Source organism: Peromyscus leucopus, chromosome 1 (genome assembly GCF_004664715.2).
Source record: "Peromyscus leucopus breed LL Stock chromosome 1, UCI_PerLeu_2.1, whole genome shotgun sequence".
Taxonomy (NCBI): domain Eukaryota; kingdom Metazoa; phylum Chordata; class Mammalia; order Rodentia; family Cricetidae; genus Peromyscus; species Peromyscus leucopus.
This window is the reverse complement of record NC_051063.1, coordinates 183,309,549-183,381,637: the sequence shown is the minus strand read 5'-3', so window position 1 is coordinate 183,381,637 and position 72,089 is coordinate 183,309,549. Positions and strand designations below refer to the sequence as shown.

Sequence of the window (72,089 nt, the reverse complement as noted above, 5' to 3'; positions counted from 1 at the left end):
GCGTGCTGGACGTCATGTAGAAACTATTAAGAGTTAGCTTTGGTCCAGGCAGTTGTAGCTATAAGGGACAACGGGGTTAAAAGTTAACCCCTGGCTGTTGACAGAGGAGTTTGCTATAAAGCAGACATTGTGAGCAGTTAACCTTTAGATCTGATGACTGTCAGTTTTTATCTCTTAAGCTTATAATTGTATATGTCTATATTCATGGACTCTTCACAACCAGGAAAGGGAGTCAGAAGACAGAGGACCCTAAGGGCAAAGACAGGCTAGAGCAGCGGGTGAGGTCATTGACTTCATCCTACACTCACTGGGGGTTGAAGAAGGGCCCGGTCCAACGTAAGGCATTGGACATGATTTACGATTGGATAAGCGCCCCGTTGGGAATGGAAATGATGGGACTCACAAGCTACAATTCTCACTTCATCTTCTCCTCCCTCTGCTACTCCAAAAGGTTTCTCCTAGATCCTTAGCACAGTGTCCTGAGTCCTGAGTCCATGCCACCCTCCTGGGCATCACCTCCCTGGACCAATCAGAGCCGCTCACGTGAGCTGGAGTTCGTGCTGCTGGGCTTCTCACACGTGCCCTCCCTGCGCCCAATGCTTGCAGTGCTCTTCCTGGCCGCTTTCCTGCTCACGTTGCTAGGCAACACACTCATCTTCATTCTCACCAGCCTCGACCCAGGCCTGCGTTGCACCCATGTACTTCTTCCTGCGCCAGCTGGCGCTGGTGGAGATCTGCTTCTCACTGGACGTGGCGCCCCGTCTGCTGGTGACCCTGCTGCGGCCTGGACGAGGGGTGTCCCCAACCAGCTGTGCCCTACAGCTGCTTCTCGTGTTGTCCTGTGTCACATCCGAGTGCTTGCTCCTCACAGTCATGGCCTGGGACCGCTTCTGGCCATTTGTAGGCCTCTGCGATATGGTGCCATCATGAGCTTGAGGCTGTGCCACCTGCTGGCCGCCACCTGCTGGCTTGCAGGAGCCCAGTGTCAATGGTCTTCACCATCTGGCTCTTTAACTTGCCCTTCTGTGGGCCTCGGGGCATCAGGCACTTCTTCTGTGACATACCACCTCTGCTGAGCCTGGTGTGTGCAGACACCAGAGTCTTCGAGGCCAGTGTGTTTGTGGCCACAGTGTTAATTATGATCGTTCCTGTCTGTCTCATAGTCATGTCCTATACCAGGATTCTGGCTGCTGTCCTTCGGATGCCATCTGCCTCTGGGCGCCACAAGGCCCTGTCCACCTGTACCTCCCACCTCATCGTGGTGATTCTGTTTTATGGCACAACTGGGGTCATCCACTTGCGCCCCAAGGCCAGCTACTCTCCTGAGAGCAAGCAAGTGGTGTCCCTGTCATACACCATTGTGACCCCCATGCTCAACCCTCTCATCTACAGCCTGAGGAACAAGGAGGTCAAGGCCGCCTTTGGGCGTGTCTTCATTCAGAGACGAGGAACCTTTATCCCCTGACCTCTATAGACTTCATTTACCCTGTCCTTTGGGGATCATCTCTGCCCTAGTGGACTTGAGGACCTCGATGCACGAGTAAGTTGAACCCTTTCTGAAAGATTTTATTGTCAGGATTGCCCCTGCTAGTAAATGTGGATGACGTCACAACTATCTAATGGCCTCTTGAACACAGCCTAAATTTCGACTTGGTCCATGTATTGAGTGGGTAGCATTCTGCTTCTCCACTGGCAAAGAAACTGGACTGGAGTTCAAAAGCATGGTGATGGCATCTTTCCTGGGCAAGTAGAATTGCCCACTGCAGCAAAGAAAAACACATTTTAGCAAAGAAAAAAAAAACAGTTAAAATTTAATCTCCTATAAATCAACTGATTTAGTGTATGTTGTGATTTGAGTATAAAATTTGCCCACATGCTCACGTGTCCACAATGGCAGTGTCCCCAATAGCAGTGCTGTTTTAGAAGTAGTGGAAACTATAGGAAGTGGAGCCAGGCGAAAGGAAGTGGGTCACTAAGAGTGAACCTCCATGTGACATATTCAGACCCCACTTCCTGCTTGCTTCCTGAATGCTGATGCAATGTTTCATAATCCTGCCAGCCCCTTATGTGGTCACAAGGATCTGAACCTCAAATGGTGAGCCAATTGGCCATTAAGAGCACTTGTTACTCTTACAGAGGCCTGGGGTTCTATTCCCAGCACCCACCTCAGTGAATTCCCTGCCTGTAACTCCAGTTCCAGGGGAATCTTACGCCCTCTTCTGGCCAGCAGGAATACATGCAGATAGAACACTGTATACATAATAAATAAGTATATATTAAAAAAAATAAATTGGTGCATATTAGTGAAAAAGATAACAGGTTTCGTGAAGATATATATATTATTCACACCCCTTTATCCTCTCTTGTGCCCCATTCCCTAGACCCTGGTCCCCTTCCTCCTTTCCAAATACTTCTCCTTTTAAAATTCAACACCTTAAAAACAACTCCATTCAACAAATAAGAGAAAACATGTAATATTTGTCTTTTCGATTCTGACTTATTTTCACAATGATCTTCAGTTCTGTCCATTTTCCTGAAAATGACATAATCTTGTTATTTTTTTTAAAAACTATTATTATTTACACACAAGTATCAGAACCACCAAGGTCAGAGCCATTGAGAATCCTCTGGAGCTGGCGTTAGAGACCGTTTTGAGGTGCCTGATGTGGGTACTGGGAACTGAACTCAGGTCCTCTGGAGGAGCTACAATGGCCATGTTGTTAAACTTCTTTTTAAATATTCATGTTTACATCCATACGTTTGTCAAGGAACCTTAGGTAAAGGAAGGAGCTGCTTGTAGTAGTGGTTAGTGGTAATGGAGATACTCATTCTTGCTTGTCATGTTGGGAACAAGTGACTGGGTGCTTGGCTGCACATGGCATATCTTATCAACTCACTTACAAGGCTCAAGATACATCTTGAAGAGGAGGAAGAAAGAATGGAAGAGCTGGAGGATGGGGTGGAGTGCTGTGAAATGCTGTCCTCTAGAGGTGACATGACCTACTGCCCACATGAACTCAAGCAGCTGTGACTACCCATGCAAGACCAAGCCAGTTAGACATGCCAGGATGAGGAGGGCAGGGCTCATGGAGCTCTACCCCGAGCTGAGAAGGAGACAGAGAATCCCTTTTCTGCTTTTTAAAGAATTTATTTACTTTTATTTATGTGCATTGATGTTTTTGCCATGGGTGTTGGGTCCCCTGGAACCAGAGTTACAGAGAGTTGTGAGCTGCCATGTGGGTATTGGGAATTGAACCCAAGTCCTCTGGAAGAGCAGTCAGTGATCTTAACTGTTGAGCCATCTCTCCATCCCCTGAGTGTGCCCTTCTTTAGTGTGGCCACTGGAAGGTTGTCTAGGCCCATTGATGGTCTCATGCCCATGGTCATATGAGCAGCATTGACTAGATTCAGTGGAATATAATATAAATATCATAGGAAAAGATGGGACTGAAAAGGAGGTGTTATTGGCACCCCAGGAGAAGTTGGAATAAGGGGTGAATGTTATATTATTACATTATATACATGTACAAAAATCTCAAAAAAATAAGTAAAAATTAAAACCACAAATCCCATCTGCATTGAACAAATACACTTGTTTTTCTTATATTTTGCAAGCAATACATCATATGTTATAATATGCAGATCTATCTTTTATTGGATGTATATACTATCTGCTAATAGTATAATAGGCTACGACAGCATAATGTAATATCTGCTAATACATTCCAATTTTCTTTGAGTAAGATATGTCTCAAATTTAAAGAGTATTGTGTTCTCTTCCCATCACTCAAACAACTACAATGTTTTGTTACATTTTTAGAGAAAAGTCCTGCTGCAAAGCCTCATGCTGGCCTCAAACTCATGTCACTCCTACCTCTGTCTCCTAGGATTACAGGCATGTACCCTCATACCAGGACACAACTGCAATTTCAACTGCTCTTCTTAATAAATTTGAATTGACCTTGAATAAAGTACTGCTTTATAGTTATCATCCAGTACCATGCCTAGTACTTACTAGACACTTAATAAATGCTTGCCAAGAGGATGACTGAGGAATGAGTGACTGATGTTTTTATTTTTCTGTTGCTGCCATAAAACACTGACCAAAAGGAACTTAGGAGAGAAAATGGTTTATCTGGCAGGTCATACATAGTCTATCACTGAAGGAAGTCAGGGCAGGAACCTGGAGGCAGGAACCTGGAGGCAGAAACATGGGGGGAATGCTGTTTACTGACCCCTGCTCTTTGCTTTCATCTACAGCTCAGGCACATTGGCCTGGATGATGCCACCCATAGTGGGCTGGGACCACCCACATCAACCATCAATCAAGACAATTTCACAGAGTCATATCCTCAGGACAGTCTGATTTAGACAGTTCCTTAACATGTCCCCTCTTCCCAGGTGACTCTAGGTTTTGTCAATTGACAATAAATAAAAAGTAACTGGCACATGGCTATCCACATCTAATGATCAGAACCTTTTTTGTAGTTCTGAGGTCTCTTTCCAGATAGACAAGAAGGTAGTCAGTGATCTAGAGCAGTTAGACACTGGAGTTTAACAATAAACTCATTTGTGTGTTTGAATCAGTGTCATATTCTTGCTTCTACAATGCTTTCATCCTGTAAAATGGAAACTCTGTACTCACTCAACAGTCCCTCCTTATTCTACTTCTTCACACTGCTAGCAGCCATAATTCTACTCCATGTGCCTAGAAATTTGACTCCTTTGGGTAACCCATACCAGAGGAACCACACAGTGTTCTTCTTTTGTGATCGCTCATTCTCTCACTCTGACATCAAAGTCCAACAATGTAGAACAATCCTTTTCTATATTCTCATTTGCTAATAAAAAGCTGATTGGCCAGTGTCTGGGCAGGAACTGATCGAACATGACTGAGAGTATTCTGGAAAGAGGAAGGGTAGAGTCAGAGTCACCATCAAACAGAGAACTAAGATGAGAATGCCATACTGAGAAAAGGTTCCAAGCCACGTAGCTAAACATAGATAAGAATTATGGGTTAATTTAAGTGTAAGAGCTAGTTAGTAATAAGCCTGAGCTATTGGCTGAGCATTTATAATTAATATAAGCCTCTGTGTGGTTATTTGGGAAGCATCTGCTGGATATTTTGGAACAGGTGGTTGGGACAAGAAAAATCTACTTACAATCCAGCCTTGTGTAATAACATATATCAGAATTTCTTTCCTCTTAATGGTTAAATAAGAACACATTACATGAATTTGCCACATTTTCTTCATTCAATTTCTTTCAATAGATGATTATTAAAATGATATGGATACACAATTGTCTTTTTGGTCCCCCAATTTGAATTCTTTTGTGACTTAGCTCTCTTTTTGGTCAATGCTGTGTGGGACTCTGCTTTTAGATGCATTTACATTACAAGTCAGTAGGGTTGTCTCTAAATCTATATATGAGAGACCATCTCTCAGTACCTATCTGGTGACAGGAATTATCATGACTGTTTCTGTCCAGAATGACTCAGCTTACCAAACTGAGTATGGATCAAAGTAATGCATCATTGTAAGACAAACTTCAGATACATTAACTAACCTCAGAGAGAGGGTTGGAGAGAGAGACTTAGGTTAAAATCCTGGCTACAAGGCTAATATTCTGGTGTTGTATGTTTCTAATCCTGGTACATGGGAGATGGAGGCTGGAGTATCAGGAGTTCAAGGTCATTCTCAGCTACATGTAAAGTTCAAAGCCAACCTGGGCTACACAAGACCCTGTTCTCAAGATAACAAATAATCCTGCTTACATCAATATTAGTTTATGAAAATATTTATCCTATAAATGTTCCCTTAGTATTAAAATTAATTGAATTCTTACTGCTTTACTAGTTGTCTTAGTCACTGTTCTATTGCTGTGAAGACACACCATGACAAAGGCAACTCCAATTAAAGAAGACATTTAATTAAGGACTAGCTTATAGTTTCAGAGGTTTAGTCTATTATCATGATGGTGGGAAACACAGTGGAAACATGGTGGCCCTCATGGCACTTGAACAGTAATTGAGAGCTACATTCTGATCCAGAGACCAAGAGTGAAATAGCAAGAAGAGAGACAGAGACAGAGAAATAGAGAGAGAGACAGAGATAGAGAGAGACAGAAACAAAGGGACAGAGAGAGGGGGGAAACTTAGGCCTGGCATGAAAATTTGCAGCCTCAAAGCCCACCTCCAGAGACACAGTTCCTACAAGACCACACCTCATAATCCTTCTAATCCTTTCAAATATTGTCATTCCCTGATGACTAAGGATTCAAATATCTGAGCTTATCTGGGACCACCACCACCTTCTTCTCTTCTTTTTCTTTTTCTTCTTTTCTTCTTCTTCTTCTTCTTCTTCTTCTTCTTCTTCTTCTTCTTCCTCCTCCTCCTCCTCCTCCTCCTCCTCGTCTTCTTTTTCTTTTTCTTCTTCTCCTCCTCTTTCTCCATGTCCTTCTCCTTCTTGAGACTAGATTTCTCTGTGTAGTCCTGGCTATTCTGAAACTCACTTTATAGACTAGACTAACCTCAAACTCATAGAGACCCTCCTGCTTCTGCCTCCCTAGTCCTGGGTTTAAAGGCACACACCACCACTGCCTAGCTAGGGGAGACATTCTTATTCAAACCACCATACTAGTTAAGGGTTTTATGTGATTTTTGTACTCATCTAAAAATAAATGCTATTGACAGGGTGTGATGCCATGTGCCTTTAATTCCAACACATGGAAAGCTGAGACAGGAGGATATCTGTGAGTTTGAACTTGATCCTAATCCATACAGTGAGACCCTCTCTCAAAACTAAGTAAGCTATCAAATTTGTTGATGGGAGTTTTAACTGATCTGTTTATATTTTCTTAAGGCAGGGTTTTATCATATAACTGAGGTTATCCTAGAATTCACAAGGTAGTCCAAGCTGGCCTTCAAACCACACTCCTCCTGCTTGTTCCTCCTGAATGTTAGGATTACAAATATGTACTATGATATCTAGCTTCTTTTTAATTATTTCAATTTTAAAACAAACATTTGCCTGTGTGTGTGTGTGTGTGTGTGTGTGTGTGTGTGTGTGTGTACCTGTGTGAAGGTCCCTGTGCCCATGCATGTTTGGAGTTTAGAGATCAATGTCAGATGTATTTCTCTATCACTCTCTGCTTTATTTTTTGTTATTGTTACTGAACATAAGTGTTTTCTGATGTATCCCTCTAACAACAGTGTGGTGGTAATCTAATTGTACTGAAATATTATTTTGATTGTATGTTAATAAATAAAGTTGTCCGGGGGTCAGAGCTATTAGAGCCATAGCAAGAGTGTGGCGGTGGTGGCACACGCCTTTAATCCCATAAGATCTCTGTGTGTTCAGGGATATAGCCAGCATTGGAGACATATGCCTTTAAGACCTAGGGGGCTGTACATTCAGACAGTGACGAGGCAGTCATGTGTTTGGGTTTACAACCAATGAGAAGGCAGAACAACATACTATAAAAAAACGAACCGACAGGAAGTAGGTCTCTTTCGCGAAGCTGGGACAGCAGGAGGAAGGGTGAGATTTTAGCTCTGAGCTCTGACCTCTTGGCTTTCTCTTTTACATTGTTTCTGTGTTTCTTATTTAATAAGACGGTTGGTTACATCTATATCTGGCGCCCAACGTGACAAGAATCCATTAAAAACTGCTTGGCTTGGCGGCAGGTCCGCTTTCCCACAAGGGCGGCAGGCGGCACGCGGCGGCACGCGGCGGCCGGCGGCAATCGGCTTCTTAGTCCGAGCAGCGGCTTCTTAGCCTGGGTCTAGTTCTGCTTGACCTCAGGCTGGACTATCGGTGAGCTGCTTGCTTAAATCCTGCTTGCTTAAAGCTGGTGCTACAAACAACTCAGAGTTGCCCTGCCGAACAGGGCCCTGCCTGTAAAGCCAACGCACGTGGTCGGAGCTTAAGGAAGCCAGACCCAAGCCTTGACTCGGCACAAGAGGGAACACGTGGCTGCATTTAAACTTTAGCCAGCTATGCTTTCTTGTTCTCTCTCTCTCTCTCTCTCTCTCTCTCTCTCTCTCTCTCTCTCTTTCTTTCTCTCTTTCTCTTTGGATTTACACCTGGGACACTAGGTGGCTGCTTTGAAAATCCCCTCGGATTTCTACTGTTCTACTCAGATTTGGTAAGTCATAATATATCAGATATTTTAAAGGAAACTATCTAAAAGAGAATTTTTTCCACATTAAAAAACAAATGGGTTTTATGTGTACATTGGAAGAAAATTGGTTTTTGTTCGAAATTTTAGGCAGTCTGACAATGGAACAACTATATAATATTAGTATTGGTGGAATTATGCACCTTATCACTATAATAATCCACATTTTAATATTTAAAAAGATAGTCTATTTAAGTGCCAGGATAACAGCTTTAGAAGAACTTGTTAAACCTGTAAAAATTCAGACAGAAGAAATTAACAGTGAAGTTGTTTCAAGTCGGGATCATAAGGTTGCAGAAAGAAAGCCTGTTTTCACACAGTCACCCTTAATTTATCCTGTAACCATACAGCAGATGCCTGATCAAATGGCTACACAAAATAATGGGCTCCAATTGAAATGTTGGATTTAAAAAGGCTTAAGGAGGCAATAGTATCTTATGGCATGCATTCCCTATATGTAAAGCAAATGTTAAACTCTTGGTCAACATATAATAAGATAGTACCACAGGACTGGCGGGACCTTGCACAAGGTGTTCTGGAACCCAGCCAGAGACTTCAATTTCTGACTTGGTTTAAGGAGGAGGCTAAAAACATAGAAAAACAATGGAGGGATAAAGGAATACAAGTTTGCCAGGATCAGCTTATGGGCGAAGGCCAATATGCTTCAGCACAAACACAATGTTTATATGATGTCCAAACCCTAATTTTATGTTGAACGGCAGCCTTGAATGCATGGGACAGAGTTGAGGAACCAGGAAAAAAATCTGCGTCATTTACAAAGGTGACGCAAGGCCCAAAAGAGTCTTTTACAGATTTTTTACAAAGACTGGCTTCAGCAGTAAAGAGAATGGTCTCGGATTCAGAAGCTAGTAAGGCAATAATTGAATCCTTGGCCTTTGAGAATGCGAATGCAGCATGCAAAAGAATAATCAGGCCATTAAGGGCAAGATCTGCACCTATGGAAGATTGGATTAGAGAAACAATTAATGTTGAAGCTGATGAGCATGATGATACATGGGTAGGAGAAGTAATTTCAAAAGGTTTGAGGAGTGTTAGATGTTTTGGATGTGGAAAGCAAGGACATTTGAAAAGGGACTGTAGACAGGTCATTCCCAGAAACAATGTTTCTTCAAGGAACAATGGCAACAGAATGCCCCTTCCTTCTGGAGTATGCAGAAGGTGTGGTAAGGGAAAACACTGGACCAACGAATGTAGATCAACAAAGGACAGACAGGGTAATCCTTTGCCTCAGTCTTCGGGAAACTCCCAGAGGGGCCTCAGGCAGGCCCCAGTGCAAATCTAGTTCAAACCTTTCCTGCAGCCATAGAGGAAATGCCTGCTCTGGAGAGCGATTAAATAACCAAATGCCTATTGGAATAAATCATGCTGGTTAGGATGATGAAACAGAGAGAATAGAAAATAAAGGAGAAAACATAAAGAAAATTTTTTGGCAAACTTCTATTAATGAACAAAGACCAAAATTAACAATAAAAATAAATGGTGTTTTGTTGTCTGGTCTGGTAGACACAGGTGCGGACGTTACCATAATTGCACCAGAATTTTGGCATCCAACTTGGCCTCTTCAGGAGGTAAACGTTCAACTGTTAGGAATTGGGACATTATCTCAGGTGAAACAGAGTGAGTGCAAGATGGCTCGAATGTATAGGTCCAGAAGGACAGAGAGGAAAATTAAAACCATATGTGGCTAACATAACTATGAACCTGTGGGGCCGAGACTTGTTGCAACAATGGAATACTCAGATTAACATCCCTCCAATCTCAGAAACAAATCATAAACTAGCACATGTTACTGAGAGAAATATTAGAAGATATTGTTCTAATGAGTGGTCACCAGCCATCCATATTATACAAGAACAGGGCACAATAACTGATGATCTTCCAAAGACACCAACAGCTCTACCTTTAAAATGGTTAACAGAATAGCCTGTATGGGTCCAACAATGACCTTTAACAACAGAGAAACTCCAGGCTTTAGAAGAGCTGGTAGAAGAACAGTTAAATGCTCAGCATATTGAAGAATCAACCAGCCCTGGAATTCTCCTGTATTTGTTATTAAAAAGAAATCTGGTAAATGGAGAATGGTAACAGACCTTAGAGCAATTAACAAAATAATTCAGCCAATGGGCTCTCTACAATCTGGGATGCCTTTGCCTACTCTGTTACCAAAAGGATGGCCTCTCATAGTTATTGATTTAAAAGACTGTTTCTTTTCAATACCCTTACAAGAAAAAGACAAAGAAAGATTTGCTTTTACAGTGCCTACTTATAATAATTCTCAACCGGTTAAAAGATTTCAATGGAGGGTCCTCCCACAGGAATGTTGAATAGCCCAACTCTGTGCCAATATTTTGTACAACAGCCATTGGAAGTGATACGTAAAAAATTTCCTAAATCTATAATTTATAATTATATGGATGATATTTTACTAGCTGACTCAAATGCAGATACTTTAGAAATAATATTTGAAGAAGTAAAGAAAATTTTGCCTTGCTGGGGATTACAAATTGCTCCTGAAAAGATACAAAGAGGAGATTCTATTAATTATTTAGGATATAAAATAGAGCTACAAAAAAATTAGACCCCAGAAGGTGCAAATTCGGACAGATGGACTACAGACTCTTAATGACTTTCAAAGATTATTTGGAGATATTTCTCATCTATGAACTATTGTTGGGGTAAAAAATGATGAACTGACTAATTTGTTCAGAACCTTAGAAGGTGACAAGGACTTAAATAGTCCAAGAGAATTATCACCTGAAGCTGAGAAAGAATTGGCCTTGGTAGAAAAGAAAGTGCATGAAGGACACGTGGATCGTATTGATCCAAAGCTGGATTGAATTTTGGTTATTTAAATTCTAGGCATTCTCCTACTGGAATATTAATGCAGAGGGAAGATATTATATTGGAATGGATATTTTTACCAAATAAACCAAATAAAAAATTAAAAACTTATGTGGAAAAAATCTCTGACTTGATTTACAAAGGAAAACTGAGACTTCGTCAATTAGCAGGCATAGACCCAGCAGAAATTGTCATACCATTAACTAAGGAGGACATTGAAAAATTATGGACAGAAAGTGAACCTTGGCAAAGAGCTTGCAGTAATTTTTTGGGAGAAATTAACAGAAAATATCCCAAAAGCAATAGAATTGATCTTATAAAGACAGCTGAATGGATCTTGCCTCAAATTGTACGGCAAAAACCCATATCTGGAGTTCGTACATTTTATACAGATGCCAACAAAGAAGGAAAGGCAGGTTACAAATCAAAAAATTTAAGTAAAGTGGTTCAAAGTTCGTATAATTCAGTTCAAAAATCAGAATTGTATGCTATTCTGTTGGTATTAATGGATTTTTCAGAACCTCTCAACATAGTAACTGACTCTCAGTATGCTGAAAGAGTGGTGTTACATATTGAGACTGCAGAATTTATCCCTGATGCTTCAGAATTAACTTCACTATTTATTCAATTACAAGATACAATCAGGAAAAGGAATCATCCTTTATATATAACTCACATTCGATCCCATACTGGTCTGCCAGGCCCTCTAGCACAAGCAATGATGAGATTGATAAATTATTGATAGGAAATGTGCTGGAAGCCTCAGAATTTCATAAAAAATATCACGTCAATAGTAAAGGTTTAAAAAAGGATTTTTCCATAACCTGGCAACAAGCCAAAGAAATAGTAAAGAAATGTCCTACTTGTTCCGTCTACAATCAAACGCCATTACCAGCAGGATGTAACCCAAAGAGTACTCAGAGGAATGAAATCTGGCAGATGGACGTGTTTCACTTTGCAGAATTTGGAAAATTGAAATATGTACACCACACCATTGATACTTTTTCAGGATTTCAATGGGCAACTGCTTTGAGTTCTGAAAAGGCTGATTCTGCAATCACTCATTTGCTAGAAGTTATGGCCATCATGGGTATACCTGCACAGATCAAAACTGACAATGCTCCATCATATGTCTCTGTTAAAATGAAACAGTTTTTTGCTTATTACAATATAAAGCATATTACAAGCATACCACATAATCCTACAGGTCAAGCAGTTATAGAAAGATCAAACAGAACTATAAAGGATATGCTAAATAAACAGAAATGGGTAACAAAAACCCCCAGAAATAGACTGCATAATGCTCTTCTAACTTTGAATTTTCTGAATGCCAATGAGAAAAGAACAACAGCTGCAGAGAGACATTGGATAATAGAAAAAACTACAGAATTAAATCAGCCTATATACTTTAAGGATGTGCTGACCTCAGAATGGAAACCAGGGTATGTATTACATTGGGGACGAGGTTTTGCTTTTGTTTCTACAGGAGAAGATAAGCTGTGGGTACCATCAAAATTGATAAAGGTTTGATTTGAACAAGAGAGACCTCTTAATTGAGGAGGTGATAGTTCATCAACCAGCATGAACATCCAATTTAAACTAACTTGTATCAATAACACATGCCTTTTCATTTAATCAGATAATAACTTGTCAAAAGGAAACATCCTCAAAATTAGTCTTGGGGAAAGGTTTTTGTTTTTGTCTTTTAGGAGAATGAAGGTTAAGGAATCTGAAGAACACTGGACAAATGAGACAACTGAAGAAAAGTGACAAATCATCTATCCCAAGAAACAGAGTGAAACGGTGTATGGGTATATATTATCTAAAAAAATTTTATGTCTTCCTAAATGTTTGTTTCTGCTTTTTTCTAAAGATTTAACACTATTGGTCTTCTAACAGTCCCAGTTCAATTAAAATTTAAAGCAGACTTTGGAGTTGGAGAATGGCTCTCTCCTTCTTTAAACTCAAGCATGTTGTTAAAAGGAAAATGCAAACTCCCTGTATCATGCCAGAATAAGAGCCATCTTCTGCTATGGTACAGGACAAAAGCAAAATTAATTAAGGGACTATTCTATTACTAATCTTTGATTCTATTCTGATTCTTTAAACTTTTCTTAAAGTATAAATTTTATATCAAAATTTACAAGATTAATATATATATATATACATTTTAAACTTTGTTAAGATATGAATGGTCATATAGAGTACTAACTAATTCTAGAAAAAAGGCTAGCTGCATATATATGTTTTTGTGTTCGAGTCTCTTATCAGTTTTCTGCAGGAAATCATGGCCAGGCCTAACATCAACTGAAGTCTCCAGAAAGAAGATGGGGCCCCACAACAACAACAATTCCACGTGGACAATAATAATATCATTAAGCTGACAAACATCATCCATAGATCAGCTTTGAACTATAAGGTGCTCAGAGCAATTTTGAGATGACTAGCTGAGATGATCCAGTCTCAAAGACTACTTGAATAAGGACTTGAGATAAACCCTGAACTTTGGCATTATACACAGATTGGATAATGAAGGATATAGTTACCTCTCCTAGAATTTGACAATTAACCTAAAATTTTTCTTTCAGGATAAAGAAAACTTCGCCCATACCCAGCAGGAAACAATTTTAAGAATACGACGCCCACATTCCCAAAGAGGTGGTGTGGGGCGGGTGGCTTTTTTGGTCTTTTTTAATGGGTTTTGGGTCTGGGATAATTTTCAGTATAGAGGGGGTTGGTTACAAGTTATTGTCAAGGGTTAGGAGAAAGGCTAAGCAAAGGAGATTAGATTTAAGGTTCTTGTTTAAAAAAAAAAAGAAAAAGAAAGTAAAAAAAGAAAGAAAGAAAAGAAAAAGACAATTACTAGTTTTAAATACTTTACATTGGATTGAATTGTTTTATATTGTATACAAATTTGAAACTGATATTGTTAGAAAATGCTATATGTATATTTCTAATTGTATTTATTCCATCCATTTAACAATGTAATGCAAATTTCTGATCCTTGAATGTTATTATTATCAACTATTAGGATATAAAGAAATGAAAGCTAGTAGTTAGACATTATCATAGAACTTGTAGTCATATTAGATATGTTTTAAAAATTGAGCAGAGATGTTTTAGACAGGTCATCTTCAAACCCTTCAGAGATCTACAGAATATGGCATTTAAAATGTTTTTAATAACTTAGAAAATTTTTCTTTTTTGAGACATGTCGGTTCCTGGCAGTACCAATCTACTTTAGAGAAAAAATGGGCATTGAAGAAACTGCATATGGAGTCAACTTTCATTCTGGCAAAAGTTAGCCACTGGACAACAAAGTATCCTCGAATCAACAGGACAAAATGGACAGATAGATCACGAAACAAGGGACTACTGATTCTTGCCAAAACAAGTGTGGTTATGGCTTTATCAAAAGGCATCTTCTGAGGCCAGGACAATATGGCCCCATCCCTGAAGTGGCCTTCGCATCTGGAAAAGGTACAGTGCCCTTTTCTTCGAAGGCAGCTTAACAGGCAGAGGGCCGATGGATTCTGTTGTACAATGGAACAGCAGCTGAAAGCTCATGCCTCTCAAAAGTAGACTGGCATTTAATAGAGGAATGTAGAGAAGAAGGGGATGCTGAGATGAAGCCATATATACACAGCCAAGAAGAATGGACAGCTGAATTTAAAAACTGTCAACAATTTCCAGAATTTAAAATCCTGAGTCATGACAGGACACTAGTGGAATTCAGGTGTTTCTGGTACGTGGACTGCTCTCACCCAATGTGAGGATGAACTGTTGACCTTGTGTACATCCTACTTCACAAATGAGTCTGTCAGATACACTAAGCCTATAGGCTGAAGATGATGCCCCAACACTACAGAGAAACCTCAGGTGACTGCCCAGGCAGCTGGCTGTTTCTGTCAACTCACAAAATTTTTTGGAAGTTGCTTGCATGCACTTCCTGTTTTTATTTTTGTTAGCTAATATTATTCCCTTCTTGGGTCTCTGAGGGAGTTGAAGATTAGTTAGTTATGGTTGAAGATTAGTTAGTTATAGTTGAAAATTAATTAGGATAGAAAGTGCATTAGATACATCTTGGATTTACCAAAATAGGATAGATAATGGAATTATTTTCTCTGATTTGTCAAATACCTGTTTAGGTATTTATTACTTGTAAATATTGTATATAGTTATTGTACTTTTGTATATAGTTTTTCTTTTGTTAGTTATAACCTTTTGCTTTTTTTCTTTTTATTAAAATAGAAAAGGGGAAATGTGGTGGTAATCTAATTGTACTGAAATATTATTTTGATTGTATGTTAATAAATAAAGTTGTCCAGGGGTCAGAGCTGTTAGAGCCATAGCAAGAGTGTGGTGGTGGTGGCACACGCCTTTAATCCCATAAGATCTCTGTGTGTTCAGGGATATAGCCAGCATTGGAGACATATGCCTTTAAGACCTAGGGGGCTGTACATTCAGACAGTGACGAGGCAGTCATGTGTTTGGGTTTACAACCAATGAGAAGGCAGAACAACATACTATAAAAAAAACGAACCGACAGGAAGTAGGTCTCTTTCGCGAAGCTGGGACAGCAGGAGGAAGGGTGAGATTTTAGCTCTGAGCTCTGACCTCTCGGCTTTCTCTTTTACATTGTTTCTGTGTTTCTTATTTAATAAGACGGTTGGTTACATCTATACAACAGCAAATGAGATTAAAAAGCACTCTTAATAAATGTTGCTTTACAGGCTGAAAATGTGTATCCTATTTAATTCTATATATTAATTCATAATTTTCAAAGTGATTATATTTGGAAGTGAACTGTTGAGGGATGATCAGAGGTAAATTATGAAATTATAAGTTTGGAATGCTTTCAGTGGTATAAGTACCCTTAAAAGGGTGTGGAGGACCCAAGGGATCTTTGTGTCAATGGAGAGCACAGCAAAGCATTATCAGAAAACCATGAACCAACTCTTGAGCAAAAAATCAATCTACCAGGCCCTTGACCTTCAACTTGGAGCCTCCAGAAAAAGAGAACAGATGGATGTTTAAACCACTCAGTCTAGGACATTTGTTATGCACTCTGCACAAACTAAAGCTACCAGTTAGAGAGAGCATGGAAGTAAAGAACATTATCGATAGCCTCTGTGAGTAATCCAGGCCTCAGAGATGACTTGTATTTCCCAGCAGGAGGGGATCAGAGGTGATGCTCTAGGTAAAATCATCAGACAAGGCATGATAGTGAAGTACGGAAGTGAGGACATCAGGGCATCAACACTGGGCAGGAAATCCAGAGATGTGCAGAACCACAGCCAAAGAGGCAGAAAGTATTTCTGGGGCTCATGTACTGTGAGGCCTGAAATGTCAGGCTGAGAAATACCAATTATACACTGAAGTAAATGAGGAGAGACAGACAGACAGACAAGCAGAGAATGTGTGTGTGAGTGTATGTGAGTGTGTGTGTGTGTGTGTGTGTATGTGGCTAATCCTGGGAAGATGTTTAATGACTATTCATCCCAGATAGGGAATCAACGACAGACCAAGGTAATGATACTACCAGAATCCAACTTGGTGAACCAGTGGGTTATACTGGGGTTACTTACAGGGGTAGAAATGACTCAGAGACAGCTTATATATCAACAAAAGCCTACCCAAGCATGGGTGATGGTGTGTGAGATCAGGAATAATGGAACTCACTCCACAACTTTGCAGACAATTTGACAGGTGAGTGTCTCTGAAGCACTTCAGCTGGTATGAGCATCTTCTAGGCCAGCGGTTCTTAACCTTCCTAATGCTGTGACCTGTTTAAAATGTATTTGTATTATTAAATAAATTTCCTATTCATTTTACATACCAACCACAGATCCCCCTTCTTTTTATTCCCACCCCCAAACCATTCCCCTTAAACACACCCCCCATTCCCAGCTACTCCAATTCAAGGTCTCCCACGGGGTGTCAGCAGAGCCTGGTACATTCAGTTGAGGCAGGTCCAAGACCTGTTCCCCTGTACCAAGGCTGCACAAAGGTGTCAAACCTTACGTACTAGCCTCCAAAAAGCCCACCCATGCACCAAGGACAGATCCCGATAACACCTGCCTGGGGTCCCCCCAAAACAGTTCAACCTAAACAGCTGTCTCACATATCCAGAAGACCTAGTCCCAGTCCCATGGGCATTCCACAGCTATTGGTCCATAGTTCAGGGGTTTCCACTAGTGTGGACTGGTCATCTCTGTATGTTTTCCCATCATGATTTTGATGTCTCCCTCCTCTCTCCCATCAGTTGGATTCCTGGAGCTCAGCCTGGCAGAAATTGGGATGAATAAAATGTGGTAAATTCCATGTAATATGTTATTATTTAATCATTAAGAGGAAAGAAATTCTGATATATGTTATTACACAAGTCTGGACTATACTCAGATTTTTCCTGTCACAACCACCTGTTCCCAAATATCCAGCAGCTGCTTATCAAATAACCACTCAGAGGCTTATCTTAATTATAAATGCTCAGCCAATAGCTCAGGCTTATTACTAACTAGCTCTTACACTTTAATTAACCCATAATTCTTATTCTATGTTTAGCCACGTGGCTTGGAACCTTCTATCAGTATGGCATTCTCATCTAGCTTCCCATGTGTTTGATGGTGACTCTGACTCCACCCTTCCTCTTCCCAGAATACTCTCAGTCTGGTGCTCATGCTCAATCAGTTCCTGCCCAGACACTGGCCAATCAGCTTTTTATTAGCAAGTGAGAATAATACATACTCATAATATAGAAAAGGATTGTTCCACATTGTTGGACTTTGATGTCAGAGTGAGAGAATGAGCGATCACAAAAGAAGAACACTGTGTGGTTCCTCTGGTATGGGTTACCTAAAGGAGTCAAATTTCTAGGCACATGGAGTAGAATTATGGCTGCTAGCAATGTGAAGAAGTAGAATAAGGAGGGATTGTTGAGTGAGTACAGAGTTTCCATTTTACAGGATGAAAGCATTGTAGAAGCAAGAATATGACACTGATTCAAAACACACAAATGAGTTTATTGTTAAACTCCAGTGTCTAACTGCTCTAGATCACTGACTACCTTCTTGTCTATCTGGAAAGAGACCTCAGAACTACAAAAAAGGTTCTGATCATTAGATGTGGATAGCCATGTGCCAGTTACTTTTTATTTATTGTCAATTGACAAAACCTAGAGTCACCTGGGAAGAGGGGACATGTTAGGGAACTGTCTAAATCAGACTGTCCTGAGGATATGACTCTGTGAAATTGTCTTGATTGATGGTTTGATGTGGGTGGTCCCAGCCCAGTGTGGTTGGCATCACCCAGGCCGATGTGCCTGAGCTGTAGATGAAAGCAAAGAGCAGGGGTCAGTAAACAGCATTCCCCCCATGTTTCTGCCTCCAGGTTCCTGCCCTGACTTCCTTCGGTGATAAGCTATGTATGACCTGCCAGATAAACCATTTTCTCTCCTAAGTTCCTTTTGGTCAGTGTTTTATGGCAGCAACAGAAAAACAAAAACATCAGACCCTCATTCCTCATTCATCCTCTTGGCAAGCATTTATTAAGTGTCTAGTAAGTACTAGGCATGGTACTCAGTGATAACCATAAAGCAGTACTTTATTCAAGGTCAATTCAAATTTACTAAGAAGAGTAAATGAAATTGCAGTTGTGGCCATGTGTGATGATAGGTTCCTGTAATCCTAGGAGACTGAGGTAGAAGGGGCATGTGTTTGAGGCAGCATGAGGCTTTGCAGCAGGACTTTTCTCTAAAAAATTAACAAAACATTGTTTGAGTGATGGGAAGGGGACATGATACTCTGAAAATCTGAGGCATATCTTATTCAAAGAAGATTGGGATGGTTCATCTGCAAGATGTGAGGGAGTGGATTTACTTTCTTGTTTTTGAGTAAATAATTGACAAGATACAACTGACAGCTTAAGAAGAGTGGCTGTGCATCACAGTGATGAAGGCATGGCACCAAGAGCGGTGAAATAGCTGATCACAATGCATGTGCAGTCAGGAAAAAGCAGACAGGAAGTAAATCGGGCTTCAAATCTCAAGGCCCAATACCCCGAACCCCAAATCTGCAAAACTTCTAGAAATCTGCCACCAGTTGGGGCAGTATTAGCAGATAGCCTACTAGGATACTATAGCCTATTATATTATTATCAGATAGTATATTCTATGGATCACTCTGATTCTTGCATAACAAATATAAGATAAAGGCTACATAATATTGCTTAGGATGTATTGCTTGCAAAATATAAGAAAGACAAGTCTGTATGTGCTCAATGCAGATTGGATTTTTTGTTTTAAATTTTATTTATTCTTTGAGATTTTTTTGTACATATAAACAATGTGTCTTAAACACATTCACCTCTCATTTCAATTCCTCTTGGGTCCCAGTAACATCTTCTTTCCAATCCCGTCTTCTCCTATAATATTTATTTTATAATCCACTGAATCTAGTCAATGCTGCCCATATGTTCATAAGCCTGAGATCATCCAAGGGGCCTAGACAACCTTCCAGTGGCCACACTAAAGACAGGGGACTCTCAGGGATGGAGAGATGGCTCAGCAGTTAAGAGCACTGACTGCTCTTCCAGAGGACTCGGGATCAGTTCCCAATATCCACATGGCAGCTCACAACTCTCTGTAACTCTGGTTCCAGGGGACCCAACACCCATGGCAAAAAAAAAAGAAATCAATGCACATAAAATGAAAGAAAATAAATATTTTAAAAAGAAGAAAAGGGATTCTCCCTCCACTTCTCAGCTCAGGGTAGAGCTCCATGAGCCCTGCCCTCCTCATCCTGGCATGTCTAACTGGCTTGGTCTTGCATGGGTGGTCACAGCTGCTTGAGTTCATGTGGCAGCAGGTCATGTCACCTCTAGAGGACAGCATTTCACAGCACTCCACCCCATCCTCCAGCTCTTCCAGTCTTTCTTCCTCCTCTTAGAGATGTATCTTGAGCCTTGTAAGTGAGTTGATAAGATATGCCACATGCAGGCCGAGCACCCAGTCACTTGTTCCCAACATGACAAGCAAAAATGAGTATCTTCATTAACCACTAACTACTACTACAAGCAGCTCCTTTACCTAAGGTTCCTTGACAAATGTATGGGTGTAAACATGAATATTTAAAAAGAAGTTTAACATGACCCTGTAGCTCCAGAGGAGGACGTTCAGTCATCGCACTCATCACACTACTCCAACGCTCTGATTCCTCTGATAAGCTAAAAAAAAAAAAACAAGATTATGTCTCAGGAAAATGGGCAGAACTGAAGATCTTGAAAAAGTCAGATTTATTTAATAAAAATGGAGAGTCAATTAAGGGGAAAAAAGGATAAACAAAGTATAAACAAGTGTTGTGTGTGTGCAGGGTTATTTTTGCCAGAAAGTCAAGATAGAAAAATTTTTCACCAATGACGACAAAAACCAAGATTGGTGGGAGGAGAGACTGACTCCCTAGTTATTACAAGAGGAGTGACAACAGAGAGTTAGACAGAGAGAATAATATTTTTTTAAGGAAATTTCACCAAAAATCAAAAAGGGAGAGTCTAAGATGAATGGAACCCATGTTCCTCCAACAGCTTGATCCATGTCAAAGACCAGCTAAAACCACACTGTGATGCCTTTCTAATGAACAGCCTTGCATTTTGTTTTGTTTATTTTTGTTTTTTTTATACACAGGGTCTCACTATAACCCCTAAGTGGCTGCAACTCCTATATAGATCAGGCTTGCCTCAATTACTGAGCTGCATCTGCTCTGTGTGCTGGGATTAAGTGTGTCACAGCACTCGTCTCTTAATGTGATGTTTACATTAAATACATAAACTATAGTTTATATTTTAATCTTTTTAGAACTTTTTATTCTATTTTATTGACAAATAAATCATAAATGTAATATTTGTGTTTGAATATTTTTAACTTCAGATGGGATAGCCTCATGCCATGTATTAGTTACCTTTTTTTGTCACTACGTCTAATACCTGACAAAAAGTCACTTAAGGAGGAAGAGTGTATTTTGGCTCACAGTTTTGTTGTTTTAAAATATTTATTATTTGCATTTTACATCTGTGGGACATTATGTATGTTCACCATGTGTGCAGTGCCCAGGGAGGCCAGAAGAGGGCGTAAGATTCCCCTGGAACTGGAGTTACAGGCAGTGAATTCACTGAGGTGGGTGCTGAGAATTGAACCCCAGGCCTCTGTAAGAGTAACGAGTGCTCTTAATGGCCAATTGGCTCACCATTTGAGGTTCAGTTCCTTGTGGCCACATAAGGGGGTGGCAGGATTATGAAACATTGCATCAGCAGTCAAGAAGTAAACAGGAAGTGGGTCTGGTATGACACTTAGTGACCCACTTCCTTTCGCCTGGCTCCACTTCCTATAGGCTCCACTAATTCTAAAGAGCACCACCATTGGGACCCAAGTGTTTAAACACGTGAGCATGTGGGCAAATTTCATACTCAAATCACAACACACCCTAAATGAGTTGATTTATAGAAGATTAAACTTTTTTTTTTTCTTTGCTATAATGTTTTTCTTTGCTGCAGTGGGCATTCTACTTGCCCAGGAAAGATGCAATCACCATGCTTTTGAACTCCAATCCAGTTTCTATTGCAGTGGAGAAACAGGATGCTACCCACTCAATACATGGACCAAGTCGAAATTTAGGTGTTATTCAAGGGGCCATTAGATAGTTGTGGACGTCATCTACATATTCAGCAGGGCCATCCTGGTAATAAAATCTTTTAGAAAGGGTTTAGCTGGGCTGTGGTGGACACGCCTTTAATCCCAGCACTCAGGAGGCGAGGAAGGCGGATCTCTGTGAGTTCCAGGCCAGCCTTGACCTCCACAGGCTGTAGATGAGAGGGTTTACAGAGTGAGTTGGTACAAACACACAAAGAAACCTTGTCTCTAAAGTCGAGAGGGAGAAAAAAGGAAAAAAAGGAGCCATATCCTGATCCTTGGCTGGAGAGATGGGTCAGCCATTAAAGGCTAGGCTCACAACCAAAATTATAAGAAATGGTTTAACTTACTCATGCACGGAGGTCCTCAAGACCACTTGGGTAGAGATGATTCCAAATGATGGGTAAATGAAGTCTATAGAGGTCAAGGATAAAGGTTCCTCGTCTCTGAATGAAGACACGCCCAAAGGCAGCCTTGACCTCCTTGTTCCTCAGGCTGTAGATGAGAGGGTTGAGCATTGGGGTCACAATGGTGTATGACAGGGACACCACTTGCTTGCTCTCTGAGAGTAGCTGGCCTTGGGGCGCAAATGGATGACCCCAGTTGTGCCATAAAACAGAATCACCACGATGAGGTGGGAGGCACAGGTGGACAGGGCCTTGTGGCGCCCAGAGGCTGATGGCATCCGAAGGACAGCAGCCAAAATCATGATGTAGGACGTAGCTATAAGACAGAAGGGAACCATGATAACTAACACTGTGATAACGAACATACTAGCCTCAAAGACTCTGGTGTCTGCACACACCAGGCTCAGCAGAGGTGGTATGTCACATAAGAAGTGCCTGATGCCCCGTGGCCCACAGAAGGGAAGTTAAAGAGCCAGATGGTGAGGGCCACAGCTATTGGTAACCCTGCGAGCCAGCAGGTGGCAGCCAGCAGGTGGCACAGCCTCAAGCTCATGATGGTACCATATCGCAGAGGCCTACAAATGGCCAAGAAGCGGTCCCAGGCCATGACCGTGAGGAGGAAACACTCGGATGTGACTAAGGACAGCACTAGAAGCAGCTGCAGGGCACAGCTTATGGGGAACATCCCACGTCCAGGCCGCAGCAGGGTCACCAGCAGACGGGGAGCCACGTCCAGCGAGAAGCAGATCTCCACCAGTGCCAGATGGCGCAGGAAGAAGTACATGGGTGCACGCAGGCCTGGGTCCAGGCTGGTCAGCATGACGATGAGTGTGTTGCCTAGCAACGTGAGCAGGAAGGCCGCCAGGAAGAGCATTGCAAGCATTGGGCGCAGGGAGGGCACGTGTGAGAAGCCCAGCAGCACAAACTCCAGCTCATGTGAGCGGCTCTGATTGGTCCAGGGAGGTGATGCCCAGGAGGGTGGCATGGGCTCAGGAATCAAGGGCAGGGCGTTAAGGACCTGAGAGGAGCCCTATGGAGTACCAGAAGGAAGAGACGATGAAGTGAGAATTGTAGCTTGTGAGTTCCATCCTTCCCATTTCCAAGGGGGCACTTATTCAATAGTAAATCAAGTCCAATGCCTTACGGTGAACAGAGCTCTTCTTCAAATCCCCAGTGAATGTAGAATGAAGTAAAATTACCTTACCCGCTAGTCTAGCCTGTCCTTGCCCTTAAGGTCTTCTCTCTTCCGACTCCCCTTTCCTTGGTTGGTTGTACCATAGTTTCAGTTTTTACAAAGGCCTTTGTAAATTGTTTTATTGTTGTTGTTATTTTGTTTTGTTATTATTAACTGGCATGTCTCTAAATAGCCCTGGCTCTCTTGAATTCATTATGTAGACCAGGCTGTCCTGGAACTCACAGAGATCCTCCTGCCTCCAGCGTGCACCATCACACCTGTGAGATGGTTCTTGTCTGGCTCTCCATCTCATCCCCTTCTGCACTTTCAGCTCACTAGGCTTGCTTTCCAGAACCTTTGCGTCTGTGTTCCCTGATATTTCCTTCTCACTTCACGACCCTTTGTCCCACAGGCGGCCCTGGTGAAACTTAGTGTGTCACAAAACCAAAGCAGAAGGGAACAAACGATGTAAATGTGGGAAATGGGTTTGTGGGGAATCGGTAAGAAGAGTGGGATGAAAATGGGAGAGAGTGAGGGGACAGCCATCAGAATTTTCTACATATTATATATATTTCATATATATGAAATGGACCCAAAACAAATTAAATTAGGGAAATATTCATCAAAAAATTAATGGAATTTGGTTGGGTTTTGTTTTATTGGGTTTTTTTGTTTGTTTGTTTGGTTTGGTTTGGTTGGTTGGTTGACTGCCCTGAAACACACAGTGTAGACCAGGCTGGCCTCAAACTCAAAAAGATTACTCTGCCTCCCAAGTGCTGAGATGAAAGGCGTGCACCACCACCACCACCACCACCATCACCACCACCATCACCACCATCACCGCCACCACCACCACCACCACCGCCACCACCACCATCACCACCACCACCCGGCAGAATTTGTTATGTTAAAGAATTAATATTTCCAAGAAGACACTAGACCAAAAGAAAAAATAAAAACATGCCCAGGGAATAAAGATAAGGACTCTGCTAAGACTCCCTGAAGTGAGGGTTGACACACCCACCACCAATGCAGATTGAGTCTGTTCCATTGCCAGTAGAATGTAGGCTGTAAAGCTCTCAACACAACTGACTTTAGGATCCACTAATGGGTCGTGAGCTGCAACTTGAAAAAAAAAAAAAAAAAACACCAGCAGGAGGGAAAGGCTCACCCAGTAAATTAATAACATGAGAAAGGAGAGGGTCTGGTTAATAATGGGTGTCTTAGAGTGATGAGAAAATCCCTGTCACATATGAGCAGGACAGCCTCCTCAAAGCCTCCTGTCTTACCTGTGACATTGTGAAAACAGGATTTCACTTGGAGGGCTGCATGGCACAGTCGTACTTATTGGGCTAGTTAGTGCTGTGCTTAAAAATCCAACACAGCCATGGCAATCTTTAAGGAGGTCAGAAGGCTGAGGAGATAATGTCTGATAAAACCCTGCAGCACAAACCTGAGGCCCTAAGTTCTGACCAGCCAGACATGGCAGCAGGTGCTGTAACCTCAGCACTGGATGGAGGGGCAAAGGTGGGAGGACCATCAGCCATCTAGTCTAGCTGAAATGGTGAGTTCCAAGTTCAGTGAGAGACCCTGTGTTGGAGAGACCCTATGTTGAAATATAAGGGAAGTGATACAGGAAGACACCAGAAAAATGGCCCCTGGCCTCCACAGATACATACCTGTGTGGGAGAGAGACAGAGAGACAGAGAAATAGAGCCAGACAGAGACAGAGAGATACAGCCTACTGACCATTGCAGTACATGCTAATATTCTAGCACTATGGAGATGTAAGCAGAAATATCAGGAATTCAAGGCCCTCCCCAACTACATAGTGAGTTCAAGGCCAGCCTGGACTATGTGAGACTGTGTCTCAAAATATAACGTGTGGAATGGGATGGGAGAGGAGAGGAGGGGAGTCACAGTACAATGACATGGAAGATATTAAGGAAGTATTGTGCCCCAAAACACAAGTTGTGAAAAAAGAAGAATAGGGTGTTGTCTTATTTTGGGCTACTATTGCTGTGATGAAACCCCAGGACCAAAGCACCTTGGGCAAGAAAGGGTTTATTTGACTTATATTTTTACATTGTAGTCCATCATTGAAGGAAGTCAAGATGGGGACTCAAACAGGGCTAGAACCTGGAGGTAGGATCTGATGCAGAGGCCATGGAGGGGTGCTACTTACTGGCTTGCTTCACTTGGCTTGCTCACCCTGCTTTCTTATAGAACCCAGGACCACCAGCCCAGGGATAGCACCATCCACAATGGGTTTGGGCCTCCCTCATCAATTACTGACTAAGAAAATGCCCTACAGGCTTGACCACAACACTGTCTTATGGAGGCTTTTTCTTTTCTTTTCTTTTCTTTTTTCTTTTTTCTTTTTTTTTTTTTTTTTTTTTTTTTTTTGGTATTTTTTCGAGACAGGGCTTGTCTGTGTAGTTTTGTGCCTGTTCTGGTTCTTGCTCTGTAGACCAGCCTGGCCTTGAACTCACAGAGATCTGCCCGGCTCTGCCTCCTGAGTGCTGGGATTTAAGGCATGTGCCACCACTGCCTGGCTAGAGGTATTTTCGTAACTGATGCTCCCTTCTCTCAGAGGACTTTAGCTTGTATCAAGTTGACATAAAACCATCCTGCACAGACGGTATGATGCAAACACACCACAAAGTTGCCTTGTTTTTCTTTCAGCTCCACATATGCAGCGAGGAATGTACTAAATGTAGGAAAGGATACACCCTAAAACAATGATAGAGATTCCTCTCAAAGATGAGGATCCTAGTTGCAAGAAATAGCCAGGGAATTTTAGATTTGGTCGTTTCAACTTGTGAATTGGCAAAATGGCTCAGTGTTTAAAGGCACTTGCTGCTAACCCTGACAATTTGAGTTTGATCTCTGGAATCCACATGGTGAAAAGACAGGACCTGAAAGTTGTCCTCTGACTGCCACACTGCATGGTGACATGCAGACACACATCACACGCTTACCATAAACACACACACACACACACACACACACACACACACACACACACACACACATACACACATACATACACCTCAAACACATACACACATAAACAAATGTAATTTTAAAATTTATGTTGCATTAAAAAGAATTGCTGGCCGGGCGGTGGTGGCGCACGCCTTTAATCCCAGCACTCGGGAGGCAGAGCCAGGCGGATCGCTGTGAGTTCAAGGCCAGCCTGGGCTACCAAGTGAGCTCCAGGAAAGGCGCAAAACTACGCAGAGAAACCCTGTCTCGAAAAACAAAAAAAAAAAAAAAAGAATTGTTGTAAACAAACCACTCTTAAGGGCAGTAAATGGCCAACACAAAATGAACTCAATGGCATCTTTGGGGGCTCATTATGTCATGATTTTTGTCAGGGTTTTAGTTGTTTATTCATTATTTTTTAACTTACATGTCTTTTGTGTATATATTACAACGTCCAGTTTTCTGTTTATAGCATTCCTGTGTGTACAAACATTTGGGTCTCTGTGTCTACATGTGCTTCTTGTACTCTTTCTTTGGCTCTTCATCTGTTTGTATGTGTTTTCATTATCTTATTTTATTTTATGATTACTCTTTAATATCTGTTTGTTTTCTAAGGAGAGGCAAAAAAAGGTGTGGATTAGGGCCTGGGAGGAGTTGAGGAGGGGAAACTCTATAAAAAACAAAAAGATACCTATCTTCAATAAAAGAAAAATGGAATGATATTACTGTGAAGACAAAAAGTACCAAAGCTCAATCCATCCACACTCTTTATGGACTGGGCATAGGGTCCTGGAGAACTTAAATACTGGGCCATCCCAGACTCAGCATGTAGGTAAGGAATGGATTTTATTCATTGTGGGTATTTTGTTTTTTGTTTTTTGTTTTTCAAATAGAATCATTCAACTGAAATCAGAGCTATGATCTCTCACTCCTTTTAATTCTCCATCACCCAAAACGGAAAAACAGATCCTTTCTCTGTCTGAAATCAGAATCTCCTGTGATCAAGTTTCTGGTCCACTCCTGAGCCAGGAAATATATTTAGCAGTACCAAAGCAGTATTCTTCTAATGAATTAGAGCACTTTAAAATATGATCATGGCATAGACCAAGGATGAGAACCGTTTCTAACATTCCTCTGAATCCCACCCTATCTTAGGATGTGCATACAAAAAACACAACATCTTTTTTTTTCTTCTTAAGATTGTGTCTCACTATATAGCTAAGGTTGGTCTGGAACTCACAACATAGCTCAGACTGGCCCCAGACCCATGGAGATCCCCCTGACTCAGGCTCTCAGTGTCTGGGATTACATGCCTGAGTCACCAGCACTTTTCAGGACCCAGCACTTCCTGCCACACAGCTCCAGTAGCATCCAGGATGCCCACCTCTCAATGGGAAAAAAGCTGTGCCTTGATAGCTAATTCTCAGCAAAGACTCAGTGCCTCCTACAGGAAGCTGGAATGAGAGGTGGAGGTTGAAATCCAATCTTGGGATCTGCACAACCCAAATCAAGCAAGGGCTTTGATGTGTGATCTCTACCTTGATGAGTGCTCCTCCATCCTCCTGTGAAGGGAAGGTCTTAATATACCTGGGACTCAGGGAAAGAGGGAAGAGAAAGATTTGTCACTCAGTAAGTGCCACAAGTGTTTCCAAGAGTGGAATAGAAACTTGAATCCAAACTCTACCATTTAGTAATTGTGAGAATGACTTAACTTCTCTGTCCCTCTTTTGGAAATTTATGAAAATAGTGGGATCTGCTCTTAAAATGTCAGTGAGGACTAACTGAGGCTGTATTGAGATTCAAAGTCCTGAGATTCAAAAACTTCCATTACAACCAGCCATCATGATCATCTTCATTATCACCAGCACTCTCAGCATACTCCTCCATCACAAACAATATCACCCCATCATCGCAATCACAATCATCACTGTTATCTTTATCATTGTTACTAAGACCTCAGAATTGCTGACATAGTCATTGTCACCATCAACATGGTCATCTGAATCATTTTATTACACCACACTCTTCATCATCATCATCATTACCACCATTATCACCATATCATTATAATCTTACTTATCACCATCATCATCATATCATCGCTAAATCATTACAATCTTAATCATCATCATTAATGAAAGCTATTGGGGTCTATCCCCTAGATAGCCTTCACCCAGAGTTCCAGAAGAGATGATACCGGCAGTGGATTAATCTGAGGGATTCTCTAATAAGTCTACATAAGATGAAACTCTTTTAGTCCATTCACGTTATTCATCTGAGTCAGTTCTCTCTCTACAGAGCTTCTACTCTGCTCTCTTATTTAGCTCCTTTCTTGCCTGATTCTCTCTGCATCTCTCTGCTGTTCCCTCTAAGTGCTATCTTAATTCCTTCATCTAGTTCTTTCCCATCTTAGCTTCTCTCCCATCTCCTTCTTTCTCATCTTGTCCTTCCCACCTGGCTCTTTCCTCATCTTCCATCTCATTCTTTCTAGTACTTTATCAATCTAGTTCTTCCCCATCTCAGTTCATTCCCCTTCAGTTCTTACCCTGAAAGGATCAAGCAGATGCCATAACAGGCTGTTCAGTCTTCTCTCAGAGATCAGGCTTCAATTTCAGTTTCCTGAGACTTAAACAAGCAGTTTCTGGAAGGGCTATGACAGTCCTTGCAGGAGCTCTTTTCTGCACGTACTCTGACTGTTCAAGGTTCAGCCAGTTATTGACTGTCTGAGACCCCTTACCAACTTAGAACTACATGCAGGGTCAATGTGAACATGCAAGGCCAGCCTCCATGGCAGCTCAAGGACAAAGCCTGGGACTTGTCAAGGCCTGCCCCAAAATGCTAACTATAACCCCCAACCAGTAAATTCAAAGGTTACACACCCTCACCTAATCATATGATGCCCAGGCTTGTACCATCCTGCTTGCCGTTTTTCCCTTTAAAAACCCCTCACCCTGAGAGCTCAGGGCCATTCTCCTTCACTCGCTGTGTCGATTGTTGGACATGGACCAAGCCTAGGTTGGCTTATTATCAGTTAACCCCTGTGTGTTTTGATTGGACATTGGCTCTGTGGTGGTCTTGCTCAGGGGTCTTGTGACGTAGGCACAACAACCCATCTAGTTCTTCCATTCTCTTTTTTCTTCTTTGTCCTTTTTTTTCCAAAATAAAACTGACTCTTTTATCCCTTCGGCCCTTATCTCTCCATGCTATCTCTGCTCTCACAGTTTCTGGCAGGGTGGGGGGAGTGTGGTGGTGGATAGGCAACTCAAATAGGCAACTTCCTTCACAGCTAGATGTACCTGTAAGTAGGAACCCTTTAGTTCTGAGTTAATTATTAAGGGTGGATCTAAAACTAGAGATAAGACTTTGGAAAGGACAAAGTTGAGCTTAATTAGCACATCTGCCAGGCCTTCTCAAACAGAAGAGTCTGGATAATTAAGTCTGTTCGTAGAGAATCTGTGAGGTATCTCAGATAAAGATACTTTTGTCCATCCAGAGATGATCCTGGCCAGATGCTGCTAATGATGATAATTACAGAAAGGCCTGAATTATGGATCCTGGAGGCATTACTGCACCAGAAGGTTATCTAAATATTCCATTATTAGAGGGGAAATTGTGCCCAGTGAATGATGGAAAAGCTACAATATCACATGAGAACATTCATAGCAGGAAAGAGCTAATAATCAAAAGCCAATATCACCAAGACTTCTTGAGCCTCAGCTTGACCTCTGGAAGGCCCTTGACTTCTTCCGGGTATTAGCTTGTCATAATCAGCTGAAATCCTACTTCATATTATTGTGGCTTGCAGCAATCATCATCATCATCACCATCATCTCACCATCATCCTCACCATCATTATCACCACTACCACAAACCACCAGTCACAGCAACAGCAGCATCACCATACCAAGATAATCTTAATCTTCATCATCCATGATTAACACCTCCGTCAGGATCACCATCAAAGAATGAAAAAGAGAACAATGATGTTCTGCTCCCAGTCATCATTACAGCATCTGTCAGTCAGACAGAGACCATGTTCATTCTTCCCTGCAGCTTGATCCCTTGCCCTTCATGAGGAGAACCCGCTTACTTTCCTTCTTTGCGGGAACTAAGTTGTGACAAAGCTACTCCCTGGATCCAGGAGCTCCTGGGGCTGACTGGGATTCAGGAAAACAAAGCTTTCAGTTTTGGCTCTGGATGGAAAATGAGAGCCCTGTAGACTAACCCCTTGGAGACTTGTGCTCATTACATGTCCCTGTGCCCCATGTGAAGACAGAGGGAGGTGGAGAGTCTGGAGCCCCTGCTTTCCCCAGAGACCATTGTCCTTGCCATACTTCTCTCTCCTGGTTTTCCCTTCTGACCTACTGCACTATGTTTGCCTTTAGCTACACAAGAAATCTACACTCCCCTCGCTGGCCTGTAATGTCCCTAAAGATTTCTCCTGCCTATCCATGCATCTTCATGTCTTACCATGTCATGGCACAACTCTCTATATCCCAATGGCTCCTAGTTATGGCAGGGAAACTGAAGGGATTAAGTTTTGGGTATGAGAAGACCATGGTCACAGTTCTACTTCAGCTGGTGAGTGAATAAAGAAGATAAATTAGCCAGGCGGTGGTGGTGCACGCCTTTAATCCCAGCACTTGGGAGGCAGAGCCAGGCAGATCTCTGTGAGTTCGAGGCCAGCCTGGGCTACCAAGTGAGTTCAGGAGAGGCGCAAAGCTACACAGAGAAACCCTGTCTCGAAAACCAAAAAAAAAAAAAAAGATAAATTATTAAGATTTGCACAGACTTCCCAATGGGCAAGCAAACACAGCCTTCATTCTGGAAGAGACTTACCTGTGGGCACAAAGCCCAGAGTTTAAGGGATAAATCCATGGCAGCAAATCATGCTGCTTTGGATACTGGTGCCACCGTTCTCTTGCCTTATGATACTGCTAAAGTTGAAAGATAAGATCCAACAACTCCAAATGGATCTTCAAACTCAGAAACATTAATCCTCTAGACAGTGGATTACTAATAGCCATATATGGAAATGGATGCTACCCTTCTAATCCCCTCTTTTCTTCCTTTTCCTAGCCCTACTAATTGCACCCTGCCTCATAAAACTCTTGGCTAGATTTCTTCAGCAACAGATGCAAAATATTTCTAACCAGACTCTGAACCAGTTAATATTACAGGACTACCAGCCTCTATTGACAAAGCCAGAGATCTGCAGAACCTGGTCACATCCTGAGGAGGGAGATCAAGATTGTCCCAAGAACCTTGACACCCCAATTCAGCAGGAAGCAGTCTAATGATAACTTTACCCCCTTTCCAACCCCCAGTTGCTTATTACTAAACAAAAAAGGAGGAATGTAGGGAAAGGTGGCTGGCTAAAAAACTCGCCCTGACCCTGTAGCCCAGAACTAGGGAAAGATGGCTCCGAAAAGGCCAGTGAAAGAAACAGTTTGGCTCAAATCAGAGCTATCTCTGCCCCTGGCCAACTAACTTGTGAAACCAACCAATCACAGAGTAAAACAATAGAACCCTGTCCTGGGTTTGGGACCTGAGCCTATAGGTCCCAAAACTTCTGTTGCCCTCCTATGAAATGAGATTCATGTAGCATAGATTTTACAGGGCTAGAGAATGTATGCAATTGGTTAATCATTTTGAATGGTTTATTCTATTTTTAATCTTGGAGGGTGTGGATGCCTACAGAGGCTAGAGGTATTGCATCTCCTGAAAGTGGAATTATAGCTGCTGTGAGGGGCCTGGTATGGATCTGGAACTCAAATTCAGATCTTCTGGAAGAGCAGTACACATTCCTAAGCACTGAGCCATCACTCCAGCTTCTAGCCAACCATTTGAAAGTGCTTATTTAAAGTAGTACCTTGACAAGATGGAGCACGGTAATCACTCTGTTCACTGTGTAATCAGTATCACTAATTTTAGCAGGTTCTTTGAGACAATCCATATACTATGCAACTCACCCAATTTAAAATAAAAATTTTGATGTTCTACAACAGCTGAGGACCCCCCATGGAACTGGATCAGTCCCTCTGGATAAGTGAGACAGTTGATTAGCTTGAACTGTTTGGGAGGACCCCAGACAGTGGGACTGGACCTGTCCTTAGTGCATGAGCTGGCTTTTTGGAGCCTGGGCCTATGCTGGACACTTTGCTCAGCCTGGGTGAAGGGAGGAGGGGACTGGACCTGCCTCAACTGAATCTCCAGGCTGAGCTGAGTCCCCAGGGGAGTCCTTGCCCTAGAGGAGATGGGAATGGGGGGGTGGATGGGGGGAAGGGTGGGGGGAGCAGGAGGAGGGAGACAGGGGAATCCGTGGCTGATATGTAAAAATAAATTAAATTATAAAATTTTTTTAAAAAATGCTTTAAGAACTTCAACTTTTCTTGACAGTGAGATACATCTGCTCCTGCAGCACCATAAAAAAATTGTTCTTTAGTAATTCACAAAGCTGTGGATCCATCAAAAATCTCATCACTCCCTAAAGAGACCTTGTGACCATTGAGCAGGTGTTCCCCAAACTCTTTATAATTACTAACTTGTTTTCAGTCTTCAAGGATATGACAGTTGGGGTATTCACGTAAATTGGTTCACAGATTGCAGCCCCTTTTGCCCCTTAGCAAAATATTTTCAAGGATCATCTGTGTTGTAAACACTTGCCAACCTTCATTTCTTTCATTTTAATATTGATGCTAGCATTCCGTGTGTGTGTGTGTGTGTGTGTGTGTGTGTGTGTGTATGTGTGTGTGAGTGCTTGCACAAGCGTGCCTGTGTTGCTTCTCTGTTCTTCAGGTGGTGCCAGAGATTGAACCCAGACTACTGTGCATGCGAAGCGAGCATTCTTTTTGTCTTGCTTTGTGTTAATGCTGAACTGTGCCCCAGCACTCCAAAGGGGGATTCTAGATGGGTGCTTCATCATTGAACCACACACTCGGGCACTCACTGGTGGATGATCAGCAAACATTGCACCAATGAGCTGTGCTCCATGCCTCTCGCAGGTGCCTTCTAGGTAAATGATCTGTCACTAAGCAATATTCCCAGCACCTCATTGATGGATTCTAGGCAGGTGGTCTGCCACTGATAAGTACCTCCCATCAGTCAGTGGAGTGTTTGAGGCAAGCACTGCATAGAGGTATTTGAGCCATACCTCTCCTCAGCCTATTCAGTGAGTTTTGACCACAGCCCCAGGTGAGTGACTTCTGAGTTTTTTTCCATATGACTGGAGCTGTTGTAACACTGATGTAAATATCATACACAGGTTCTTGTGTAGGCTTATGCTTTTCTGTCTTGGTGTCTACCAAGGGTAGAAACTGGATTATATGACACCTCTCTGTGCTTAACATTCTAAGAAGCTATCAGATTGACAATCTTATTGTGCATTTGTTCATTCTTCAAACAATAATTGTAAAGCATATCCCTACAATTTTTGGAGTACTGGTCCACCCTGAGCATAAAAGACTCAATGATGGAAACACTCCCACTGATGAAACTTATTGCTCACTGACTATTGGCTCACTGGAAGATGAGCTGGATGGCATTGAGTGTGTCTTTTTCTCTGATGTATTCCAGTTGCAAGACACTTCCTGGGACAGAGCCATTGATCAATAAATACTTATTAAATGCCTGATGGAGTCCCTTGCCAAACAGTTACTGGATTTTCTGTGTCTTTACCCTTGGGCATAGTTTTACATATTTTGATGACTAGCCTTGGTTCTACATTTGGCCAATACCCTCAACCATTCACTAGTCACTGCATTTCTCACTCTTCTTGCATGGTATTTCAGTGAACAGTCATCAATTATTTGAGGCAAAGTCTCACTATACTACACCAGACTGGCCATGAATTCATTATGTGAACTAGAACTCACGAGCCTCCTGCCTCAGTTTCCTGAGTGCTGAGATTACAGGCACTTACCACCATGCCTAGAGAGTGCCTGTTCATCTCCGGGTCTTCTTTCATTACAAAGCCCCAAGCCCAGCTGGAGACAGAGCTCAGTGAGTCAAAGCAATGCTGCTGAGAGGGACAGCCTGGGTCTCCAGACCCACACAGTGGAAGAGAACAGACTTGCTCCTTCAGGCTGTCTTCTGATCTCCACACTGTAACACACACACACACACACACAACACACACAATAAAGCTTAAAGAGATTTTGAGAAAGCTCAAAACCAATCACAATCACATAAGGAGAGTACTTGGCTTTGGAGAGATGGTTAGTTGTGTAGAAGGACACATTGAGAAGTTCAGCGAGGTCTCTCACATGCCCCCTTAGCTCAGCTCATGTCTTCATGTCTTCGTGCAGCTTGTACTAATTTACTGAGTTCTATGCCTATTCGTGTGTGCATATAATACTTCTATCTGGTCAAATAACCTTTTAAATGGCCTAATTGTAAAACAAAAAATATTAGCCATCAACTATAGTGGATATGGATGCCACAATCAGATTCATTTGGCATTTGTTTGTTTTCCTTTCATTTTAATAAATACTAATTTTTTAATTTGTGAGGAAACAAAATTTATTTTAATTTAGTAACAAGAGACTGAGATGGCTCAGTAGGGAACAGCCCTTGCTGAGCAAGCATGAGGACTTGATTTCAAATACCCAGCACCAATATAAAAAGGAAAACATAGATGTGAATGCCATTAACATCAGCATTGCAGGAGAAGGCATGGATGTGTGTGCCTATAACTCTGGCATTGAGGTGCGGAGATAGGTGGATCCCTTCTTAAGCTGGTTGACCAGCTGGCAAGTCTAACCAAAGAGGCAAGCTTACTGATCAATGAGAGACCCTGTCTCAAGACTACAGGGCAGGTGAGAAGAGAGGGAGACACCTAATGCCTCACTCTGTCATCTGCATGTGCATGCAGATTCATTTGACATTTGTTTGTTTTCCTTTCATTTTAATAGATACTATTTTTTTAATTTGTTAAAAAAACAAAAATTATTTTAATTTACTAACAAGAGACTGAGATGGCTCCACCACTTCCACTTTCATGTGACATGAAAGTGGAAGTGGGGGAGACTGGAGGTGGAAGGGACAAGTGGGAACAGGGAGACAGAACAGAAACAGAAGGCAAGCAACCAAACTAAGTGTGCATTCCTTGTGTTGTGGTTAAAAAGAAAGTAATGTAAAAGGGAAGGAAGGGAGAGGAGGGAGGGAGGAGAAGGAAGGAAGGAAGGAAGAAGGAAGGAAGGAAGGAAGGAAGGAAGGAAGGAAGGAAGAAGGAAGGAAGGAAGGGAAAGAAAAGCCAGAAAGACTGTAAGATGCAGAAGTTGAGGCCTTGGAGTGGTGTACATGAACTTCTCTCTTCAGAACATGGCATGGTCTCTGGCTTCACTCATGAACTCAGAGCTGCTTTTTACCTTCCTCACAGTGACTGCTCTTGAAACTACTAGCAGCCAGGCTGCTCAGGTAATAGCCTGGGGGGAAATCTGTTCCCCCAGACAATGGCTCTGTTGCTGCCCACAAAGGTAGCTTTACTAAATCTCTATTGTTCTAAGAAAACTCGAAATTCAAAGGCTAGGGTGAAAACCTGCAAACTCAGAGAGTTAGAGAAGCAGCTGTCTAACTTTCTCTGTTAGCTGGCATCCCAGAACCCTCTCTCTTTCCACACCACCACAATTTAAAATAAAATAAATAATAAATAAATAAATAAATAAATAAATAAATAAATATTTGCTTCCTGTCAACTACTTGCTAACCCCACCTCTCTAAGCCCAGATTCATTTATTTAATTAACACAAATGCAACACATCTTTACATAGTTAAACAAATGTAGCCTAAGCAAAGGGACCACATCTTTGCCTAGTTAAACAAATATTCCATGACCCACCTCAGCTGCGGTCACCTGCACATGATCAAGCAACACTCCGGCAAGCAGCACTAACGGGACTCCATGAGTTACAGGAAACTTTTTTTTTTATGACAAGGCATGCAAGTAGGAGAGGATGTTGGGGGATACCTGGAGGAAGTGGGGGGAGGGCAGGAGTTGAAGGTGGCTATAATCAAGATACTTTGTATATATGCATGAAATTGTCAAAGAAAATACATTTTAAATATTTTTAAATGGTATTGTGATAAGCAGTATGTAAATGTAATGTTTTGATTTCATTTGATCTTCCTTGTGTTTCTATATTCTGTTTAATGAGGGAGAATTAAAGATGGAGAAATTCGAAAACCATGTGTACTGTAGACACATCTTTAAAACCCATGCTCTTGCCGGGCGTGGAGGCGCACGGCTTTAATCCCAGCACACTCGGGAGGCAGAGCCAGGAGGATCTCTGTGAGTTCGAGGCCAGCCTGGGCTACCAAGTGAGTCCCAGGAAAGGCGCAAAGCTACACAGAGAAACCCTGTCTTGAAAAAACCAAAAAAAAAAAAAAAAAAAAACCATGCTCTTGAAGGTCATGCCACCCTCTCTCCAAACCCTTTCATCCTCTCTAAGCTTTCATATCTTATTGACAAAAGAACCCCAAAATCACAAACCTCTGGTCATGTGGTTTTTGAATACAGCACTCAAATTAAAATTCTAAAATAAAGTCCTCTGTAAATATCCACTGATTTCTGTTTGTATTAAGAACAGAAGGGACCAAATAGTGGCTCTGTATGTAAAGGCACCAACAGCCAAGCTGGATGATACAGTATGCTCTTCAGGACTCGTGGTACAAGGAGAGAACCAACTCTCACAAGTTGTCCTTCTGAAATCCTCACACACAATTAATTAGTTAATTATAAATAAATAAATATGTAATTTGAAAAAAATTAAGAGAATAAGGGGCCCAAAGAGATGGCTCAGTAGTGAATAGAGAAATACTATTCTTGCAGAAGAACTAAGTTCAGTTCCCAGCACCTACAGGGATATGCTGCAAATGCCTGTAACTCCAACTCCAGGATATCTGATGCCCTCTTCCAGAATCCTTAGCTACCAGCATGCACATGTGCATGCACTTACATACACAAACATACACATAATTTTAAAAAATTAGAAAAAAAACCCTCTGAACTACCCAACACGGTGTTTTTCTGCTCTAAACTGAATATGAAACAATTGCCAACTTCTTTGTCCTGTGTATGGTGATCAAAATAAGCCTTGCTGATTATCTGTGGGTTAAGCATCGTGGTTGGCCACCGTGACTACTGGATGCTGTGGTGGCGGAAGAATCACAAGCCATGGTTACCTTTCTAGAGCTTTATTGGGAGAGAGAGGGAGAGAGAGAGACAGAGACAGAGAGAGACTGCGTGGAAGGAAGAGAATATGGAAGGAGAGAGTGTGGAAAGAGAGGGCACACCCACTTTTTAGGCTTGGATGCCATCACAGGCTGGTGACGTAATTAAGGACATAATCTTTACAATATCCCTGTTGTCCATAGATCATCAAAAATGTCCCCTGTTACTTTCTATCTAAAGAGCATAGTCTCAGAACCTATACCTCATTTTGGGAGCACCCCTGGTGTACCTGTAGAATGATAGAACACATTCCTGCTGTGATGCGCTTCCTCACCCAATATAATGAAGCCTCTCCAACAGTGAACTGAAATAAAGTAACCTTTTCTCATGATAATCTAATTGTCTTGGGTGTGAGAGGATGATGGAGCCTCTGCAATAGCGACCTGAAACAAAGTAGCCTTTTCTCACTATAATCTGATTGTCTTGGGTATTTGTTACAACCGTGGAAAGTGGGCCAAAACAGAGAGTACTTGCCCAGGTTTATTAACCCCTTTGATTTGTGATCTGTTTCTGCTGGCTTACCCCATAAACATCTAGGCAATAGTGATGTGGAGTTTAGATCTACAGAAACTGAAGCACAAGATCAAAAACCTAAGGCTGTGACTGAAAGGATGAAACGGTGCTGGTGGGTCGATGAAGAGTCACGGCCACAGCAGAACCCAATATTAGTTTTTAGAGCTTTATTGGAGGGAAAAAGGAGGGGAGAGAGAGCCAGGCTGGAGGAGGCAGAAGAGGCGGGAGCAGAGCAGAGAGGAAACAGAAAGAGGAGCGCAGAGAGAGAGCATGGGGGTCCATGCGTGGCTTTTTAAGGCGGAGATTGCAAGACCATGCAGCGGGTACTTCGATGATGTAAGACGTTAGACCCGGAAGAGTGAGAACAGAAGCCTAACAGCGACAGGCACAAGAAGTTTATTTGCTTTTCTACAAAAGTAAAATCGGTGTCTAGAGAGACGGCTCAGTAGTTAAGACCATGTACAGCTCTTGCAGAGGACCTAAATTCAGTTCTCAGCACATCTGGCAGCCCACAAAAGCCTCTAACTCCAGTTCCAGGAGATATGCCTCTCCTCTGTGTTCTGCAAACACCAGCGCTCATGTGCACAAACCCACACACAGACACACATAGACATAACTAAAAATAAAATATTTTTAATCAGCATTCATTTATGATACAACTCCTGGAAAAACTCAGAATAGAAAGAAGATGTGTCAAGACACTAAAAGATCTATAACATATTAAGTGGAGAAAAAAAACTCAAGGCGTTTCTAGTCTTGTTCTAAGGACAGAGAAATACAGAGGACCAAAGACTGGGAGGGGCAGAAAGAGGAGGTTTTGGTGGAGACTATGGTCAAAGTATAGGATGCAGTTGAATGAGAACATATGTGTGAAAGCTGTCATGGTGAAGAATGAATTTTCAACCCCTCCTGCCTCTGCCTCGCTAGTGCTGGGATAACAGGCCTGGTCCACCACTTTTGGGTTTCTGAAAATGAGATTGTTGCAACTTATATTTTGCCTGATGTCAGGCTGATTATTTTACATTTTCAAGTAATTAAAAAAGTAAAGGAAGCCAGGCAGTGATGGTGCATGCTTTAATCCCAGCATTGGAGTGGAAGGCAAAAAGCAGGTGGAGCTCTGAGTTTTGGGGCTAGCCTGTTTTTTGTTTTTTTGTTTTGATTTTTTTTTTTTGGTTTTTTTTTTTTTGTGTTGTTGTTTGTTGTTGTTGTGTTGTTGTTTTCGAGACAGGGTTCTCTGTGTAGCTTTGCACCTTTCCTGGATCTTCTCTGTAGACCAGGCTGGCCTCGAACTCACAAGATCTGCCTGCCTCTGCCTCCCGAGTGTTTGGGATTAAAGGCATGCGCACCACTGCCCGGCTGAGGCTAGCCTGTTCTACAGAGTGAGTTTCAGAACAGCCGGAGCTACACAGAGAAACTTTATCTTAAAAAAAAAAAAAAAAAGTAAGGGGCTGGAAAGATGACTCAACAATTAAGACCACTGGCTGATCTTACAAAGGACCCAGGTTTGAATCCCCGCCCCCACATGGTGCTCACAACCACCTGTAACTTCAGTTCCAGGGGATCCAGCACCTTTTGGCTTCCTTGGCATTGCATGCACACGGCGCACATACATACGCTCAGCAGGCACGCGCGCACACACACACATATGTATAAAATAAATACTTTTATTTAACTTTTCAATTTTTTATGGATTTTTACTTAAAATAAAAATTACATTGCTTGCCCCGTTCCCTCTCCTCCCTCCAGCCCCTCCCAGTAGCCTCCTTCCAGATTTTGTGATACACGGATATGGAGTAGCCAGGCAACAGTGTCCACTAATCGTTCTCTGGATGCAGCGCCAAGTCTCTTTCTGGCTTGTCTAGGAGACTAGGTCATCCTTTAGTGAATCAGCCTAATCGAAAAGTCAAGTAGACCTCGAGGCAGTCCTGCCTCTACCTAATGAGTTCCAGGCCAGCTAGGGTTACCTACTGAGACCCTCTCTCAAAAAAGTAAAATAAGCCGGGCGGTGGTGCGCACACCCTTTAATCCCAGCACTCAGGGAGGCAGAGGCAGGCAGATTTCTCTAGTTTGAGCCAGCCTGGTCTACAAAGTGAATTCCAGGAAAGGCGCAAAACTACACAGAGAAACCCTGTCTCGAAAAAACCAAAACAAAACAACAACAAACAAAAAAAAGGTAAAATAAAAAGAAAGATGTCCCCACAGAATTTGAAGGGACCAGAACTGAGAGAGAGTTCTGTTCCCGGCACAAGAGGTTTAGTGCAACACAGTGCGAATCCCCCGAAGCCGGGCCAGGCATAGAGGGCTGCCAGTGGACCTCACGGTTTCTAAGGCTGTAAATGAGTGGATTGAGGACAGGTGTGACCACCAGGTAGAAAACAGCCACCAGCTTATGATGTCTGGCGGGGAGGGCGCTAGAGGCGCGGGGCCTCAGGTACATGGCACTCACCGTGCCATAGAAGAGCCCTACCACCGCCAAGTGTGAGCTGCAGGTAGACAGGGCCTTGCGGCGACTCCCAGCCGAAGGCAACTTGCGCACCGCCGCCAGAATCCAGGCATAGGAGGCTAGGATGAAGGCCAAGGGTACCAGGAGGATGGGCACGCCCAGGCCGTAGACCAGCCTGTAGTTGGCGGTGGTGTCTGCACACGCTGTCCTCAGCACCGCGGGCAGCTCACAGAAGAAGTGGTCCACCGCAGGCCTCCCGGGACAGAAGGGCAGGCGCAGCGTGGCCACCGCATTGGGCACAGACAGAACAAAGCCCAGTGTCCAGGATGCTCCAGCCAGCGCGGCACAGCGGGGCGCGGTCACCAGGGTCGAATAATGCAGGGGTCTGCACACGGCCAGGCAGCGGTCCAGGGCCATCGCAGCCAAGAGGATGGCCTCGCAGCTACCCAGGGAGATGCCCACGTACAGCTGCGCCCCGCAACGCGCCAGCGAGAGGCGGGCACGGTGCATGGTCATGTGTGCCAGCGCCTGCGGCAGCGTGGTGCTCACATAGGCCGTATCCAGCAGGGCCAGGTGGGTCAGCAGGCGGTACATGGGCCGGTGCAGTCGTCTGTCCAGAGCTATCAATCCACGAGGGTACCATTACCCAACACGGTGGTGAAGTAGGCCAGCAGAAGTGAGGCCCACAGCAGGGGACGCAGGGAAGGTGGGGCCCATAGTCCCAGCAGGAGGAACTCCGGGGTTCCTGAATCATTGAGGGTTCCTGGGCCCATCCTGGAGACAGAGACAATGGCAGGATCACTGCAGCCCCTCTGGGCTAGGAGCATCAGGGATGGGGACGGAACCCAGCTCCTCCCTCCTCTTCCTCACTCTCCTTTGTGCACCCCCAAATCTAAGTTATGTCTTGTTTAACCCCCCCCTTTCCTTTTACAATAACTTGTTTTCTATCTCTGCCGCTCGCAAACTATGTTGTATTGGAGGAAGTTTTTGAATCTGAATTTTTTTCCTGAGCCTGAAACACACACACACACACACACACACACACACACACACACACACTGAAGATCATGGGCGATAAAGTAATTAATTAAAACATTTTTGTATATCATTTTGTAAAAGAATCTCCCTCTCCTCTCTCTCCCCCTCAGTCCCTCATTTCTTCCCCTTTCTCCATCCCCAGCCTTCTCCCTCTTCCCTCCCTCCCCTGTCTCCCTCCTCCCTCCTCTCATACCCCTTCCCTCTTCATCTACCTCTCTCTTCCTCTCTCTCCTCCTTATCCCTTTCTTCTCTCCCTCCCTCACTCCATCCTCCATTTCCCCGCTCTCCTCTCTCACTCCTCAATCTCTGTCCTCCACTTCTCTTTCTTTATCCTCTCTCCTCCTCTTCTTCACCCTCCCTCTTCCTCTTCCTCTCCCTGTCATCCCCCCCCTGCTTTCCTACCCATCCCCTTCCATTTTCTCTCCAGATCTCCATAGTTCTACACCACCATCTGGCACTGTAATTCATGTCCAGGTCCGTTCAGGCTGGTTTTGTCTAAGTCCTCATAAGGCCTGGTGCTGCAAGCCACAGGAAAAGGTAATGGAGTTCAACCACTATCACAAAAGCTACTACTTGGAAAAGTCAAGGACTTTTCTGAAGGTCAAGCCATGGCTTAAGAAGTCTTGGCAATATTTTAGCTTTGTGTGTGTGTGTGTGTGTGTTGTGTGTGTGTGTGTGTATCAGCGATTCCTGCAGTGATTTCCCTTATGCTATATATGCTTCCAAGAACTCCTAACAGTGTATTTTATCTAAAATACCTATCAAGCATCCAAAGCCAAATGATCTCCTGAAGGTAAATTAAGCTGAGACCCTCCTTTCTTATACAGCCTTAGTGGGATTTATACCAACATTATAGACTCCTAGCATTTCCCTAACCATCCCTAGGAATGTAGTTTGAGCACATAAATTCCCTTTTTCTGATATATTAACCAACTTTAGCTCTTAGCTGACCTCCTCCTTTACCACTCCCCTTTTGGGTTGTGAAAGAAAGCCTGACGGTCACTGCCTGAGGAAATCTCTTGTCTGCCTTCATGACCCTGCAAGAATTCAAGCCTGTGACCTTGCTTTAGCTAGAGCACTGCTATTGCATGGGTTTATAAAACTGTAAACCTCAGAGACAGAGAGAGGATTTTGACTGGAGAGGAATTTCACTGGAGCACTAGAAGAATGAGATGGAAGATGAGGAAGAGCCAGATGGGGAAGAACGAGATGAGAAAGACCAAGATGGGGCAGAACTAAGATGAGAGAATTAAGATAGAACTCAGAGGGGACAGCACATAGAGAGAAAGCAGGCAAGAAAGGAGTTAAGCATGAGACAACAGTTAGCTGTGTAGACAGAATGTTATCCCAGAGGGGTAAAGTAGACAGATGAAGAGCTCGGTGTACTTAGATTCTTTTCCCAAAAATAATTCTCGCCGTTCATAGTTGCTCTTCTGGGTGCTTAGGAAGAAGATTATTAAGGCTGGTCCTTAATAATATTCAAGACCTGGGACTCCGCCCACCCCATCTCTAAACCTAACCCTCTAATTCTAACCCTAACTCCAACTCCTCACCATTTGTCATTCAGTCCTTCAGCCCCAAATATCTCACATAGTGGAGGGTGCCCCCTGACCGAGCCAGCTCTGCGGACCAGGGACCCCACACCCAAACGTAACCCCAGGGTGGTTCACACACCGGGACGTCTGGCCTTGCCTTTTGCTGCCCTTTTTCTCTTTCCTCTTCCCGGCTTCTGAAATCACCAGCTTGCCTCCCACTCGGTGCCAATCATGGTTAAGATCCAAGGTTGCGCCTGGGATCCAAGACTATGTCTCCAGAGGCCCTGCTCTGTTTTGCTGGAAAGAGACGATGTTATACAAAGGTTCCAGGACACAGGCAGGTCAGAGGTACACCTCCTCCCCCCTCCCCCCTTCTCTCTGTTCCTGCCCATCTCTCCTCTCCTCTCCTTTCCCCTCTCACAGAGTTGCCTTTCCCTCCTCCACTGACATGTCCCCCTGGCTTCTCACAGCGCCTGCAGATCATCTTTCCTGTCACTTCGGTCCCTCACGTTTCCTTTCCACTCTACTTATCACAAACCCTGCCCACCCCATTCCTATCTTCCATTCCCCCTCCCTCCCCTCCCTTCCTTCTCTCCTTCCTTCCTTCCTTCAGGCACACCCCCTTTCCTCTCTTCTTTCTAAGTTTCCCTGTCTCTCTGCCTTTTGTCTTCTCTCTTCCTATCCTGTTCCTCCCTCTCTCCCATTCATCTGCTCCTTACAGGTCTGTGACTCGATGTCCCCATCAGTGTCCCTGCCTCTAAAGGCCTCTTCTTCTGTCTCCCCTCATCTGCTCCTTCACTCCTCCCCCCCTTCTTCCTGCTCTCCTCAACTCTTCCTCTCTCACCATCCTCCATTTCCTCTCCTTTTCATAATCCTCATTCTCTCTCTTCAGTACTGGTGGCCAGGGTCAGTCCATGTTATGAGACAGCTGTGCACCAAACCTCTGGCTCAGCTCTACCTCTCTCTGCTGCACAGCCCAGATTAAACGGATATTAGGACAGCCAAGTGCTCATGGGAAAAATCTGGCCTGTTCCTCTCCTGGTAGGACCACCTCAAGGAGACCACACCAGTCTCCCACCCTCCAGAACTCCTTCTCAGGTTCATCCTAGGATGACCTCAAAGTCTTGTAATGAAGTATCCAAAGGCCGTTTGTTGAAAGGATGGGAAAGGAGTGGCCGAGATGGGCAATCTCTACAATCACTTTGCTCTGTGTTGATTCTGCCCATGTCCAAAAAAAAAAAAAAAAACAACAACAACAAAAAAAAAACTTCTATTTCCTCATTTATAAGATGCAGACAGTCTCTGCACATCACATACAAGCTTGTTTGGAGAGTGTGTTAATACACATGGAGCCATTAGGGAGGTGTCTATCAAGACTGCGGAGATGGTGTTAGAGGCAGGAGCCCATAGACCCTCAGAATAAGTGACAGTCCAGGCCACATGGTGGGCATGAGCATAGCTGGGCTGAGGTAGACAATGGTCAGGGTGTGATGAGTGAAAGAAAGGATGAGCATGTGGCTCTAGCCAAAGCCCTGCTAAGTGGAACTGGAAGGCCATTATATGTGTCAATCACAGGGTGACACATTCTGATTGACTGGGACATCTGAGAAGACTTCTGGATTCTACTCTCAATGGGAATATGGACCTTGGTTCTAGGGAAGTACCACATGCACCGTTGTATAAGCAACTCTCAAAATTCCCCTTGCCCTTGACCACAAACTCATACTCACTTTAAAGAAGAGAAAACTTACTCCTTTTTCTCCTCTTTGACTTTTGGAGACCACTCTTTTCTCATCTTTTCAACAATCTTGATGTATGGCCTTGCTGTATCCCAGGATAGACCCAAACTTGTTTTCCTACTGCATCAGCCTGCCAAGTGCAAGAAATAGAGGTATGCAATACCTCTTAAGTATTCCATTTCTTAGACCATTGTGTGATCTCTACACTAGTATCATCTACCAATCACTTGAGTAGATGAGCCCAGGACTTAGAAGAGAGACCATGGCTGGACCTGAGATTCGCAAATACCTGAGTCTTCCAGTAGTCACAAACCCACTGAAGCCACAGGTACATGGAAGGAAGTCAATCATGAGACATTCGTACATGCCTGTCCTGTGAATATTGGGTCAAGACTGCAATGGAAGAGAGATGGAGAAAGATGGGACTCCCAGAAACCTTTCTGCCCTATATGCACACAAATCACTTTGTACAGCAGGTTCTCTGAATCACAGAACATCTCACTGACTCCCTGTGGGTCTCCCTCAAGAATCTGAAACCTCAACAGACTCACCTCACAGAAACTCCTCACTTCCTCCTTTACCGCATAGCGACTCCATGGCTCCACATCCTCATCATGGAGTAGATAGAGTCTTCCCACCACCAAGGGTGCACAGTGTGCATGAGGCTCCTGGGCTCAGCAGCAGGGGAAATAGCAAATTATCCAGGCTGTGTTCTGTGTAGGATGAGTTTAAGCCCTCTACCCAGATCCGTGGAGAGCTCTGACACAGAGGGACTGGGGGAGCAATTACAAGAATCCCCACTTTGATCTCTCCCTGGCTCAGGACATTGGGACCACACTTGGCTCCCACAAGGGCCTGTTATTGGCCATCGGTAATGAGGCTTTGGTGGGTTGATCTTGGCCCCAGAGCCCCATGGGCCCCTATCTACCCTTTCCAGATGTAAGGCTGGAAGTCACCCTGGGAGGAGCGCCAGGTGAATCTCTGTGTCCCATCCTTTTCTCTACTGCTCTTCTGCTTCTTCTCCTTTGTTTTCACATTAGCTGTTTGTTTCCTTATCTATTGAGGGGGTAGGGGTCAGAGGACAGCTTTTAAGAGTCAGTTCTTTCCTTCCACTGTATGGGTCCTGGAACACGAACTCTGGTCGTCAGAGGCGCCCTGCTGTTCCTACTTCCTTTATCTTCTGTCTTCTTGGATCTGTGAGCATCCCTCAACCTATCCCTCTCCACAATGCTCTAATTTCTCTCCTCACTTATTTCTGGGTCTCTGGCTTCTCTCACCTAATACACACACACACACACACACACACACACACACACACACACACACACACACACACACCACATCTGCTGTAGTTCTTCCTTTCAAATGTCTGCTGGTCTCCCTGCCACCATATTCCTGTCCCTTCCTTGGTTTCCTCTCTCTTCGCCTCTGACTTGCTCAGCCTTTGCATCTCTCTGAGTTTCTTTTACTCTGTCTGTTCAACTTTCTGTTTTTCTCTGTTTCTCTTCTAGAATCTTGTTTGTTTGTCTGTTTTTTGAGGCAGGGTTTCTCTGTGTAGCTCTGGCTGTCCCAGAACTTGCTCTGTAGACCAGGTTGACCTTGAACTCAGATCTGCCAGCCTCTGCCTCTCGAGTGCTGGGATTAAAGGCGTGCACCACCACCGCCCTTCTCTCTTTTCTAGCATCCTATTCTGTCTGAATATCCCACTCTCCCTCTGTTTCTCAACCCTGATCTTCCCTCTCCCCTCATAGCTCTCTCTTTCACATTTTAGTTTTATTTACGTGTGTTGCAGGGGTGGAAGAATATGTGCACTTGAGTGTGGTGTCTTCAAAAGCCAGAGAGAGTGCCAGATGCCCTGGAGCTGCACAGGTGTTGGGAACCCAACTCTGGTTCTCTGCAAAAGCAATTTCTTCTTTTACTTGTTGCATCATCTCTCCAGCCCCAGCCCAATCTTTCTTTTTTCTTCTCCATCTTATCTTATGGTTTCACGGCTCCCAAAAGCCAACTTCTACAGTAATCAACACATTTTATACACAAGTCCTGTCCTAGACCCTTGGAGAATCAAGAATTCAAACCTTTCTGTGTTCAGCTTTGTCCCTTCAGAAAACCCAAGGGACTGTAGACCATTTTGAATAGAGGGATCTCATTTTCTTTGTCTCTGCTCAGTGTCCCATGTATCCATCACCGTACATAACACATACTATAAACTAAGTGATTGTGGGTGGTGGAATTACATGTAAGGAGTCTTTCTGTGAGGTGGTAGGCAGCCTCCCTCTTTGTTTAGGAAACTAAGAAGCTTGATCTCAGTCCATTGCATGAGTGTGATTTAAGGCCATGGCTGTAACCTATGAGTCACCATCACCTGCCTTCCTGATTTGTGAATGAGTCCATGCTCTCAGCATGCCATTCCACACTTGGGGCAAGCTGGAACATGGAAATGTTTCACTCTTCTTGTTTCTTTTTTCCATTTCAGTATATATACGTGTGTGTGTGTGTGTGTGTGTGTATGTGTGTGTGTGTGTTTGTTCCTGTTTGCATGTATATGGACACATGTGTGGGAATGCACATATATGCATGTGCATACAGAGGCCCAAGGTTGATGTAAGGAATCACCCTCAGTTGTTTTCCCACCTTGTTCATTGAGGAAGAATCTGTCAATCAAAGCCAGGGCTCACCCATATGCCTATTCTCTGTAGGCAGATTGTTGTGGTGAATCCCCTGTCTCTGCCTTCCAAGGCTGGAATAACATGCCCACATGACATTTGTATGGGTTCTGGGATCTGAACTCTGGTCCTCACACTTGTGTGGCAAACAATTTAACCACTGAGCCATCTCATGGATTCTCAGAGCTCAGATTCAGGTCCTCACGCTTGCAAAGCAACCACCTTCCTAAGTGAGCTATCCCCCAGCCCCTCATCTTTCTGCTCCACGGGTTGACTGAGTGTTGGCACCTTTCCCCTTCGTGTGTTCTCAAGGTTAATCCTCACTGTAGCACGCATCAGTACTTCCTCCGCTTCTGTTGTCGCAGGACTCATATGACATGCTAGCATCTTGCTCATTTTAGTCTGAAGTTCCAAGGACAGTTATAGATCCATCACTCACTCATTGCTGGAAGTAATGCAAAAGACACAGCAGCTGTGGTAAACAACGTGGCTGTTTCTCACAATATTGAGAGCAAAATTTCCACACGAACCAGCAATTCCATGTCAAGAGGTAACATCGCTATTCCCTCTGGGTTGGAGTCCCTCTGGCCACTTCAAACATGAAGTACAGTGGCTGTTAATACCCACAAGAAACCTTGTTGCATGACACTCTTCCTGGAGAGACATGAGCAAATGTCTTCTCACCCCAGATAGGGAACCAATAAGAGACCAAAGTAAGAATTGCCACCAAAGTCCCATGAGTTTCAATGGGGTTTCTTAGACAAGCATGCGTGAGGGTCAGGAGAGGGTTCATAAAACTGTATCACTACAGCTTTACAAGGACAAGCACCTGAGGATTGTTGAGGATTGCTGGCCACCAGCTTAGGTCCAGTCTCACTGAGAGACCCTGTCTTAAAGGAATAAAACGGAGAACGATAGAGTAGAATACTCAACATGGCCCCTGGCCTCTGTGTGCCCACGGGCACGAGCACCCACACACTCACTCACACACATACACACAAAAGGAATGAAGAAACCACATCCACCCTAACACGGTCAAGTGTCTGTCCCAGCTTGCTTTCTATTGCTGTGATTAAGACCATGACCAAAACCAACTTGGGCAGAAAAGGACTTATCTGGCTTAAACAATCAAATCACACAGTCCACACTGAGGAAGTCAGGGCAAGAACTCAAACAGCAGACACCTGGAAGCAAAGGCCATGGAGGAACACTGCTCACAGGATTGCCTTTCATGGCTTGTTCAGCCTGCTTTTTCTTCAACAACCCAGGACCACCTGCCCAGTGGTGGGGGTGGCACCATCCATAATGAGGGATGCCTTCTTATGTCAATCATTAATCAAGAAAATGCCCCCCTCATTTACCCATAGGTGGATATGATGGCATTTTCTCTGTTGAAGATCCCTCTTCCCAGATGGCTCTAGCTTATGTCAAGTTGACAAAAATTAGCCATCACAGTGTCCATCAGACAGAAAAAAACAATGCTGGTATGTCTTGGAGAAACTGGACCCTTTCTTCATTGTGGGTAGACTGTGACTTTATACATTGCAGAACATTAATTTTGACAGGATCTGAAATAAGTAAATCACAGAATTTTCTCATGATCCAGCAATTCTGCACTGGATTTACAACACTGTGCTGGTTCATCGTAATTGTCAACTACAACCTAGAAACAACCTGGGAGAAGAGTATTAACGAGGACTTGCCCAGATACGTTGGCCTGGGGGCATGTCTGTGGGAGTCTGTCTTCATTTTTAACTGATGTGGAAAGAGCCAGCCCATCGTGAGTGGCACCATTCCTTAGGCATAGCAGTCATGAACAGTATGAGAGAAGAGAAAACCAACTGTGAGCCAGCATTTAAACAAGGATCTGTGTTTATTCTTCTGCTCTCAGCTGCCAGTGTGATGGTGTAAATGCCTACCTTGACTTCCCCCATGAAAATGAACTGCAACATGGAATCGCAAGCCAGATGAACCCTTTCCTTCCTTATATTGCTCTTGGTTGGGATATTTTTATCACAGTAACAGAAACGAAACCAGAGCAACCAAAGTATAGAAAGCAGCCTTTGCAACCATGTGTGGAGCTCGTGGTCACAGCAGCGGTATTCCAGACAAAGGTGGAGCAACCTGTGTCCGTCAAAAGATGAGTAATAATGAAAACCGCATGGCACTCACTGACAACTGAATATTTAGCGCACAAAGAAGCAAATTTTGACCTATGCTGTGCAGGGATGAGCACTGAGGATGTCAGGTTGAGTGAGAAAAAGAACTCACAACAGTAAGTGATGACTGCCTGATTCCACTTCCACAAGCTGTGTATCTGGCTTTCATTCAGAGAGAGAGAGAGAGAGAGAGAGAGAGAGAGAGAGAGAGAGAGAGAGAGAGAGAGAGAAACTAGGGTGCAGGTTGCCAGAGGCTGGGGAGGGAGAGAGAATGTGAGACTTCGGTAGATGCTGAGTCTCGGTTTTGTAACATGAACAGTGTTGGGGATAAAAGTTATTATTCACTGGAGAACAATATGAATGTAGTTGACGCCGCTGAGTTGTGTACTTAAGGTGGGTAACCAGGACTGGGAACATAACCCAGTCGTAGAGTGCTTACTTGGAGTCTTAGTTTCATTTCTGCTGTGGCAATAAAATAACCTGACAAACAGCAACTTGGGGGCAGAGCGGTTATTTTAGCTTACAATTCCAAGTCATAGCCCATCATGGTGGGGAAGTCAAGGCAGGAACTTCAAAGAGCTGGTCACATGACATCCAAGATCAAGAGCAGAATGACATACTCACTGGCTTGCTTGTTGCTGAAGTTCAGTGTGTCCACTATTGTATAATTCAGGACACCCTGCCTAGGGAATGATGCCACTCACAGTGAGCTGGATCTTCCTTCATAACTCTGATTTCATTTAAGATAATCCGCTATAGGCATGCCCACAGGCCAACCCAATGTAGACAATGCCTCATTGAAACTCTCTTCCTAGGTGACTCTGCCTTGCATTGAGTTGACAATTAAAACTAACCCTCTCTTGTGGGTCGCTGTTTCTGGGGAGGCATGAACAGACATCTATTCATCCCAGGTAGGGAACTAAGGATAGACCAAAGTAAGGACACCACTGAAGTTCAAGCTGATGAAACAATGAGATTTTTTTTTGGGGGGGGGTGCCTGGGGGTGAGCTGGGTCATTTACAGGAGCAAAAACAGCCCAAAGACAGTTGTCTCTCAAAATATCTGTGTTTCTGCCTGGCCTGTTAGAAAAGGACATTCATTGCATTTCCCATGCGACTTTAGAGTCAGGGAAAGAATAACAAATGATCATAGGAACTTGGAATCAAATACTAGAAACCTTACAGGTATGCAATTCACCCAGAAAAAAAAAAAAGGCATATTTAGAAAATGAATGTAAGACATTATTTCAAAATATATTTTTATTTATTCTTGGAGAATTTCACATTTGTATACAATGTACTTTGGCTTCATCCTCTCTGCCCCAGACAACTCATCCCAGGCCATCCCCCACTGCGCCTGCTCCGCAACTTTATGCCTCTCTCCCTTTTTTTAAAAACAAACACTGAGTCCAATTAGTGCTGCCCACGTGTGAGTGGGACACAGGCAGCCTACCAGCAGCCACACCCTTGAAGGAAACTGATTCTTCCTCCTCCAGCAGCCATCATCTGGCAAAGCCCTTCCCCCATCTATGTGGCACACTGACTGACTTGATCTTAGAAGCCCTTCTCGGTCCAAAAGCCTGTTAGTGACTTCCCCCAGGACATTCCTGAGCAGTAGTGTGTCTGCCTTCAATCAAAAGGAGGAACGAGTGAAGGAAAGAAGGAGGGAGAGAGGGAAGGAAGGAGAAGAGGAGAGAAGGCGGGAGGGAGAGAAGCTAGGATACCTAATAAACGTTCCAGGAAACTCATTTTGAATGTGTGGACCCCTGAAAAGTCCCTGAATGATCCCCATCCCACCCTCCACAAAGCCAGGGATCATTGAAGTACACTTTGGGAACTAACGACCTCATTTATGCAAACCACAGATGTGAAACGATGAACGGTGAGCACTAGAAAATAAAAATGAAGACCCTGCAGGCTTCCCCTAGTCCAGGCAGCCACACGGGGATGGATGGGAGGGCGCTGCCCCTCCCCCACGGCCTCTGCTCGGTCCCATTCCTGGTGACTCATCTTCATCTCTGGGCTTTTAAGTGTTGCTAGGCAACCAGACCAACTCCTCCTTTCTCTCCCCTGCATCAAGTACTGCACCAGCAAGCATTCCATCCTCACAGCCACAGGTGCATGCTGGGGACCTGAACATTTTTTTTGGGGGGGGGGGGTTTCGAGACAGGGTTTCTCTGTGTAGCTGTGGACTCTGTCCTGGAGCTCACTCTGTAGACCAGGCTGGCCTCAATTAAAGGCATGTGCCACCACTGCCCAGCTGACCATTCAACTTTTTAAAATTATATCTTATGATTATTTAATGGTGGAGGGGTGGGGGTTGTACAGTTGCATGCCATGGCCATAGAGGTCAGAGGACAGCTTGAGAGGGTCCAGTCTCTCCTTCCACCATGTTGGTCCTGGGAACTGAACTCAGGCCTTTAGTCTTGCTTGCAAGCACCTTTGCCCACCGATCGGTCTCGCTGGCCCCAGAGCACAGGCACGCACAGCTGTGCTCACATCTGCCTCCACGTTAACTGCTAGCTCTGGCAGCTCCATTTCAACATTGTATCTTAAGTCTGGAGAGATGGCTCAGCAGTTAAGAGCTCTAACTGCGCTTCCAGAAGGCCTGTGTTCAATTCTTAGCACCTACATGACAGTGCACAACATAACCCAGTCCAGGATCCGATGGCCTCTGTTGGTCTCCTTGGGCACTGCATGCATGTACAACACATACAGGCAAACACCTATATATACTAACAACAAAAGATCATTAGATCTCTCTTCATTTCTTCCTTTCTCTTCCATCTTTCAATGTCTTTTTGGAGATCATCAGAAAGTTCTCCACAGCCCCTATGACACAAATTTTTTTTTCAAACAGTCAACAAACATGTTTGCAGACACTGCTTTCTACCATTGGGGAAACAGTGATACAATGTAATGGTAACCCTAGAGTGTTTGAAAAAGTCATTGGCTCAACATACCCTTTTTTAAAATATGGCATTCGTATATACATTTTGGTCCTTTTTCTGTCTCCAGCACTGTCACTAACATGTGAAAACTGAATAATGGCATGTGTGAGCACATTGCACGTGTGTGTCAAGGTGCACATGTGGAAGTCAGAGGACAACTTGGGGGAGTCACTTCTCTCTTTAAACCACGTGAGTTTCAGGAATCCAACTCAGATCCTCAGGCTTGCCAAAAGCACCTGTACCTACTGGGGCACCTTACCACTCCTCTAGAGTATATCTTGAGGTCACCTTTGCACAAATCAGTGGGGACCAGCCAACTCCCTGACCTGTCAATAAAGCCACAGTCTCAGTAATTCTTGTCAATAGATAGTGTTGGGCTATGAAGTGGCTGTCCTGATCCTTAAATGAAGGGTTGTCCAGGGTAACATCGACCTGCTTTGGAAGTGAGTGGTGCCAGGGCTGGGGTTGAAGCTCGGTGTTGGAAAACTCACTGATCATTCAAGGCCTTGGGTTCCAACCCTACCGCCACGAAAAGCAAAAAGACTGATAGGGATATTCGTAACAGTGACACAGAAAAATGTCTCAGAGAGCGAGGCAGGAATCTCAGCCCTGGGGAGGTGCAAGAAGAAAGATAAGGAGCTGGAGGTCATCCTTGGATACATAGTGAATTGGGGGCCAACCTGGGCTACATAAGGCATTGTAGTAGCTTGAATGAGAATAGTGCCATAGGCTCATGCATTTGAATGTGCTTAGTCACCAAGGAGTAGAACTGTTTGGGAAGAATTAGGAGGTGTGGCCTTATTGGAGGAGGTGTGTCATTGGAGGTGAGCTTTGAGGTTTCAAAAGCCAATGCCAAGCCCAGTCTCTCTCTCTCTCTCTCTCTCTCTCTCTCTCTCTCTCTCTCTCTCTCTGTCTCTCTCTCTCTCCCTCCATCCATCCCCTCTGCCTGCTACCTGTAGATTGAGATGTAAAGCTCTCACCTACTGCTCCAGCACCATGCCTGTCTGAACCCTCCCAGTTAATGCCTTCTTTATGAGTTGCCTTGGTCACGGTGTCTCTTCACAGCAATAGAACACTAACTAAGACAGGCATTATCTCGAAATAAGCAGACAAATCCCAAAGAGTTCATGGTCTGATGGGGGAAAAGACTAGCTGTTATAATTAGGAGAGCTGGGGATAAAGAGATCTGGCTCATGACTCTGACAAGATTGAGGAAAGAATTATTTGTACACTGTTGGCATGGTGGTTGAGGATAATCACGAAGAATGTGGCTTCCTGTCTTTTCAGATCCCATTGAATCACAGCATCAAATTAACAATGCGTTTCCTGCTTATTGTTAAAGTGAAAAGAAAAAAGAAAGAAAGAAAAGAAAACCTCAAGTTCTTACCCATGCCCTAGGCTGAAGAAAGTAGCTTGGGAGGGGCCCTATGTCTTGATTATAGCACCCACATAACAGCCACTGGGGTGCTGACATGTACAAATGCAAGAATCTACTTCAACCTTCTTTTGACATCTCTAAACTTACTGGTCCAGGGAAGACACTCAGTAAGACGAGGTAACGGGACCAGGAACACACCATGCACAGAAACATTCACTGTGTTTAGCCTCACAGGCTGACTGGAAAGTTAATAAAACTCAGACCATCGTTCAGCCTACCATTAAGAGTAGTTTGTCTCCCCACCGAGACTCCCCTGGGGGAAACTAAATTTTCATTTGCAGTGGTTATCAATTGGAGATTGCCCCTGGGTTAGGAATGGGGCTTCTGTCCACTTCTCCTTTCAGCGCTAGGCGTGCATGCGGCCACAGTCTCCGGGAGTTCATAGGTGCATTAGTCTTGTTGATTTAGGGGATCTTGTTTTCTTGGTGTGCTTCATCCCTTCCGGCTCTTACACTCCTTCCTCCTCCCCTTCCACAAGGTTCCCTGAGCCTTGAGGGGAGGGATTTGATAGAGACATCCTACTTAGGACTGAGTGTTCCAAGGGGTCTCTCTCTGTGTATGTTGTCTGGCTGTGGCTCTCCGTAATTGTTCCCATCTACTGCAGGAGGAAGCTTCTCTGATGTTGGCTGAGCAAAGCACTGATCTATGAGCATACCAGAATGCCATCACTTTATTTATTTATTTTATGTGCATTGATGCTTTACTATGGGTATCAGGTCCCCTGGAACTGGAATTACAGACAGATGGTTGTGAGCTGCCATGTGGGTGCTGGGAATTGAACCCAGGTCCTTTGAAAGAGCAGTCAGTGAGTACTCTTAACCATTGAGCCATCTTTCCAGCCCCCACCCCTTAGGAGTCACTTTAATGATATCTTTTCTTTTCTTTTCTTTTTTTTTTTTTTTTAATAAGCGTATTTGGTTTTGCCCTAGGTCCCTGGGCCATCTAGTCTCAGGTTCTTGGTCACGCAAGCAGTGTTGGGTAGGGTTCCATCTCACAGAGTGGGCCTTTAAGTCCAATCAGTTGGTTGGGTAACCCCACAAGCTTTATGCCACCATTGCCCTAGCATATTTTACAGGCTGGACCCCATTGGAGATCAAAGGGTTTGTGTCTGACTTGTTTACGTTTCTCCTACAGTGTGCAGAGCGCTTCCCGTCCCAGAGACATTTGAACACAGGAGTGAAGGCTCTGTGTACATGTCAGCTCGACTTCTCCATGTTCAATCAGTTGTGTAGATATTGTCCTCAGGCCAACAAAAAATGGACTCAATGAGCCGGGCGTTGGTGGTGCATGCCTTTAATCCCAGCACTCGGGAGGCAGAGGCAGGTGGATCTCTGTGAGTTCGAGGCCAGCCTGGGCTACCAAGTGAGCTCCAGGAAAGGTGCAAAGCTACACAGAGAAACCCTGTCTCGAAAAACCAAAAAAAAAAAAAAAAAAAAAAAAAAAAAAAAAAAAAAGGACTCAATGGCCTCTTTAGAGGTTCCTTGTTTCATAATATTTCAGGGCTTTTCCTTTTTTAAAAAGTTTTATCTTGCAGGGCAGTGGTGGTGCACGCCTTTAATCCCAGCACTCAGGAGGCAGAGGCAGGTGGATCTCTGAGTTCCAGGCCAGCCTGGGCTACAGAGTTAGTTCCAGGAAAGGCGCAAAGCTACACAGAGAAACCCTGTCTCAAAAAAAAAAATTATCTTATTAATTTTTTATTTATATTTTTTCTTCTCTCTTTTTATCCCATAGGTACTTTGTGAATATATTATGGATTCTACTTTAGTTTTTTTATAGGATTCCTGAATGTGCAAATGAGTGGATCTCTTGTTTCTTGTGCCTTCTCTTGGGGCCTTCTCTTTCTGTTTGTTTGTTTTGTCCAATTCTGATGTCTTAGTTTTTGTCTTATTTTATTATATTTTATTATTATCCCTTAGAAGCCTGTTGGCTTTTTAATGAGAGACAGAAAGTGGGCAGATCCAGGGAAGGGAGATGGGAAGGAACTGGTGAAAATAGAGGGAGGGAAAACTGTAATTAGGATACATTACATGAGAAAAAAATCTATTTTCACTAAAAGGGGGAAAAGAAAAGTCAGACCTAGATTACATTTCCTGTGAACATTTAGAACCATCAAAACAATCACATGAGGATGGAGGGATGGCTCAGTGGTTAAGAGCACTGGATGCTCTTCCAGAGGACCTGGGTTCAAGTCCCAGCACCCACATGGAGGCTCACAACTCTCTGTAGCTCCAGCTCCAGGGAACCCAACACCCTCACTCACAGACATCCATGTAGGCAAAACACCAAGGCACATAAAAATAAATTTTTAAAGATCACATAACTTCTCAATCAGCTAACATCATTTACCAGACATGTTTAAATGGCTACATTCTGGGCCACCAAGATGGCTCAGTGGTTAAAAAAGCTTGCCACTGAGCCTGCTGACCTGGATTTGGCCCCACAGGGCGGAAAGAGATCCACACTGTTAGATCAGGATTGATGGAGGCAATGGGGAAATATAAGAGGACAGACATGTCCAGAAGCAGAATTGTTCTTTTAATCAGATCAGGACAAGACAGCCCACAAGTGTCATCAGTAAAGTCAAGATTCCTACCCAGAGCTTCTCAGCCCCCTGAGGTTTTAAGTCATTAATCCTCCACACACAGTGCAGAGGCTTCCTCTTATGCGTGCGCGCGCACACACGCACACACGCGCACACACATACGCACACACGCACACACACACACACACTCAATACATGAGTGTTAATATTTTCTTTTCTTTGACAAAGGGAAACTACTTCTACCAATTACACCTAGGGCAAAAATTCTCAAACAGATTAGTTTGTCTCAAAATTACTGTGAATGTTCAACAATTCCTTTTTTGATTTATATCTATGTTTACGTTCCATATTATGAACAGAAACAGAGAAACTTTCATACTTAAAAATTACAAGCCTATTATATAGTAGCACAATATGCTTTGAACAGACAATTAACTTCTCAAAAACAATACTTAATAATAAATGTGGCGTTTATTCATCTTGAAAATCCCACTGATGCCTTCTGCAGTTAAGGGCAGTTGAATTCTCATATCTACTTTTAGTATTTATTCATTTTGGGAGGAATGCTGCACATGTCATTCGTGCCCACGGAGGTGGGAGGGCAACTCCCAGAAGTCAGTTCTCTCCCTCCACCATGTGGGTTCCTCGACTCAAACAGAGGTCAACGGGCTTGGTTGTAATCACCCATGCCCCACCTCCTAGCCATTTCATCGTTCTGTCTCATATCTACTTCCTAAATTAAACACATGCATCATGACATCATGTGGAAAGCTGAATAGGAAATGACCCCCACCAAAAAAAAAGAAAGAAAGGAAGGAAGGAAGGAAGGAAGGAGAGAGAGAGAGAGAGAGAGAGAGAGAGAGAGAGAGAGAGAGAGAGAGAGAGAGAGAGAAAGAAAAGAAAAGAAAAAAAGTGTTCTGAGAAGGAAAAAAAGTGTTGGAATGTGTTGGTTTCTGAAAAGGTCTTGATTTCTCGCAGGGATCTATGAGCTAAGCCTTGCGAATTACTGGCCTAACTTATGCAAATAATAGGCATGAAATTGTCAACCTAAGCCAAGTGAATATACAAATGAGCGGCTGTTGATTAAACCAAGGGACGTGCACACCGCTATCGGTAATCTGTGCAGCTGCGAGGGCCTGAGGCGAACCCCCTCCCCCACCCACCTCCTGGCTCACTCTCCTTCTCAGTGATTCAACTCCGGGATACTGAGCGAGCGTTGCCTGGTAACCAGACCCGTTCCTCCATCCCCTCCTCTACAGTGAATCCTGCACCCCCACTCCTGTTACACTTCCCGCTCCCCCCAGGGGTCTAGATCCTCTAAAGGAGAAGCTACAAGACAGTCCGTGTGCAGGGAGAACGTGACGCTGTGATCCCAAGGCTTGAGAGATGATGCGCCAGCGCAGCGTTTCATAACGTACATTAATGAAGAAAAACAATGGAAATAAATTACCTTTCCCTGTTCAAAAGAAAAAGTTCTGTCACATAGCCATGCACACCTGTGACCCAAAGATAGCAGCCGGCGGGTGGCTCAGTAGGAAAAAGGGTTTGCTGCCAGGCCTAAACAGCCTGATTTCTATTCCCACATGATGGAAGGGGGAAACTGACGCCCCTAAATTATCCTCTGACCTCCATACACATGTGCCGCCCGCCCCACCCACCCCCACCCACCCCCACACAAATAAATAAAACAAAGATAGAATAGCATGCTATCGGGATATGATCCACCGAAACCTTGTGCACTGTGGGCGGGAAGGCGACGTGGTAACCTTCACTGTGGAAAACAGTGCCGGTCCCTTCAAAATTATTCCAAAATATTTAAAAATCATTAGAGTGATAAATATTAACTGCTGTGTGTTTTAAATATGCTTCAAAAATAAGTTTCAGCACTGTGCTCAAGACTTTCATCTAAAAAAAAAAATTAAGCATCTCCAGGTACTGTTTATGTTGTATTTATTATTTTTCCAGTTAGTGCCTGCTTCCTTGTCCCTTACTAAACACTGCCATCTAGTGGGGGAGGGGCACTTGACAATCGCCTGCCCGAAGAGACATGTAAAGCCGACTGTTTCAAGGTTCTTGGAGAAGACAAGACTGACTAGGGTTTTCCACACTTCTTCCTCCCAGCTCTCGGAGCAGAGATTTGTGCTGCTTTTAACCGTGAACTCACAGCAGCTCTGGTTACCGGCGTTCAACCCTCACAGGACCAAGCCAGTTAAAAAATTCCAGCAAGACGCTTTAATCTCAGCACTCAGGGGCAGAGGCAGAAGCAGGCGGGTTTATATGGGTTTGAGACCACCCTGGTCTACATATGGAGTTCCAAGCCAGCTAGAGCTGTATAGTGATACCCTGTCTCAAAACAAATAAATCAAAAAAAAAAAATCAAGGGTGCATGGGGAGGGGCTTTTGAATTCCCACCCCCTAGCTGAGGTGCTAAAAGCAGTTGGTGGCTGCTGGCAGGGAAGGAAGAGACATTTTTCTTTGGAGGGAGGCCATTGGTAGGTTTCCCATGCCTCAGTGGATGACCACACATGTACACCGCAAATATGAACAGAGCTAATTGTATCTAATAGGGGGATGTGGTATTAGGTTTTTGTTGTTGTTTTGTTTTTGTTTTTGTTTTTGTTTTTCGAGACAGGGTTTCTCTGTGTAGCCTTGGCTGTCCTGGAACTCTGTAGTCCAGACTTGCCTCAAACTCAGAGTGCGCCGCCACCACCCAGCTTAATAGGTTACTTTTTCAAATAAGTTTTCCAGAGGACCCAAGTTCAATTCCCAGCACCCATGTGGGGCGGCTCACAACCGTCTGTAACTCCAGTTCCAGTGGATCTGATGCCCTCTTCTGGGCTCTGCAGGCACTGCTTGCATGTAGACAGACAAAACACAAATAAAAATAAACATTTTCAAACAAACAAAAAGGTAACAGTAAAACCAATGTTTCCCTGTGTCCTGTGAACTGTTCCAGCAAATTCTCACACTTGAGCAGAGGCGTATCATGGGAAACATCATTATCTCTCCCACAACTTCGTGGTTGTCTGGAGGCTGAAGAATTTGTAGTTCGTGTGGGGAGGGGATCACCATGTGTCAGGGATGTTGGCAGTTAGGGAATTTGCTTCTCCTCACCTCTGAGCTTGTCTATGACCCCCTCCGGGCTGCTGTGTGCTAACGGTTTCTCCAGCTGACTCCATCTCGAGCACTATCCAGTCAGTCCACAGAGAAGGGCCACACAGCTTGGGTCACCAAGGCACAAACTGACGGGCTGGACCCCGTGGCGGCTGCCACTACCCATTCTGAAAGCACAGCGGGCTGACTTAGACCTGAAGACACCCTGTGGCGCTTGCTTCATGAGCTGGGACACTGGCGAAGTCCCCACTGATAGACACACAAGATCCTGCACATTCTGAGGAGAGCTGCTACCTGGAGGAGGTGACCGTCGCCTAAGACTACATGAGGGAGAGGACTGTCAATCTCAGAAGCAGGCATAGGTGTGAGATCAATGAAGAGGAAAAATCCTGTTGACACTTTGGGTCCCTAGATAGAGCCAAATCTGAAGCCAACTGCACCTCAAGTTTTAGTGTATGAATCTGTAATAAATATGTTCTCTTAACATATTTATTAATCTGCTAATAAGTTCAACATATTAATATATAGCATATCGATATGGGTATATTGATTATAAATTCTATTAATAATATATTATTAATTATATATTATATAATATAATGATATAGTACATGTTATCTATTAATTTTATAATATATAATCACTAATATGTTTTGTTATATGCTAATATAATTATACATTAATTATAAATAACTATATTAACAACACATTAATTACATGTATATTTATATAATATATTGTACATTTATTCTATAATATAATCAATTATATATTATTTATTATATACTAATATAAATGATTATATTATTATAAATAATATATTAATATATAATATATAACAAAAAGACACACATTTGAATTGAGTGTCTCTTGTTTACAGCTAATAAAATCCCAACTATGTAACAGCAGATGTCTATGTTCTTTTAAGGGTTTGTTGCTTGTTGGATACAGTAACCCTAAGAGAGGATAAAGGGAAGAGATCATCTCATATTTACTATATTCTCTCTCTATATATATTTCTATCATTTCTATAGCAAACCTGAGAGGCCATTGAAAATGCTTTTACATGGTGCTGGAAGATGGCTCAGTGGTTAAGACCACTTGCTATTCTTGCAGAGGACCCAGGTTCAGTTTCCAGGATCTGCATTGTGCCTCTGTTACTTCAGCTCCAGTGTATCCAGTACCATCTTCTGACCTGTGTGGTACTGCATACCACAAATACAGACAGGCAGGTGTGCACCTGTGCATATGCACACGCGCGCGCACACACACACACGTGCACACACACACACAAATAAAAATATAAAAATATTTTTTTAAAAAGGAAGAAAACTCTGATGATGGAGAGATGGCTCAGCAGTTAACAACACTGGCTGCTCTTGCAGAAGACCTGAGTTTGGTCACAACCATCCATAACTCCAGTTCCAGGGGATCCAAGAACCTCTTCCTGCCTCTGTGGGCACCAGGCAAAACACTCAAACACACGAAATAATATAAGTACATCTAAAGAAATAAAAAAGAAAATCCCTTGAAAACAAAATAGTGCAGAGGATAAATTCTATGCCCACACCCACAGAGGATTTTAAAAAGAAGACACCCATACCAATTTATATTTGAGAGGGAGACTTTCAAATTATCAAATTGACTAAAAGTAATCATTTTCAATATAATAGAAGAGTCAGAATCAGGTTTTAACTAGCATTTATTGAGTGATTATTATATGCCTTATGTGCCTGGTGTTTTACATGTGTCATTTAGTCAGCAAATTATAATAGTTCTGGATTTCTATATATTGAATTACACAGCTAGTGAGGACATAAGGTAAATATTGTAAAAATATACTGGTAAATCAAATTAACAGATGCACAGTCCACAGTCACATAACAGGTGAAGCTGAGGAATATCATCGATGAGTTGGAGGTGACAGACAAACATGGGTCTCTAGTCTACAAAGAGCAGAGATTCATCTGAAACTATGCACAAAATATTTACAAATAATTAGGCGTGACCTTGACTGTTGTTGCTTTCCAAGTGTTTTGGAAGCAAATATATGACAGGTTACATTAACAGAATATAAAAGTTACACAACTCTTTTTCCTTTTGCATTGGGGGAGATGGATGGGTCTCTATTCTACAAAGAGCAGATATTCATCTGAACTATGCACAAAATATTTACAAATAATTAGTCGTGACCTTGGCTGTTGTTGCTTTCCAAGTGTTTTGGAAGCAATATATATTACAGGTTACATGAGCAGATTATAAAAGTTACACAACTCTTTTTCCTTTTGCATTGGGGGAGATGGATGGGTCTCTATTCTACAAAGAGCAGATATTCATCTGAACTATGCACAAAATATTTACAAATAATTAGGCTGTGAACTGGACCGTAGTTGCTTTCCAAGTGTTTTGGAAGCAACTATATTACAGGTTACATGAGCAGAATATAAAAGTTACACAACTCTTTTTCCTTTTGCATTGGGGGAGATGGATGGGTCTCTATTCTACAAAGAGCAGATATTCATCTGAACTATGCACAAAATATTTACAAATAATTAGGCGTGAACTGGCCCGTAGTTGCTTTCCAAGTGTTTTGAAGCAACTATATTACAGGTTACATGAGCAGAATATAAAAGTTACACAACTCTTTTTCCTTTTGCATTGGGGGAGATGGATGGGTCTCTATTCTACAAAGAGCAGATATTCATCTGAACTATGCACAAAATATTTACAAATAATTAGGCGTGAACTGGCTCGTAGTTGCTTTCCAAGTGTTTTGGAAGCAACTATATTACAGGTTACCATGCAGCAGAATATGTATAAAAGTTACACAACTCTTTTTCCTTTTTGCCGTTTGCGTTGGGGGAGATGGATGGGTCTCTATTCTACAAAGAGCAGATATTCATCTGAACTATGCACAGAATATTTACAAGCTATTAGGCATGAGCTTGACTCTAGTTGCTTTCCAAATGTTTTGGAAGCAAATATATTACAGGTTACATTAGCAGAATATAAAAGTTACACAACTCTTTTTCCTTTTGTGTTGGGGAGATGGATGGGTCTCTATTCTACAAAGAGCAGATATTCATCTGAACTATGCACAGAATATTTACAAGCTATTAGGCATGAGCTTGACTCTAGTTGCTTTCCAAATGTTTTGGAAGCAAATATATTACAGGTTACATTAGCAGAATATAAAAGTTACACAACTCTTTTTCCTTTTGTGTTGGGGGAGATGGATGGGTGTGGATGGGTGTGGGTGGGTGTGGGTGGGTATGGGTGGGTGTGAATGGGTGTGTTGGTTGCACACATGTGGGTACATAAGTGCTCACCATGAATGTGCTTGTGGAAATTAGGAACAGGACATGGTTTGTCTTCCTCCTTTGCTTAACACCTTATTGCCTTGAGACAGGGTCTCTCACTGAACTAGAAGCTTGCCTTTTTGGCTAAACTGCTGGCCAGTGAGCTCTGAGCACTGTCTCTACCCAATGCCACTTCCCAATGCTAAAAATGACAGCCCAGACAGCCATGCATTTTGTGGATCCTGGGGATTCAAACTCAGGTCCTTATGTTGGCAGAACAAGAACTCTCACCCACTGAGCCATGTCCCCAGCCCCTCCCCCGCGGCCCCCCCCCCGCCACCACAAAAGGGTTGTTAAAAAACAAACCAAACCACTGAACTTCCAAGCCCTTTAGTAGGACTGCTACACAAAACGTCACAATTAGCAAGGACGTTGATTACATAATGTCAAGATGTGGCCCAAAGGTTATATCCAGAAGGATAGTTCTACTATTAAATATGTCATTATTGCAAGTATAGAGAGAATTTAAATTAAGTGTCCAGCCTCAAATGTGAACACAAGAAATAAAAGTGGTCAGAACTAAGCACAATTAAATCTTATAATTTAATACATTAAAAAGTAAATAAAAAATAAAAGAAACAATGGCTATAAAATAAAGCCAAACACATCTTTGGAAAAATCATAGTAAGAACCAGATAAGTGTTTGGTAAAGCCAAATAACAAGTAGGCCACTGAGACAAGTTGAAAGGAGAACAGTGATAGGGAAAAAATGCAGAGAATCTTTCTGTTTAATTATAAAAATAGTGTTCCTACTTAAGCTTATAATCTCAAAAGGTCTACAGAATGAAGAACTCTCTAGAGGATAAAAGACTATTATAGATCATCAAAATGAATCCAAGAAGTAAAAAAACTATTCACAAGCTACCGATATAGAATTATCATAGTAATGACCAATAAATGAGTTATGATAATTCAAACCTCTATCCAAACATTGCCTGAGATTTCCCCCTCACAAATCTCAGAGCTGACTACTGGTGAATTCTTTAAAAAGATTTTTTTTAAGATTTATTTTTTTAAGTATATGTACTTGAAGAAGAATATGAGTGAGTATATACATATGAGTGTAGTGCCACCAGAGGCCAGAAGAGGAAGCCTAATCCCCTGGAGCTGGAGTTATAGGCAGTTGTGAGCTGCTCCATGTGTGTGACTGGAAACAAATTGCAAGAGTGATATGCACTCTACTGCATTGAGCCATTGCTCCAGCCACAGTAAATTCTTTCAAACTGCCAAATATCTGATATTTCTCAAGCTACAGAAATTATTCAAAAGCACTAAAAAGTGTAAAAAAAATTACTCACATCTCTCAATGATGCAAGCTTAAGCCATGAGACCAAAACCTCACAAAAATAGCACCAACTGAACACGTCAAGAAGAGGCAAGAGTCCTTACATAAAATAGCAAGAAAAAGAAGGCAGTATATGGGAGAGACTATACATACTGAAGATGCTATGATGTTGAGACTGGAAAGATGCTCAGAAGTTAAGAGCACTGGCTACTCTTCCAAAGTACCCAGGTTCAATTCACAGCACCCACATGGTAGCTCAGAACCATCTGTAACTCCAGTTTTAAGGGATCCAACACCCTCTTCTGGCCTCCACAGGCACCAGGCACATACTCAATATATAGACACACGCATGCAAGCAAAATGTTAAATTGTAATATAATACTTTTTAAAAGACAGACGATGGTTCATCATTGACCTTAAGTTGCACATTTTTCACCTTCTCTGAAGAAGTGTCTTCAATTCATAATGTCTTATAATCAATTCACATTTTTCTTTCTCAGCAGTAAACAAAATTTCTCAGTAGTGTACAAAATAATATGTGTTTTTTACAATCAATGATGTATTCATTTAAATTAATCTTGGTCATGGAAAAAAACCTCATACTAAAAAGGGTTATTTAAAAAAGAAAGACAGAGAGAAAGAGAGAAAGAGAAGGAAAGAAAGAAAGAAAGAAAGAAAGAAAGAAAGAAAGAAGGAAGGAAGGAAGGAAGGAAGGAAGGAAGGAAGGAAAGAAAGAAAGAAAGAAAGAAAGAAAGAAAGAAAGAAAGAAAGAAGAAAGAAAGAAAGAAAGAAAGAAAGAAAGAAAGAAAGAAAGAAAGAAAGAAAGAAAGAAAGAAAGAAAGGAGAAAGAAAGAAGAAAGGAAGAAAAAGCTCATGAAGCTGGAGTGACAGCTCAGCAGTTCAGGGTGTTTACTGCTCTTGTTCTGCTCCCAACACCCATACCAGGCAGCTCACAACTGCCTACAACTCCAGCTGCAGGAGCTCAGACTCCCTCTGCTGGCCTCTGCAGGAACTGCACTCACAAAGCACATACACACAGAGACAAACATAATTAAAAATAAATCTGTAAAATAAATTAAAGATCATACTAAACTCATCTCAACGGATGTTTGAAAGATACTTCATAATGTTCCATACCCATTCCTGGTTTCCAGCTAGGACAGTTCCTTAAGTGACACCGGGCTTACATTTCCATACAGCAGCTACTGTGATAGTTAAATGTGGAGCATCATGGGCATCCCAGTTAAAACCAAGAATAAGAACAGCACACATACTACCAACACAATGGTTGTTTGCTGTGGAGCTCTGGACCACTCCATAAAGCCCTGAAAGAAGAAAAAAAGAAAGAAAGAAAGAAAATATCAGCACTAGACAGGAAGGAGGTTGGCAGCATTCACTGCGGGCGGGGGGGGGGGGGGGAATAAGATTGTAGCATTTGGATTCTACCAGTAGAGAAGTTGTTTGAGTTTAAAATTGCATGACAGAACTGATATTAGATAAATATACGGAAGCAAGGACTGGAGAGATGGCTCAGCGGTTAAGAGCACTGGCTGCTCTTCCAGAGGTCCCAAGTTCAATTCCCAGCAACCACATGGCGGCTCACAACCATCTGCAATGAGATCTGGTGCCCTCTTCTGACTTGCAGGCATACATGCAGCAGAACACTGTATACATAATAAATAAATCTTTATATATATGTATGTGTATATATATATATATATACATACATATATATGGGGGAAGCAAGCAACACACCTGTGTTTTTTAAAAAAATCAGAATAAAGGGATGAAATTTTCAAAATATCACTTGTATAGAAAGCCTTAGCTTTGTGCCACAGGTGTCTGGTTCTTGACCCAACCCCTCTTTTAAATTTCCAACTGTCTATCTCACTGTGTAAACATATTCATTTCTAAATATAATAGCCACCTTGAACTTTTTTGCACATGTTTGTGTTTTGTGTGCATTCATGTTCACATGTGTAGGGGCATGTGGCTACAGACAAATGTTTCTTTTCTTAATATTTATTTTAGTCTTTTAAGCTTTCACTTTAATTTTTTTATTGTATATGGGGGTGGACTGCCCCCATGTATGTCTGTGTTCCATGTGTCTCATGTGTCCCATGTGTATACCTGATACCTATGGAGGCCAGAAGAAAGAGTCTAACCCCCCAGAACTCGAGTTATGAATGGTTGTGAGCCGCCATGCTGGGAATTGAACCTGAGTCCTCTAGAAAACCAGCCAGTGCTCTTGACCGCTAAGCCATCTTTCCAACCCAAGATTATATTTATATTAAATTCCATGTATGCGTGTCTGCGTTGGTCATGGGTGATGTGCACACAAATTCAGGACACACAGAGACCAGAAGAGAGCACTGGGTCCCCGAGAACTGGAGTCACAAGCTGAGCTGTTTGACCTGGATGTTGGGAACAGAACTTTGGTCCTCTGGAAGAGTAGAGAGCAGTGTTAACCACTGAGCCATCTCTCCAACCTCAGATACCTGTTTGTTACCTTAATACTCCTACTCACTTTTCTCTTCCTGGGTTAGATGGTGGGTGGATGGATAGATGAGTGGGTAGATGGCTGGCTGGCTGGCTGGCTGACTGGCTGACTGGATGAATGGATGGACCGATGAGTAGGTAGATTAATAGATAAGCGGCGTGAATGAACTGGTGGGGATAGGTGGATGGATGGATAGGTGGAGGGTGGGTGGATATACTGACTATAAGTGCAGAGCTATGGATGTTTGTGTGCATAGAGATATACACATGTCCCATGTGGACCCTCCGCTGTGTCTGACCACCACAGGAATGTGCCACATCTCCCATGAGAGAGCACTTGGAACTTCTGTGCAGTGAAGTCATCCCAGGCTGAGGAAGGAAGTGTGACAAGTCGCTGAGATCTTCAGGGTAACATTTGTGCTAACGGAAATAATTCCTCCACATACCTGGGAGTCCTCTGACTCATCGTCTTCATCCAACGAACTCCAGTCCAGAGACAGCCCAGTGTCTTGAGAAGACACATCTGTGAAGACAAAGAAATAGGAGAGAAGAGCTGCTAGTGAGCAACCAGGACACTTCAGCGAGGCTCCGCTTGCTTTCTCCATGGTATCCTATCCCTTGTCTACTAATGACCTAGCACACACACAGATATACATGTACACACACACACACACAGATACACATATATACATACAAACACACATACACACATATACAAACACATACACACATAAACACACAGATGTGCATGTGTATTCACACACAGGTATACATGTACACACACACACACACACACACACACACACACACACACACGGTTCATGTGAGGCTGATAACATGTCAGGACTAAATTCAGACCCTGCAGCTGACTACATGATTTAAACTGGGCCATCTGATGGGCTCCTCCATTCACCTGTCCAGAAGGTAAAAGCTCCCTGGCCAGCTTCCAGCCAAGATCTGAAGGAGGGAGCAGAGAGAAAGAATTGCTCCAGGAGTCTCTGCCTTCTGTGGGAGAAACTTCCAGGGAAGAATTTTCCACACAGTTACAACCTATGCCTCCTTCTCAATCCAAAGCGGAATGAAGCTGGCAGAGACTCTTGAGTTTTGTTTATCCCAGATTGGCCTGGAAATCTTCTCTATCGAATCCAGGTTAGCCTCAGACTCATGAGCAATTCCCCTGCCTCAGCCTCCCAAGTACTGAATTACAAGAGTCAGCTACCACGCACAGTTTAAAGTTTTTCTTTTAACATTTTGGTGGGCGAGTGGAGGCACACACCGGAGCACACCTGTGGAGGTCAGAGGACAGTGGGAGTCAGTTCTCCCCTTCTACCGTGTGGGTCCCCGAGATCAAACTCAAGTCATCAGCCTTGGCAGCAAGCGTCCTTATGCTGGCCCCGGGGTCTCTCTTAACTGACCTCTTTCCTTTCATTCTTGATTTCCTAAACCCACCATTCATTCTGGAAAACAGCTTTTTTTAAAAAAGGCAGGTTTAATGCCCTCAGCACTTCTGACATTTGAGCTGTATAATTATTAGAGAGGGCCTGAATTGTTCATTGTGGGTTTAACAACACATTCTGACCTCTTCCCATCCATGCTCTTGTTAGTAACCTTCATCGTGGGTTCCCTTATCTGAGGTGAGGGGTGTGTGTGTGTGTGTGTGTGTGTGTGTGTGTGTGTGTGTGTGTGATGTCTCCCTATGAAAAGTTTCACACAGCAGTCCCTCCCTCACAGGCCATATTTTTGACCAATAACCTAGGATCAAGATCCTAGCAAAGGCATTAAAAGTGCCTAGGAGGGCTGAAGAGATGCTCACTGGTTAGGAGGGCTGGAGAGATGCCCAGTGGTTGAAAGTATATGCTCTGCTAGCTCTTTAGGACATGTGCTCAGTTCCCAGAAACTACACCTGACAGCTCACAATTACGTGCAACTCTAAAGCATCCCTGTGCCTTCTTCTGACCTCTGTGGGTGCCTGCACACACTTGCACATACACACACACACACACACACACACACACACACACACACACACACACTTTTTAAAAGTTTAAGTGCTTAGGCATCCCAGCATTCCCTGTTCTTCACCACCCTCCAAGGACCCATGAGAGTAAACCTCTTGGAGACACAGGCCTCAACACAATCGAGTTAGTCAGTCCATCCAGTGTGTGAGTCGGCCGGCTCCCTATGACCTCACAGGCAGAAACAGGTAACAGGAGAAATGTCCCCCCGAGGTCACATCAAATGGCTGACTTACAGAATTATGAACCCATACGTGCTTGTTGCATTAAGCAACTAAATGATGGGGTGACTTGTTAGGCAGCAAAAGCTGCTCAATTCAGCATTCCGCACGTTGTGTCTGTGGCCTCAGTGAGTGACAGAATGCACGTTCGGCTTCTCCCTACGTTCCGTCAAGGGCATCTCCCTTGCCCACCTCCCACAGGACCCCTCACCTTTCTCATCGCTGTCGCAGCTCAAGGCCCCGACATCCACAGCCTCCCAGTCCTTGGGGAAGGTGGGTGGGCATGGCGTCTCCCAGGCCCTGCCGTCCGGAGGTAGCAGTCCCTGTACCTGCTCAGGCCCGAGGCCCTGCATCTCCTCGGGAGGAGGCGGGCCTTCCAAGGCAGCCTTTGACTTCTCCGTGTCAGCGTCCTGGGGTGTTCCTCAGGCACAGGATTCAAAACCTAAGGACGGACAGACCCATTGTCAGCTAGTGGATCATCGTGCTAGGCATGGTGCCGATTGCTAGAACGACGGCAGGGTGCTGGAGAGATGGTTCGGCAGTTAAAAATGAAGGGATTGCTTTGGCTCATGACCTATCATGGGAGGGGGCACCACTGCAGGAGAATGAGGTCGCTGGTGACATTGCACGCCCAGTCAGGAAACAGAGAATGACGGAGGCCAGTGTTCGACTCCCTTTCTCCTTTTTATTCAGTCCCGTACCCTACTCCATGGACTGCAGGTGCCTATATTCAGGGTAGGCTTTTTCCTAATTAGTTAAGTCTATTTGGAAACATCCTTTTAGACATGCCCACAGGGTTTCCATGGTGATTCTAAATTGCCATCGTAAATGGTAATTTAGCTGACAAGATTAACCACCAGAGATGCTGTGGAACAAAAATATTTATTGTACTTTAGTCTAACATCCAAAGGGGTACTGGCAAAGATTTTAGACCATCCAGGAATTCCTGGAAGGAAAAACAAAAAAATGAAACAGTTGCTCTCAACAGGAATCAAAGAGAATACCTCAGCTTGGTGCCAATGTATCTGTTGTTTGCTTTGTTGGCTCGTTTTTTAAATTTTTTTTTTTTGTGTGTGTGTGTGTGTGTGTGTGTGTGTGTGTGTGTTTGTGTGTGTGTGTGTGTGTGTGCACAGCTTCTTTCTTTTCACCGTGGGATCCAGGACTGGAACTCAAGTCGCCGGCTTGTGCGGCATGCACATTTACTCTCCAAGCCGGCTCAACCAGCCCGAGCTTTGTTTTGAGACACGGCCAATTAGCTCAGGGTAGTCTCGAACTCACTATATGTCCCAGGCTGGCCTCAAACTCCTGACCCTCTTGCTGCTGCCTCCTGGACACGGAGGTTACAGGCGTGAGATGCCACGCTCAGCAGCGGTGTCCTTAGCCTCTCCCTTGTTGGGGTGCCCCTTAGTTGGGAAGTGGGGAGCAGCTTCAGGGGCCACTGAGACGGCCCTTGTTCAGAACTCGGCCCGGTATTTGCTTACTTTCACTGTGCTCGTTTTCATAGTAATCCTCAATAACTAAAACCCTAAAAAGGAACAGAGGCGCCGGCAGGCACTCCCTCTCCCACTGTGATGTAAAATCTCCCTTCTTCTCAGAGGTAGATTTTAAAAGCAAGCTGGCTCACGGGTGCGGGTGGGAGTGTCTGTTAGCCCAACAACCACTTAGTAAAACCCCCACCGCACCATCTGCTAAGGCTAAACATATGCATACCCCACAAAGTGATGTTCCCATCCTCAGCACCTACGCATGACAGAGGGAAAATTATCCTGTATCCACATGTTTGTGGAAGCTGCCACTCCTCTGTCTATATTCACAAAACAAAGCTGCTCCCGGGCCTGGTACATAGCTCAGTGGGTAGAGCACGCTGCAGAAGCGTAAGGACTTGAGGTCAAATCCCAAGAACTCACATTAAAAAAAAAAGAAGAAAAAAAAATGCCAGGCAGCACACACATCTGTAACCCCTTCACTGGAGGAGGGACAGAGACAAAATTCCAAGGGCCTGCTGGCAGCCAGTGTAGCCAAAACAGTGAGCATCCACCAGTCTTGGCAAAGGACCCTGCCTCAAAATAAATAAGGCAAAGAAGAATTGAGGAAAACATCCTTTGGCCTTTGTGTGTGCCAACATGGGCTTCTGTTTACACACACTTGCATACATCACACAGAGATACAGAAGAACAACACAAAGCTCTTTGTACTCATGGTTGGAGCTACTATATGCACCTTTATGGGTAACTGGAATTGGAGAGTCACAAGCACTGGCTGCTCTTGCAGAGCAGCCAGGTTTAGTTACCGGCACCCACATCAGACAGCTCACAATATTCTATAGCTCCAGTTCCAGGGGACCGGACATCTTCTTCTGGCCTCTGAGAATGCCTGCACGCACACACGCACACATGCACACACGTAGTTAATTTTTAAACAATGCAGACATGTTGAAAGTATTACAGCTGAGGCTGGGTGTGTAGCCCAGTTGGTAGAGCACTTGCCTAGCACACACAAAGTGCTGGGATCGGTCCCCAGTACTGCACAAACTGGGCGTAAACTGTGGTGACACAGACATTCAACCCCAGCACTCAGGAAGTTGATGTAGGAGGAAGAGAAGTTCGTCTACGAGGTGAGGTCAATACAACAGCCTGGGCTATGTGAGACCCTGACTTAAATATTGACAACCACTGGGTGTGGTCAATGTCAAAATTCTGCAGGCCAAGATAGGGTCTCAGACTTGAGGTCATCTTAGACAAAGAGTTGTCTCAGAAAGGTCAAACAAAGCGTTACAACTTAGATACCTATCAACAAGAAGATGATTAAATAAATGATCCTTCATTTATACAATGCAGACAGGTGTGGATTAACTTGAAATATGTACTTACATGCATATAAATTGTATGGACCTACACATGTATATGCATATGCACACACACAAATATATATGTTAAATATTTATAATTAAATATATAAAGGCCGAAGTTAGAATCCCAAGCACCCAATTTTTTAAAAACTGCCAGCCCCGTGGGGAGAGAATGGCTGGAATTTGCAGGCTGCTGAGCATTGTT

General features: G+C 43.4%; 1 protein-coding gene and 3 pseudogenes across 1 annotated transcript in view; 1 reads left to right on the top strand and 3 right to left on the bottom strand.

The window, feature by feature from the left end:
- The first annotated feature begins 494 nt into the window (after positions 1–494).
- Positions 495–1,465, top strand: LOC114685773 (annotated as a pseudogene).
- Positions 1,466–22,074: 20,609 nt separating this feature from the next.
- LOC114685772 lies at positions 22,075–23,116 on the bottom strand (annotated as a pseudogene).
- Positions 23,117–40,289: 17,173 nt separating this feature from the next.
- On the bottom strand, positions 40,290–41,252 carry LOC114685775 (annotated as a pseudogene).
- Positions 41,253–65,310: 24,058 nt separating this feature from the next.
- Positions 65,311–72,089, bottom strand: part of LOC114685784 (small integral membrane protein 17-like) — a 10,373-nt gene continuing 3,594 nt past the window's right edge. The window contains exons 2-4 of the mRNA XM_028860410.2: positions 69,248–69,478; positions 67,247–67,323; positions 65,311–65,626 (exon numbers count right to left, since the gene is read on the bottom strand). Of these exons, the coding sequence (XP_028716243.1) occupies positions 65,516–65,626; positions 67,247–67,323; positions 69,248–69,389 (330 nt within the window). The 5' untranslated portion in view covers positions 69,390–69,478 and the 3' untranslated portion in view covers positions 65,311–65,515. The remainder of the gene's footprint in view (positions 65,627–67,246; positions 67,324–69,247; positions 69,479–72,089) is intronic.